The sequence below is a fragment of the Phoca vitulina genome, unplaced genomic scaffold (assembly GCF_004348235.1).
Source record: "Phoca vitulina isolate PV1807 unplaced genomic scaffold, GSC_HSeal_1.0 scaffold7, whole genome shotgun sequence".
In the NCBI taxonomy this organism is placed as follows: Eukaryota; Metazoa; Chordata; class Mammalia; order Carnivora; family Phocidae; genus Phoca; species Phoca vitulina.
Genome location: NW_022589710.1, coordinates 31363426 through 31435514, shown reverse-complemented (window position 1 = coordinate 31435514; position 72089 = coordinate 31363426). Strand labels below are relative to the sequence as shown.

Genomic DNA, 72089 nt, shown 5'->3' with positions numbered 1-72089 from the left:
CCATATGCATCTTGTATTACTTCATGCCACTATAAATTTCTATCAGTGAAAGGTGCTATTGAATGTTGCCAATCAAATCCCCCCCTCCATAGGATTCCATCACTCTGCACCAGGCATTCATTGGCCTTTCCCTCTGAGGAATCCTCTACCCCAAATATCCCATTACCAAATCCTGCCAATTTTATATCTTAGAATCTTACACCTGCTTTGTCTGCTTCTCCCATTCCCAATATGCTGTTCATCACCTGCCCATTCATCTGACCACTGCAAGGACTGCTGAGCTAGACTCCTTGCCTCTGGTCACTAACTTTCAGCACAACCTTCACACTGCCCGTCAAGAGACAGACAGATGGGTGAGTGGCTGGACAGAGAGAGAGAGAGACTGAGTCATTTCACCCTATGACCCAAAGCCTTTCAGTGGTTTATCACTGCACTCAGGTTCCTATAACACAATACCACAGACTGGGTGGCTTAAAAAACGGAAATTTACACTCTCAGAGTTCCGAAGGCTAGACGTCTAAGATGGAGGTGTCAGCAAATTTGGTTTCTTCTGAGGCCTCTCTCCTTAGCTTGCAGATGGCCACCTTCTTGCTGTGTCCTCACGTGGTCACCCCTCAGTTTATAGGTGCACATGTCTGGCGTCCTTATAACCATTTTAATTTAATTACCTCTTTAAAGACTCTATCTCCAAATACACTCCCATTCTGAGGTACTGGGGATCAGGTCTTCAACATATAATGGGGAAGGGGACAATTCAGCTCATACACTACTTGGACCAATAGAATATGGTGGATGTGATGCTGTGTCTATATCTAGGCCCAAGCTTTAAAAAACTGGGAGCTTCCTCTCTTCCTCTTCCTATCTCTGCAACACTTGCTACTGGAACCCAAAAGTCATGCTCTGAAGAAGCTCAGGCCACATGGAGACACCATGTGTAGCTGTTCTAGCTAATAGCCCCTGCTAAAGTCCAATTGACCGCTAGATATGTGGGTGAGATGCTTTTAATTTCAATTTCAACTCCAATCCCAGCCACCTGGGGACTGCAACCACATGAAAGACCCTGGATGAGAATCCCTAGCTGAGCCCAGTCAATTCCTAGAACCATGAGAGTTACTAAAATAATGGCTAAATTTTAAACCACTAAGTTTTGTGATGGTGTCTTATGAAACAGATATTTTTGTGTGAAATTCTCCAACGATAGCATTGACAAATAATACAAATTTAAAACACAAAACACTGTTCCAGCCAAATTCTACATTTCTGTAGGCTGCCAGAAGTTCTGTGTAACTTTCATTTGCTCTAGCAATTCCCAAATACTTGGAGTACCTACCAGCACCTTGCTTATTTGTACCTTTATGCCTTTGCAAATGCTGTTGCCTCAATCCAAACATTCCAACTGAGTTTTTCCCTGAGTTTTCCTCAGGGTAAGAGCTTGTTAACTTTTGTTGAATAAATGAACAGGTGACCAGATAATCAAGGACTAACTATACTGGGATCAGTCCTGTCTTTCTCACTTCTCCCTTGAATCCTTGTCTTACACCCTTTCACCAAGGTAGGCAGATTTGGCTCTCTCCTTGCCACTTACAACACAATGGCCTTGACACATTATATACTTTTATTCACCAGCTTCCCTCACCTGGCGGATGTTTCATGACTTCTTTCCTGGGGATTGTTTCCTCAGTCTCTTCCTTCCTCCTTCCTCTGGCAATTCTGTTGTTTATCCACTTTTCTCTTTAATGGCTTTCAATTATTCAAGGAAGATGTTCAAGTACCACAAGTCCACCAGACAATGCCCTCTGCCGCATGGAGGAGGGTACAGAGGTAGACACAGCACACGCTGTCATGAAGAACCCACCACGGTCTCACAGCACCTTCTAGCAAATGGGGACACCGCTCACTTAATGTTAAAACCCACATGCAATCACAGATGACCTGTGGCTATACAGTTCCATCACAGTCCAAATCCAATCCTTTATTTTTCACAAGTAGTAAATCAAAAAGAAAACTTTTTATAGTGGTAAATTCTGGCTTTTTCTTCATCCCAGCTGCTTAGCAACATTCAATTTATTTCTTTGTCCTTAGATTAAAAAAAATACTTTTTTAATCTTGCAACTAAAATTGTAGCTATCTCTTAAATATTTCCCCTGCTTCTAGTCTTTCCACTACCCAGTTCCTCCCACACAACATGGATAGATTCAACTCTTTTTAAAATGCCACCTAAAACTATCATCAGAGGCTGTCCATAACCAGAAGAAGTTCCAAATGCCATGGCTAGAACTCAAAGGCATCTAAGGCCTGGTCCCAACCTATTTCTCCCACCCCCTCTCCTATAACACCCTGCATGAACCCTGACTCCAGGCAAACACGTTTGCTTTTGTCCCTCAGAACACTGGAATGCCTCACCAAGCTCTGTGGTTTTCTCCCACTTTCCTTCCTTCACCTACAATGTACCCCACCCAAGCCCCACACTTGCTTGAGAGGCCCCTCAACTTTCATGACTCCTTCTCCAAGATCTTAGAAACTTCTCTGAACCCAGATAATACAGGCTTCTACCAACTGAGATACACCCCTCATGTTGTCACCTCTCTGCATGCAGGTTCCACATGTCCAGAGAGACTTAGCCTTTCAAAGGCAGAAGTCATGTTTTGCAAAATTTAATATCCCTAGGACCTAGCATGATTCCCAGTGATAATTGCTCCGTAAATGTCTGACATTTATACCTGACTGTATATGTACAAATTGTTTGCTTTTGTTATTGATTAGACACAACCCAAATGACAGTTAAACACCTCTCTTTAGTCAGTGACCTTGACTTTCCTTCTGACCCAGGAATGATGTGTAAAACTTTAGCAGCATTTACTGGCTACTCTCTAATTAAATAATTGATTAGGAGTTATACACTGTAAACACCACCTGAAGAAATGTGAAATCCTGTTTCTAAAACAAACCTTGCTTACCTCCAAACCATGACACTCAATACCCCTGGGAAGTTATCAAAACAGTATCTCAGAAATAGGCTCCAAACACCAGAAAGGGGATCAGAATTATTATTTTCTATCTCACAGGACTCTAGGATTAGCATCCATGCTGAAACATGGAAGTAGCAGGCCAACAAGTGTCTGACTTTAAATATGTAAAAGCTAACCTGAAACACAAGTCAATAGGTAAAGCTCAGAAAACATTCAGCTAAGGGGAGCTGAGCTCACTTCTCATTTCTTGAGTGTGGAATGACTAGATTCTAAAGATGCTCTGCTGAGTGCCAGTGAAGAGAAAGGGGTATAACCTTTAAACAAATAGAGCCATGTTGCCAAAGCTATATGCGATTAATATGAGGATTGAAACATAATAAGCACCCTGGATTCTGGTTAGATTTTAAATGGAACTTAATAAGACTACTGGGACAGAAAAGTCTGACCAAGAATTGGCAAATTGAGGCAAAACTTTCTAAATCTTTTTTTTTTTTTTTTTTAGAGAGAGAAAGAGCATGTATGCAAGCTGGGGGCTGTGGGGAGGGGCAGAGGGAGAGAAAGAATCTTAAGCAGGTTCCACATTCAGCCCGGAGCCCTATGCAGGGCTCGATCTCATGACCCTGAGATCATGACCTGAGCCAAAACCAAGAGTCAGATGCTTAACTGACTGAGCCACTCGGGTGCCCCTCTAAATCATTTTTTAAAAACTAAATAGAGTGCTTTACAGTTGTTAATGACCCCAAAATACAGATAACACATTATGACTTTTACTTAAATGACAATGACCAGACACATTTAAAGATTTCCATTAAAGACTCCCCATTTTGTGTATGATTAAGAGTGAGGTCTGGAAGCATTAAGTAACCGAGTCAGTCACAGAGGCATCCGAACCTAAAGGTCAACAGCCTTCTACTGCACCCTCTGCCCCTAATTCAACAAGAATGGAACCTCTGGAGAGAAAGGGTCCAAAGGTAAATTGTCTATAGTAAGTGACTCTTAAAAACTAAAAGTGTTTTATGTATTTATGTAGTTAAGTATTTATGGTTATGAAAAATTGGAGTTCTTAAGCTGACTTCCTGGACCAAGGATGGCAAACTGGATTCTCCCCAGGAGCTAATCTAATCAATTGTCTGAAGCCCCATGTTGACGAAGGTTCCAAGAATGCCTCTGGGTTTGGTAGGAAAAGCGATACAATTGATAGTGATGTCTGCCACAGGCAAGGAGTGTTGTGTGCTAGTGGTATGCATGCCACATTCCTGATTTAGACACTTAGATGTTGATCTTATAATTTCTGGTAGATATCTGAAGAGTACAAGTGTGGTGGTAGGTACAGCTCCTAGGAAGATCTCTAAAAAATACTTTGAGTTTAATTGAATCTGATTATCACCAAACTGTAGCACTAGTGATTTCTGGTCTCCAAAAATGCTGTAAGGAGAAAGCAAAAACTTGTGTCTTGAGGGCAAGGATTCACACTGCCTGACACAGAGGACCTATAAATGCCCACTAAACTGGGACCAGCATGGGTCAGGCATTCCACAGGGTACTGGCAATGAACAGACTGTCTCAGCAGCCCTACTCTTGACTTCTCACTTTCTCTCCTACAACTTTTTATGAGATCTCCACTTTATAGAAGAGAAAGTACCCCTATGCCCATGTTTGGGGAAATGACCTACTTCATAAGAGCTCTTGTTTTAAGTCCAGAGACAGAGCCTCTGGGTAACCTCAAAGAGATTACAACTTGCCCTCTCATCTTCAGGAAACAAAGAAGGAGATGTGGGGCTCAAACGCACTCTCTTCTAAGAGATGGAAAAAGCAACTTTCTCTCAGTTGGTCAGAGCATACCTGGTGCTTTCTTTTTCCTCAGGACAGTGTGCAATTGTGTATTTCAGCCCAGTCTCATTGTCCCTAAATCCCAATACTCCAGCTTTCTCTTTGATCCAATGATTTCATGGAAAAGAAGAGTAGAGCTGCAAGTGTACAAGCCTCTCCTTGAGTCCAGTTCTGATTCTGCTCTGCTGCTCAGCCCCAAATCATAAGGCAGAGCATTATTTCAATCTGGGTATCCCCACCAAACTCGCTTAATGTTGACCACTTAAGCCACTTGGCCAAGTAGAAATATACTCTTTGTGATGTCTGCACTGGGTATCTGTGCCAGGAGACACCAACCAGCTCCCCACAAATGCTGGCTGGAAAATTTCAAGGCTGGTAAAAACCTTTTCAAGAGAAGCCTGGAAGTTTTTCAATCAAATGCCAAATAAATGTCTGCAAAGACAGCAATATTATAAAGGATTTTATTCCTGCACCTATGTCCTATAGTTTTTTAGTTTAAAAAATATATATTAAAAACCAACTTACCCAATACTTTGCCCCCAGGTATTCAAGTCATCTGGTACAGGATAACAGGTCTAACTATCCTTTATATTTTTCACAATTTTATAAATAGAGAATCTTCTATGGGAGTAGGGATTATATTCTCTATAAACAAGAAGCAATCTGGAGTGCCTGGGTGGCTCAGTTGGTTAAGCAGCTGCCTTCAGCTCAGGTCATGATCTCCAGGTCCTGGGATAGAGCCCCGCATCGGGCTCCCTGCTCAGCAGGGAGTCTGCTTCTCCCTCTTCCTCTGCCTCTCCCCACTGCTCCTGCTCTCTCTCTCTCTCTCTCTCGGTATCTCTCTGTCTCAAATGAATGAATAAAAAATTCTTTAAAGAAAAAAAAAGCCAAGAAGCCATCTATACACTTTGGGGTACAAATAACACACACCATAAATTCCTAAAGAGTGAGGCTGAAACACCATGTGGTGTTTAATAGCAGGAATTCTGATCTATCCAAGGCCCTGACCACCTTTCTGCTCTGTGTCCTGGGACTGCTCAGGCCTTTCAAGTGTATAAAGAGCGAGTCCAACCCAGCAGAGCCCTGTCACAAGGCACGGACTGAAGCTGAGGGTTGCTGGTGGGGTACAATCGATGAATCATCTCCCAAGTGCAGAGAAGATGGGCAGTATCTCTAGCTACCATAGGAACCACAGGGGCTAAGTTGGCAGCAACTCTTCAGGGCTGAGCTGTCCACTCCCCATGTTTAAGTTCAATAAAGAAGCTTTCTGCCAAACCAGCCAATACCTTTTCAATTCAGACTTTTTCATTTTCTTACTCGGTCCCAGCCACCAGGAGCCAGACCTTATTGACAGGGCACCATCGCCCACTGAACACACCAGTTCTCAAGACCATCGCTGTTGACAGCTTCACTGAATAATGCTACTCAGACTCGACATGGCTTTGTGGCTCATGACACTGAAACATTTCTCCACATTCTTTGGCAATTTAATGTAACTCACACCTCAAAAAAGGAGAGTGAATCATACTTCAATACTCTGTTTTGTGTTTCTCCAATTGAGAGGAAAGATCTTGAAGTATAGCATCTTAGCTATTCTATTCTCCCACAATGAGTTCCTTTATTTAAAGAGATCTGTCCTAAGTCCCAGGGGTGTTGAGTCCCAGGTGGAGCAGCTGGGAAAATGCTGACAGGATGCACAATTAAAGCTGAAGACTGTTGTAACTGCCTTTCTTATATTACTCTGCTCTTGAAACTTCAGAATAAATTGCAACCTGTATAATCTTAGTGGAATCAGAATTCTTATTCCCACTGGCAATTTTCAACTCCCAAAGTTTAAGAAAGAAAATCAAAGGCAGATAGATCTTTCTAAAACAGCACTCTGCATTCTCCTCCTAATGCTATTTTCTTTCCTCTGCCCTTAAAACTGTGCATTCCCTCCCTCCCTGATGAAGCCTCTGATGTGAAATCTGCCATTAGGCACTTTATCTGGATGGAACTCACCCTCCACTCCTGCCTCAATGACTTTTCATGCAGAACCCAAAATTCCTTATGCCAGTTTTCCTACTCCCAAACTACCACACAGTGCCTCAGGATTTTTCCACTTTGGAAAACAGAAACTAAATTGAAAACAATAACATAAAAATATTTTGCTAGTGATGGATGATTCTTGAAGTAACTGAGTCAAGAAAATCTGATTCTGCATTCAGCTCAGTTTATGTGATCTCTCCCAAAACTGGAAACTAAAAGGGAGCAATGTAACCCTTAGCAACTTGTAATTACAGATCGACTATAATCCAATTATTTTGGAATAATCAACAGGAGAATACAACTATAAAAAAGCATATATAATTGGAGGGCAGTTATTTTGCCTAAAAAGCAAAAATCAACACATAATTAATGATAGAGAGGAAGATGAGTCCAACAGCTTTAAATCCTTTCTGGATCAAGCGAGGAACATACAAATAAATAAATCATGAAATCAACATGGTACTGTTGGTTCTTTTGCCATCAGGACAAACAGCAGCCGCATGTGAACCTGTCCAGGGTTTTACTGAACCAGTCACTGCCTCTTAGATATGTTATATGTTCCAGTTATATGCTAGTCACTGTGTGATATCGTGCCTCCTCAATCTGCAAGGCTAGAAATACGGACTTCGGAGTTAGACTGCCTGGTTTCAAATCCTAGCTGTTACTTACTTTGTGGTGTGTACCAGAAGGACCCTGCTCTTTGCCCTGATGTTGGACTCTCTAAGTGACATCAACAGGCTTCAGAACACTTGAACGTTTGATGAAGTTCTGCCCAAGGCTACCCCTGAAGTCTCCTGGCAGGAGCCCACGGGAGGGAGGTGAGGGAGATCAGGGTGTTTATTCCCTTGGCTCCTTTCCTGCAAGGCTGCCAGGGGCTAACAGCACCCCTGCCCACAATTCACTATTCTGTGCAAGGTACAATTGGCTTCACACATGTCTTTCTTCTCCTGAGTTAGCCCATTTTGTAAACAAAGCCTCCCAACTTAACTATTTTCATGTGTCATCTATGCTCTCTTTGGACCCTGACTGATAAACAGTGTGACTCAGGATGAATTACATAACCTCTTCACGCCTCTATGTATAAAATGGTGATAATAATACAAACTTCCTCCTAGACTTGTGAGGATTAAATGAGTTAATAATACACATGAAATACTTAGAACAATGCCTAGCATCTAGTAAGCGTAATTATTTTATTTTTATTTCTATCACCATCGTCATCATCATTGTCAAATCAGGCAGCACTAGAAAACAAAGGAAACAACAGCCACTGTCCTCTAGGAGCTAACCATCTGATTCCTAGCCATGCTGAGTTGTTTGTGGAGAGTTGTTTTTTTAAAGAAAGGATCCAGAGAAATCTGTCACTCACTACGGATGGTAGCTTAAAGGAAATCCAGGGCTGATTTAACAACAGTGGGCAGTTATGATCAATGGGCATTACTAGGGTTCCCATTCCTAGTGGTTCAGTTGCTTGCTCTGCTTCTGCTCAAAGCCCTTTTGATACATCTTACCCTAGATGCATGGATGTTTAGAGCTAAAAAAGGACTCTAACTACAAACATAACCCCTCATTTAGCACTTTATTTAGAAAAGAAAACTGATTTTACCAAAATGAACTTTTAGGCCATTTAGATGTGGACCATGCATAAGAAAAACAAGTGGGAAGAAAACATTGGGACCTTTTAGTCTTGCTCAAGGGAGTCTCACCTAACCACTTGGAGAGATTTATTTCTAACCGAGGTTTCCTAAATCCAAGAAAGAATATTATTGTATTCTCTCCCTAGAGAAGAGAAATGGATCTTAATTTTTAAAAAAAGAAGAAAGAAAACAAAGAGAAAACGGAAGTCGCCCATCCATTCTGCAGACTGATTTATAATATCCATTAGGTTCAGGGGAATATGAATTGCTGTGTGTCCAAAGCATTTGACCAGGACTTATACTCAATTCCAAGAGTGATAATAAATGGGGACGGGGGTCCTTATACCTCAAAAGAAGAGGGAAACTTATAAGAGATTATGTGTGCCCACGTTAAATTGGGAGAGTCCGATTCCCCTGGCAGAATGAAGGGCTAAACCCATCCATTTAAAAATTGAAATCTTTGGGGGAAAAGAAACTAGATCTCAACCCTAAATATTTCATTTCATCTCCCTGAGACTCTATTTCCTGTAAAATGAGAGGGTTGAACCAGATGGTCCCAGTGATTCCTTCTAGTACTTTATTTCTAGAATTCAGTGAATTTTAAATTGGATATTACAGATATCAAAGAACCCCCTTCCCAGCCTCAGATTCTATTACAAAGAAACAGATGAAAGCTACATCTTAGTTGTGAAAGGATCAAAGTTACTTTTTTATTTCTTTCTTTTTTTTTAAACATCCCTGAGTGAGTTTCTGATCCTTGAGTCCAAAAATTCATTTTAAACCCATCCAGTTGTTTCAAACTCCTGGTGAACAAATTCAGTTAAAAGAAATGATTTACGAGTAGCATGCCAAAGGCCACTTCATTAACATGTCCAATTAGGAAACCCACTTGGAAGATTGAATTGAAATTAGGATGAAAAGACACTTTGAGCAATGAGAAAACAAGTCACCCCTGAAAGAAGTACTTGCATCACAGATAGCCAGCAAAGTGCCAGTAGCTGAAACTTATTTTAGAAAACTGCAAATCAACAAGAGAACAATACTCCAAAAGAAAAACGGGCCCAAGATTACAGTTTATAAGAGAGAAATGGCCAATAAGCTTTAAAAGATGCTCAGCCTCACTAATAATCAGGGAAATGCAGATAAAAACAACAAAGATGATGTCACTCCTATCACTTTGGCAAAAATTTAAATGACTGACAATACCAAGGGTTGGTGACACATATGGCTGGCTGTATTATAAATAAAAACAGGTATTTTGGAGAGAAGATCTAATGAGGTTGAAGACATGCATACACTAAGGTCTAGTAATTATCCTTTGTAGTATATAATTCAGGGAAACTCTAACATAATAGTTCAAGCTGATAGCTTACAAGAATATATTTATAATGGCAAAAACTGGGTTGCAATCAAAATGTCTACCAAATAATGAAAAGGTAAATAAATTTGGTATAATCCTATAATGGGATATTGTACAGAAATTAAAATAAATGATCTATGTTGTATGGTGACAGATGGAAGCTACACTTGTGGTAAGCATAGTATAACATACAGAGATGTTGAATCACTATGTTGTACACCAAAAACTAATATAACATTGTGTCAACTATACTCAAATAAATTTTTTTAATCATAATAAAATAAAAACAAAATGAATGAGCTTTTCAGCCACATGTACCAACAATGAATTTGTAAATGTCTGGTTATATATATTTATGATGTTATTTCATTTATCTAGTGTTATAGAATATGCAAAAACCTATATTATTTATGGATACATATGCATGTAGTTAATATATAAAGTCATGGAACAGAAAGTATATAGGGTTGATATGTCTGACATTAGGAGAATAGAAACATTTGATGAAAGAAACAAGGAAATTTGAATGAGAAAGTGTTCACAGAGAAGGCACTTGGGTGGCACAGTTGGTTAAGCATCCAACTCCTAGTTTTGGCTCTGGTCATGATCTCAGGGTCCTGAGATCAGGGTCCGTACTACGCATGGAGTCTGCTTAAGATTCTCTCTTCTTCTCCATCTGCCCACCCCTCCCCCCGGTTTGTGCACTCTCTCTCTCTCTTTTCCTCTCTCTAAAACAAATAAATCAATCTTAAAAAATAAATAAATAAAGGGTTCACAGGGTCACAAGGACAGGGGATTTCCATGATGTTTTGTTATTTTAAAAAAGAGAAAAAAAATGTTCTATGGATGGAGTAGGGAAATTATAAGATGAGCCAAAACACCTTGTGGTAACAGAAAATAAAGAAGTACTCAAAAAAGATAGGGTCTGTAGAAAGGATGTAGGAGTCATCTGGAAGGAGTTACCAATGGCCAAATCTAGGACATTTTGAGTGACAAAATAATGACAATAACGGATTATAGCTTATAGAATACAGCAAATCCATGAGTCCATACTGATGTAAATAAATAAATAAATAAATGGGAGAGAGGCATGATGGAAATAGAAAAATCACCAGTTGGCAAACACCAAAGTACTAATTGTTACATGCAAGAATCACCAATGGATGCTAAAACTAGTAAATACGATGAGAAACAGGGTATGTTCATAGTCTCAAAGTATTTCTGCACAAGATACTAATATTTACTAATTACAAAGGGGAGAAGACTAACTTCACAGTGAAAACCTGGAAAACATCTCCTTAGCCAAGTGATCAAAGTGAACATAACCAATAATGGAACATACCAACATTGAAAGCTTCTTGCTATGATGCACTGTAAAGGGCACAAAGTCGCTTCTGTGGTATTCTTGCTAAAAATGCATAACATGATTTTAAACATAAGAAAACACTAGACAAATCGAAATTGAGAGACAGTCCACAAAAATAACTGGTCATTATTTTCCAAAAGTACAGGCTCATACAAGACAAAAGAAAACCGAGGAACTATGCTAGATGTAATGTAGGATCTTGAACCAGAAAAAGGAGACATCAGTGGGAAAAATTGATGACATCTGAATAACGTCTGTGTGCTAGTTAAGGGTATGGTATCAATCTTAATTTCCTGGTTTTGATCTTTGTACTATGGTTATGTAAAGTGTTAACACATTTGAGGAATCTAGATGAAGAGTTTACGCAGACTCTATTTTTTGCAATTTTTTTAAGTCTAAAATTATATCAAAATAAAATGTTTTACAAATAGCTGAAGCTAACATAACAAAAATTTTTAATGGTAAGGAAGTATCTATTATCTATACTCTCTATGTATAAAATATTTTATAGTAAGAGAAAAAATGAAGGATGTATAAACTTAAAATCTGAGTATAAGGAATTAGAAAGTCTAAAGAGATACTGTTATCACACAGCAATTTTTAAACAATGAGTCACTGCAGTGAGGGACCAGGTTTGTATCTGCCGGTCAGGAACCTTGATAGAAAACTAGAAATACAAACACTGGCATATCAAGTGGTCCTGGTCTTCTGACTATTGTAAGCAAAATGTGTGATGTTAATTTCCATTCCCCTGCTGGTTTTCTCCTATGGTTCATGCTAATTTTGCTACTACTCTAATATTTTTCCTGTTTTGCTTTCTACCTAATTCCTCACCAGCCTAGAGGTCTATGGGTTAGTTTATTTTGCAGCTTTAGAAGTAATTGTCAATTTGTAGAAAAAAACCATTGGAACAAAAATAGAAAAATCAAGGGTACAGACTAGCTTTAAGGAGATGATGATGAGTTGAACTTTGAAATGTTGAACTCAAATGGTTTCATCATGACCTTCAAGTGGAGATGCTCTTCCAGGAGGTGGGAATGCAGGTCTGGAATTTGGGACTGCTATTAAAATATGACCTGGGTATTTGGGGATTATCCACAGTAAGTCCTGTGACCTGGTAAGACCACCAAAGTTTGTGAACAGAACCTTGGAGAATACCTAAATTTAAGGAGCAGGGAAAAGAGAAACCAGGCTTTATTGGGAAGGTGGGAATGGAAACGGAATTATATTTTATTACCAGTAGTGTTAAATGATGTAAGAAATTCAAGAAAGATGAGAACTAAGTAAAAACCATCAAATGTGGGTATTAGAATGTGGTCTTCAGGGCAGTGGATTCAGCAGGATAACAGAGAGGGATAGGACTACAAAAAGATAAGGCCAAATTGAGTGGAAATAAAGGAAAAGGAGTAGATATGTGGAGGGGAGAAGGAGGAAGGTGGGCTGAGTGGCAGCCTTTATAGAAAGCTGCCCTAAGGGAAGGACTGTAGAAAAAGAAACATGAGCATACGTGTAGGAGAGGAGAAGGAACCAATAGAGGAGGGAGAAGTATGCCCTAGGAGAACAGAGCAAAGACAGGGAGGAGCTGAGAGACAGTGCAGTCCATACACAGGTAGAGAGGTGTGCAAGAATGAAGAGCTAAACCCACCATCTTTAGGGCAACAGTGAGAGAAAGATTGAAAGTGAGAATCTGGGAGGCAGAGAAAAGAGACACTGAAGAAGCCTTCACCTAGAGCCTCTGAGAGGTCAGAATCAAAGTCACCTGCCGAATAAGGAGTACAGGGGAGAAATTGAAAGTAGAGAGGTTGAGGGGAAATTGCAATTTGAAATAACATTAAGTGTAAATCAACTGCTACCCCATTTTCTCGATTGTTAAGCAGCCCTGGAGTGAAAAGGATCGATTCATATAGCATTTAATAAGGTTGCTTGTGCATTTGTTTTGTAACTTGATTCCAACAACTGTAAGACATAACTGGAATGGATATCACTAACCCTGTTTTGTCAGTGAAGAAATCAAGGTGTGGGAGTTAAAGTCGTACATCAAATCAAGACAGAACTCAGTTCTTTTCACCTCACTTTGTTCACTCTAAGCACTTTGGAAGATTGTGCTACTTTACACAAATTATATGCAGCCAAGCAATTTTTTAAAAGCTCTCAATAAAAGCTGCCAATGTGTGCACTGTCAACAGAATCATGCCAAATAATCTTATTAGTTGAACAAGAGTCTTCACTAAATTTGTTACATAGTTAGATGGGGGTTGGTAGCAGATGGTAGGTAGTGAAAGCAGCTCCTTACAGCTAAAAGCTGTTGGTAAGAGCATTTATATTGTACAATGATGGATGACATAATATTCAATTTGGGGAAGGTGGTTGAGTCTAATAGGGTGACCCAAGGGTCAAACTCAGGCTTAGTCCTATTCAACATCTCTTGTGATTCTTTCAGCATGCATTACAAATGTTAATAGAATCTGAAGCTGGGGCGCTTGGGTGGCTCACTTGGTTAAGCAGCTGCCTTCAGCTCAGGTCTTGATCCCAGGGTCCTGGGATCGAGTCCCGCATCAGGCTCCCTGCTCAGTGGGGAGCCTGATTCTCCCTCTGCCTGCCGCTCCCCCTGCTTGTGCATCATTCTCTCTCTCTCTGACAAATAAATAAATAAAATCTTAAAAAAAAAGAAACTGAAGATAATCATAACTGATAGGTGACAAAAATACTAACAAGGCAGGAGCAAGAAAGTAAAAGGAATTTGATATGCTTTAAGGTTTAAAGCGAAGAGGGTAAGGAGTTGCATAAGGTTTAAAGTGAAAACACTTTTCACTAAAAAAGAAATGCAATTGTATAACATATAGAATTGCTGAATCACTATGTTGTACACCTGAAACTAATATGATATTGTATGCCAACTGAACTTTAATTAAAAAGAAAAAAAAAAAAGATTGGCTAACTAATATACTATAGTAGGGGAAAACCCCTACACTGTTGGAAGAGGACCAAGAAGAACCTAGAAGATGATCAGAAGAGAGCCAGCAAGTATTAATGCAGACAGGACAAACAAACTGTCAACCAAAAGGTTCAATTGAGTTAAAATTATTGCAACTGACATGCTATCACTTGCTTAACAAAAAAGTGGGAGAAAGAATGGATTTATGCCTTTGTACACGTATAAAACATGGACACACACACACAGAATATTTCTGAAAGGATACAGAAGAAAATAATAACCCTGATCACCTCCTACGAAGTAAACTGGTGGCCCACAAGCTACATCCAGCCTCCAGATTGTTATGTTTGGCCACATGTTATTGAAACTGTGAGTATCTTTAGGCTAAGTATAAGCACTTGGGTTTAGCATAAGCCTTGTCATTCTCTAATTTGCCTTATATACAGCTGATTTCACACATTTATCTGCCTGGCCCTTGGAGGGAATTTTCTTGGCAGCATCACACGTGCCCACACACACAGATACAGCTATACAGAGAAACAGAGAAATGGGGCCCTTACAGATATATATGGCCATATTTTGAAAGGTTAACAACAATGATCTGAGTAGCTAGATTATGGGTAACTTCTATTTGCAACATTTCTAAATGTCCTTCTCTAAATACATAGCGTATTTATATGATAAATAATAAAAGACAGTTGATCTTAAATTCATGTTTAAATTAACATCAATTAGCACTCTCTAACCAAATACAATCGTGGACCTTCCAGGGAGGTGCAGGACAATTAGCCTGATAGATTTGGCTTTCTGTTATCCCCTTGTACCTGTCTCCAACACCAGCCAGGATGGGAGACTCTATACTATGAGTTGATCATGCACATTAACCAAAAAACACACGAACTAGCATGGTATCCACTTTTCAGTAAAGGAACCTTTTAAGAGGAATTTTTTTAATTTTCATTCTCATAGATAATATTCTCATGGTCATTTTTAAATTATTAAATAATAGCCCACTCCCAAAATCATCCAGTTCCCCGACACAGAGGCAACCAAACTTACCAGGTTTTACATGTATTATTTCAGAGGTGGCCTATGCAAAAAAGTAATTATAAATATATAATCTTTGGGAAAATATTGCCCATAGCAAGTCCATTGGCTTTATCTGAGTATATAAAAATAAATTTAAAAATGTTTTTTGGGTTTTTTTTTTTACACAATGTGAACAGAAGTCACTTTCAATTTATTGTGGAACGACATTGTGCTTGCTACAACAGGTATGTGTTCATTTCATTATCATGGTGGCCACAGGCACCAATGGTTTTCTTACTCTTCCCGGTGCAGGGGAAGCAACGAGACAAGCGCCAAACCAAATATTTCAACCAGGCAAACCAACTGCCTTAGTGCTTTTAATGATATTCCTCTAATCTGATAATTATTGCCCCATTCCTTTCCTGTTGCTGACAAAAAGCCTATAGAGAATAGCTAGTTTCAAAAGTGAAATGGGCTTGACTGTGAAAATATGCAACCTTATGATTTTAGTGACAATTTATCTTAGTCAGAGCTAAGCGAATTCAAATCCAATCTATCATATTTCTACCTCCAAATCTCCTAACAATCCTGAAAAGACACGGTTGTGTCTGCTTCTCCAAAGTCATTTATCATTTTTAAAAGAGGAGAGAGAGAGAGTGCTTTCCCGCATAATTAAGAATCAAGAGCTCCCCCTGAAGATGTAGGGATTCTAACTGTGGCAGGTGTCTCTGCCCAGGGAGTTGGGAAAGGGGCTGGGATGTGTGTACATGAAGGCCCAGGTGAGATAAACATCCTTTCTTTAATAACCCATGCAAAGGCCACATTCAAAGGGATTAGGAGAGAGGCATTCCACCTTATCATCAGGATGTTAGGGCATGTCTGGTGACCCCTGTGACCTGGTCCCCACTCTGGAGAAGAGGGTGTCTAGGAAGCAGGGGCCAGCTCTCTTCTCTCTCCTCCCCCTTCCCTCCTGCAATCTAAGTGGTGTGATTGAGGCACGCTGAAAGGTAAGGCTGTCACACAAATCTCCTCTCCAACAGCCTGCCAGAACACGGAGATGTGTGACAGGAAAGGTCATAACGCCCAAACAGAAGTCTCCCTTGTGATTTTCAGCTGTCACTATGCAGGGTAGCAAGGCTGTCTTCTACTTATTCCAGAACTTGGGGTGTTGACTTTCCCTGACTCCTCTTCTGGACAACCCTCTCCCCCCCAGCTCCAAATTAGGAGCGCGTACTATAAGCTACTTAGAAGGTGAGTCCACACTGTGCTAAGAACCAGAGGTCAGGCAGCAGGGGTCAGTCAAATTGCTGAGAATTCTCACAATCCTCCCTATTTCATTTTGCTTTGCCTCTGGGCCGGCTGGCTCACTCCTCACATGCCCCTATGTGGCTCGAAAGTACACCGCCCCTACCTTTAGGAACAAATCCTTGGCTTTCCTGAAGCCATCTGACCCCAGCACCCCAACACCTCTTTAACGAGATGCTCTCTCTCCTTCATTGTTCGCACTCTCAAAGCTTCTTTCTTTAGCAAATCTAAAAACAGACGTCAGGAAGAGATTAAAGTTAAGCATATCTACTTCAGTGTTTTGCCAATCACGTCCACTCGCCCACCCCCACTCCTATTCCACTCTGTGTCCTCAGGGTCTAGAGCTGACAGCTGACAACAGACACAGACAGCATAGCACAGTTGAACGGGAGGATGTGGACACTGTCTACCCTCACCAGGGGACTCAGGAAAAGTACTATTGCTTCAACGGCCACATGGCACCCGCCCCCTTTTCCCTATTAAGAGAAACACAAAAAAATGTGCATTTCTATTTGTTGTAAAAATGTTCACCGAGTAGATTAATCACTTTCATTCTACTTCTAACCAATTAAGGGACCATATGCCATCCAAAGTATAATGTGGTGAGACAGGCTCCCTTTGTCTAAGTGAACATGTACGCTTTTCCCTCAACAAATGTGGACAAGTTACATAGATTCATAACCCAATAGGCTTGCTTTACATAGGACAGGCATTGCTTTAAAAGGACCCCTACTCTTGGATTTGGGGTGCCCAACTAACTTCAAGCAAAGCCCAAGCATGAAAAGGAGAGGAAGAGTATCTAAATAACCCCCAGAATGGCCTTGCAACCAAGGGCTACAGGGCTGGAAAAACACTGCAGACCTGGCATTCAGGTTTTGCCTTGCAAAAACAATGTTGTACAAATCTTCCCTGTCTTATGACAGGGTTATATCCCAATAACCCTGTTGTAAGTTGAAAATGCATTTAATATACATAACCTACCAAACATGATAGCTTAGCCTACTTTACATGTGCTCTGAACCAACAGCTACCACAAAGCCTATTCTATCATCAAGTGTTGACTAGATAATGTAATATATTGAATGCTGTACTGAAAGTGAAAAACAGAATGGCTGTATGGGTACAGAATGGTTGTCAGTCTATGTATTGGTTGTCGACCCTCATGACCGCGTAGCTGACAGCACTGCAGCTCACTGTGGCCGCCCAACATCACAAGAGAGTCTGGTGCCACATATCTCTAGACCAGGAGACGATCCAAATTCAAAATTCAAAGTACAGTTTCTACTGAATGCATAGCACTTTTGCACCATCGTAAGGTCAAAAAATCATAAATCAAACCATTGTAAACAGGAAACCATTGGTACTGGGATAAAGAACATTATCATAAGAAAAACAATGGTTTCAAGACTAGTGCTTGGGGATAATCTGAGATTAGGATGCAATGCCCTGTCTAATGAGAGTACCAACATTTCTAAAAGGACTTCTGGGAAAACTGGGGTGATGGCCTACAAGGGCAGACATTGCTCTAGCAGCAAGCAGCCAGCTCTCCAAGGCCAACATCAACCATTCCTCCAAAAAAGAACAACTGAATTCTACTCCTGCCAGCCCCACCAAGCCCTTGGCCTTTTCTCTGGCCCCTCACCGCCTGCCCACCTCAAAGAGCAGGTACTTTCCCACCCTCTATTCCCTCTGCACCCAGTATAGATCCTGGACCATACAAGCCATTTGCAGCAGCCCAGGCTGCCTTGAAGCCTCCCCTGTCCACTGTCAGCTGACCCTTTTGGCAGCTGGTGGGTTCAGGGAGCACACTCCCTTCAAAGATACCTCTCCCCTGAGCCAGGGATGCTGTGGAACACTAGCACACCACTGAACTAATTCTTTGTAATTTCACCCAAACCTAACACAGAGAAATAAAACAAAACCACACAGTAAATATGACAGTTGGGGCCATAACTGTTCCATATGAAATTTGAAATTCCATATGAAATTTCAATTGTTAGGGGCTCTAATAGTGGGGAAGTCCGTAGTATGGGAGGGAAGGCATTATAGGGTGATTTAAATTGACATCCATCTGGAAGCAAAACAGTCTATTAGTGTCAAAATGTGTAGCGCATACAAATTTTGTATGTAATTATCAGATACAGACATTGTTTATTGTTATTCAGAGGCCTTATTTTGGGTGACAGCTTCATTCTATTAGAAAAGAATCCTGCTCACCATGAAATTACTTCCAGCTGGTCCGAGACACCACCAACCTAGACAGGGCCTTGCAGTTGAGAGATGAATGCGCCTGGAAAAGGAATCAAAATGTGAGGCTGAGTTATACTCTGAGGACTTCCTGGGCACTAAGCAACCCATAACAACACTCCTGCTCTTTCAGGATAATTTTTCTGCCATGGTGCATTTGGCTGGGAAACACATGAAGCCATTTTTCCTGATAAGTATTAGATGAAAGTTTCAACTGATTTTTTGTGATCATCTGAAGGTTTCCATTGAATACGTAACACAGCCAGGATTTAGAGCTAATTTTGAGGATTTCATTATAATATACTGCTCCCCCCTCTACCTTCACACTATGAGCTGAGCAGCATACTTAAATCATGCGTAACTGAATAAAGTAAATGTTGAGTTTAAAGCAATTGAGAGAAGGAAATGTTAATTACTTTCTTTTGCAATTGGAAGGTATATAATTATTTTTATTTGAAAAATTAAATCATGTGATTGAAAACAAAATAAGCGTTTTAGTCTCATATCTGTGAAATAGCTGCTGGATGATTTGAAGGCAAAAAGCAGCTTGGACATCCTATCATTTAATCATTTTCTAAATAAACAACAACATATGTCCCAAACCTGCATTCTAACATACATGTACTTTGTCAGCTAGACACTGAAACTTGAGACTAATGAACAAAAGGTAGAAAATTATTTAATGGCACAATATGGTTGTAACTCCAAGAAAAATGCCAAAGAGCTTAAGAAGTCCCTTCAGACACCAGCCAGAAAAAATTCAGAGTTTCTCTGACCCAACCAACTTTCTGTCTTGCAAATTAAGAAGGACTGACAGGCCCTTCCAGGTTATCATCCTGCCTGAAGACACAGCAAACATCATTCCAGAAAAACAAGAATCACCTGTTTGTCAAAATAGCTATAGGCGAGGCCTCCACTTTCTCCCCAAAGCCATCAAGATGCCTGCAGTCTCCGCTGCCACCACCTCCCACTTATCATCCAGCCTGAATCCTTTCTGCTGTGATCCAAGTCTGGTCCCTCGCAGTTTATCCTTAGTGACGACAAAGGATGGTCAGGCCGTCCCCACCTCTTACACTAATAATCTCCCATATGCTTAAGACTGTTTAATGCCCAATTGCAGGCTTTTTCTCAATGAATTATCCCCAGTCCTTTAGCATCTCTTCTCAGGCCTAATTGTTTTTAGCTCTTTCATCATACCTATGGCTCTCCTTTGGATATCTTCATGTTGCCCCCTCCCGATGCAGAGTGCAGGCCTGGACACTGGACTCCAGTCGTGTGCAGGCAGTACTGATTAGAATAAGGTTGTTTCCCAACAGACCAAGCAGAGACACAGAGAGGAGCAAAGACTAGATATACAAAGCCCCAACAGGATTCCAGCCTTTGCTTCTAGTCTATCCCAAAGCACCCTGTCTCTTCTTTTGCTTAGGTTGGTTCCACTATTTTCTGATACTTGCAAACTTTCTCTCACAAATACAACGTCTGTGTTTAACAGCTGCTCCCAAATGCAGCTGCTTAAAGACTGGCAAGGCCCAGGTACAGAGCAAGGCAGAAACAAGTTCTTAACAGCAAAATGCCAAAGCTTTTGGCCACTGATCCTGTCTGAAAACTGTGTCCTAGAAATTCCCTCTTCCCACCACTTAAGCTTCATGACTCCTGAAGATTTGATGCTCCTGGCTAGCTCTACCTAGATGACTGATCCATTATTATCTTAGATAATAACACCCAACTCAACATTCCCATCTGCACAGCCATGACCTCTTCCCCAGCCTTTGCTAGGGTTTCAACCATCTATTCCAGTGCCAACATTTCACAGAAGCTGAGAAAAATATAAAGTACATCTAACTGTAAAGCCCTAAAACCTCCTATTCACTTGACTTCTGCCAATTGATCCACAACTTACCCCAGTCACTGAATTCCTTAGCAGTATCTAAATCATGAAGGAATTTGCTATGCCAATATTTAGCAGTGTGACCTTCAACAAAGTGTTTTATGATTCTCTAGCTCTGTTTCCTCATCTGTTTTCAGAGTATTTTGTTTCTCTGAACACCAGCACCTGTGGACACATAGCCCAGTGGCCAGGAGCCTTGACGGCCAAATTACAAGACTCCTCATAGTCTCTGATCTCAGTTCCCCTTTAAAAAGCTACTTATTTCAACTTCATGACTATTAACAGAAGGACTAGCTTCTAGGCAATATGCCTCGAAAAGACTGTCCCCTAGAAACATGCGGCAGCTTTCTGTCTTATCAAAAAGAGTAAAAATGATCCTTCTGAATATGCAGAATTCTACTAACATGAGAATCCTACTCAAACTCTGGCTCTCCTAACTGAAAAACCATTTTTAGCATTTTGACATATTTTTACTTCTATACTACATAAAAGTGATATCTTTATTTCCCTTCCTCCCTTCCTTTCTTTCTTTCATTCCTCTCAAGTTCCTATACTCTGCCTTAATCCCCTCTGAATTCTTCTGTTTTAATCTTCATTTACTTCCCCAGCTTACTGTTTGATATCTAGCCTGAGTCTCTGCTACCCTGGCTACCTTTACCTTTCCAAATTCCCATTTTAGGGTCCTCTAAGAACTTAAACATGTTTTATTTTCATTAAATTTCCCATCAATCATTAACACTGCTCCTGAGCATTTACTCATATTTCAATAATCAGTCATATTAGAGGAGAGGTAACATGACTTTCTTGGGCAATTTTGTTGTACATATTTTGTATCCTATCCTATTTCTAGACTCCCCTCTATAGTCTACTCACATTTGCTGGGACATTACACCCAATCCGTTACCCAGAAAATGGAAATATAATACTAAGTGATTTATTGTAGCCCCCATTTCTTTCATAATGTCATAAAAATTTATAACACTTAAAAGCCAATGATCCCTGAGGTCATTTATCCTCTAGAAAGAACAAGTTTCTTCTTGTGGAGCAGAATCTCTATCAGGTGCAGTTCTCACATTATAAGATATGTACCCTTAATGCACAACATCAAGGCAGCCTGCAAGCACCCAGCATCCATTCGGTGCCCTGATGGTGCAAAACCCATTAGATGGAGGCAGGTGGGCTCTTACCATTCAGAGGTAAGGACCAGTATTTCAGCAATTCACTTCAGCCTCAATGTCAGATGTGGTTTCACAGAGAGATAATGACCCCCTTCAAACAATAGGAAATAACTGAGAAAAGTTATTATGTCACTGTTAAAAAATGTACTTGATTATCCCACCCTAGCTGTTACCTAATCTGAGTTTTATTTCTAAAGGCTCCTGAGCGGGAAGACTTAAGCGCTTGTGCATACCTAGTTCATGAAGTAACTGCATTCAATGTACGCCAGATATCGGTAGCAGAATGTGAGCAACTGGGGAATGAGGGGGTGAGGTAACTGAGGAATGAGGTAGCAGTCAAAGAAGTTACGAATCTACACCCAATTTGACAGAGCCCTTACCCCCTAACACCAACTGGAGAAAAGGCAAGGATCCAGCGAATGAGGGCTGTTTACAGGAACACCAGCTGGCCTGATGTGACTTCTCCAGCACCATCTGCCTCCAAAGAGACTCTCACCTGGGCTCCAGGCTGCTTCCTGGGGGAGCCCCAGGCAATGAGCAATACTGATCCCCACTGACAGCCACCTCTCCAGACAGCCTCCTTTGGGAGCAACCAGTTGTCCAGGTATTAGATTCACTCGCTCAGCCTCAGGCAAGTGTGAAACTAACCTCTGATGACCTTCTTTCAAGCCTTCTGCTCCCTCTCAGTGAGTGAGCAGTTCTCCTAAATTCCTGATAAAAAGAAGCATTGCAAACAGACGTATTTCCTATCACTGAAAATAGACCCTTCCACAACCCCCGCCCAACAAAACATTATACAGCCCTTCAAAACAATGATGCTATTATACTTGTTGACCAAAAAAATTTCACTGTAGATCATTACATTGAAAGTGCAGATTATAAAATATTAATCTGACAGTGTTTTTTAAATAACTGTTTATGTGAGTATTTTTTAAGGCATTAGAAAGTCTGTAAGGGATTACATCAAATATTAACCGTGATAATCTCTGTAAAGTGGAATTATAAGTTATTTTTTCATTTTGCCCACCCTTGTTTTCTAATTCTTTGATGAATATGTACTATATGTATAATTTTTTTAAATAATAAGTTAAGATAAAGAAATTCAGCCTCTAAATATGTGGAACATTTTTTTTTCCTTTTTTTACAGCAGTCATTGGACAGGGGCACTACAGTTCCCTAACTCTGGGAGAAATTTCCATTGGCCACAAGAGTTCCTTAAGTGCTCTGTGCCCCACAAAGGAACAGAAGAGCCTTATAAAGAAAATTGAGGCCTTGGACAACCACTGATTAAACACAGAAGAATTTCAGGAGGCTTGAAGGGGGAGGACCAAGTAACATGGCTTTAAAAAGTTGTTTAAAGGAAATAAAAGTATGCTTTAAACAAAATATATTGATTTTGAAACTATTACTATGATCTTTTCTTGATGATCAAAAGTAGATAGAATTTTATTCATAACCATCACAATTTTCTTTTTGTATTTTTACCAGCACTACCTAACATAAAACATCTGCTGCCCTTGGACTATACTCCAATGTGCCTGCTGCCCACCATGTATCCAGGCCCACGCCTCAACTATGATGCTGTTTTTAACTATATTCTTTCTGTGCTTCCTATCATTTATACAACTTTTTTTTTTTTTTTTCCTATCATCTATACAACTTTTGGCTTCAATAATATAAAACCTTTATGTGGTTATTTAAAATATAATATGTATATGGCTTCACCTCTTAAGAAGATTTCAGTTTACTACCAGGAGATCCTGTTAGTTGTCCCCAAAATACATTTTTTTCCCTTCCTCCAGAGTAATAGAGCTTCCAGTTTTTACCTAGGGCACACAGCCAGCCATAACAAAGTCCACATTTCCTAGCCTTCTTGCTGTTAGAATTCACAATGTGACTGGGCCAGTGTGAGATTAATTAATTAATTAATTAATTAATTCCTGTGTGCAACTTATAGGAAGTGCCTTTAAAGAAAGGAAGCATGCTCTCCTTTTCTCCTTTTTCTTGGAAATGTTGATGTGATGGCTGGAGCTCAAGCAGTCAGCTGGGACCCTAAAGTGAAAGTCACATGCCCATGTCCAGGAATATAGAGCAATAAGACATGAATAAACTGGGCCCTGATATTATGAACCTTCCCTAACAGCCTGGACTGCTTTTCTCTAGATTAATTTTATGTAAGAAATAAATTTCCATCCATCTTAAGTCTTTGCTATTTTGAAGTTCCTGTCACTCACTGATGAACCTAATACTTTCATTCATTCTACAAATATTTCCTGAGTACCCACTATGTGCTAAGCATTGTCCTGGCTCTAGAAATACAGCAGTGAACTAAGCAGGCAGTATCCCTCTCCTCTCTTCTCATCATGGAGCTTGCATTCTAGCTCAAAATCCACACAGGTCCTAACACAGTGTATGCATCTTGTAGGTGCTGGAATATCTGATGAACAAGTCAACAGTGAGTCCTCCTGTTTAGCTTTTGGTTTAAAACTGATTTTGTGCTCATAAATCTAAGAATCTTTGTACAAATAATGCTCAAAGAAAGAAATCACAACTACTTTTTAAAAGAAGCAAAATTAATTGAGGGTTGCTGGAGGGGCAGGGGTGGGGGAATGGGCTAACTGGGTGATGTACATTAAGGAGGGCACATGATATAAATGAGCACTGGATATTATATAAGACTGATGAATCACTGACCTCTACCTCTGAAACTAATAATACATTATATGTTAATTAATTGAATATAATTACAAATTTTTTAAAAAGAAAATTGAAAAAAAAATAGTCAAGAGACAAAAAAAGATAAAGCCAATATGACAAAATGTTAATAATTACTTAATCTAGAAAATGGGTATACTATTCTACTTTGGTGTTTGAAAAAAAATTTCAATTAAATAAATAATAAATAAATTTTTGAAATAATAAAAGAAACAAAATTATTTAACCAACCTTTTCTGCTATCATACTCCCCACCCCCCCAAATTAGGTTAAACACATTAACAAAGCCTGTTGTTGCCTTGAATTATAATGATGGTGCCATGATCAAAACAATGCATTGTAGTGTTACACATACTCTCTATGCATCCATTTCCTTACCCATAGTGAGGATATGTATATGACTGTTGTAAGAAGTAAATGAGATAATGTCTCAAAACCAGTTAATAAACGTTAGCTATATTCAGTTGATAATAAATATTAATAGCTTTAAAAATAGTCATAATCTTTAATTTAGTAATTCCATTTCTGGGATTCTATCCCAAGAAAATAATCCTAAGTAAGAGAGGAAATGTTATGAAAAAAGCTGCTCATCCCAGAGTCATTTTTAATAGGCACAAACCAGAGATTTAGTGACCTTTCCCTGCCACCCTGACTTTCATCCAATAGTGAGCTGAGGCCTCGTGCTCTGGCCCAAGCCAAGATCTATAAACCCAAGACTAGCTGGGAAGATACACACAGGGTTGGGAAGAGACAAAAAGACTTAAGTCCAAATTCCTGGCAAGACAGCCTTACCAGAAGGAATAGTTCAAAATGTCAAGTACATCAGGGTAGAGCAGAGCAAGAGAGCCAAAATGAAGCTTGACCCCTGAGATCAAGCTCCTTGAGGGAACATTCGAGAATGTGGATCCTGGAAAGATGCCCTGAGAATGGGTGGGAAAGAGAAGGAAGAATATCTCAGGCACAGTTGGTGGGTGGGCCAGAGTTGCTGAGTCCTGAATAGAAACAAAATAAATTTCCAACATGGGAGGAATGGCTAAATAAAGTATTGAATACTGCAATAAAATATTGTGTACCATTAAAAAAAGTACTGATTAGAAAGACTATAGTAATCAGAAGAAAATGTTTGACTATTGCTAGGTACATAGGGTTTTATAAAGACATATATAAGTACATACCACATGCATATGTAAATGTACATATATATACTTACATAATATATATAAGTTTATATATATGTATGTATATACACACACATATATATATTTATGTATATGATAGCAACTATGGCATATGCATAGAAAAAATACTTGGAGGAACCACATCAAAATACTAATAATTGTTTGATTAGGAAGGTAAAGTAATGTTGGATTTGCCTTTTTATTTGTTAAATTTTACTTAAGGTATAAGTTTTAAATAAATTTTTTAAAAATATTTATTTTTATTTGAGAGAGAGAGCAAGCACAAGTGGGGGGAGAGGGTGAGAGAGAGAATCTCAGACTGCCCACTGAGCGGGGAGCCTGACGTGGGGCTCGATCCCAGGACCCTGAGATCATGACCTGAGCCGAAACTGAGAGTCGGATGCTCAACCAACTGAGCCACCCAGGTGCCCCTAAATAACTTTTTTATTTAAAAACTTGTGTGTGAGGACAAAAAGAAAATTAGGCACATTTATCTAAATGTTACAGTGCTACTTTTCCAGAAATTTGTTAGGAATAAAATATGTGTGTCTTAGGCAACAAGCCACATTTTCAGCGTCCTAAATCCTGTCCTCTAAATATCAATTGATGAGATTCTGTAGAAAGAATGTTCCTCCCTTGGCCTAGTTTTGGCTTTGGGGGAATAACTGTAACTCTTTTCTGACATAGGATATCATTTAGGGAACAAAACTCAAAAAACTCACTTAATGGTATACATGCTAGTGGTCAGCAATTACCTGAGTCCTTTTCAAAGATTCTAACTTGGTAAACCTTATTCACACATTACATGAAGTAATACAAAAGAGAGCAAAGGCTACAAATATAAGGACTGTTACATTCCTCACATTGTATGTTTCTTCATTCTTATTAGGAACTTCTTGACAGAATGGGTATCATTTCAGTCCCTGAATTCACCAGAGCACAAGTTTATCTTTGATTTTGGTAACTCTATAGTTGTGGTCAGAATCAATTAAACCAGGCAACAGATTAACCACATGATTATCAGTATCAACCATTAGCCCTACCAAAGACTTCCCATGAATTTTCTGAATCAACTGAATTTAGGCAAATGTTTAGAATAACATCCTTTTATCAAGGATTGATTTAATTTTAAATTTTTTTCTAAAGTTTCCCTAACAGTTGGGGAAATGCGAATGTGTCTTGGATATTAGATAAGATGAAGATGCATTTACATGGAAAGTCAGAGACTCCTGACTAAAAATCCAGTGGCAAAAGAGCAAGTAAGGTATGATCCCATCCTAGAACAAAAATACATATATATGCATAATTGCAGGGGATCTGGAAAGACATACAATGAAAGGTGGGTAGGAATCATCTCTGAATAATAAAAATAGTATTTTATATTCCTATTTTTTGCTTATTTGTTTTTTAATTTTCTATAATACACATATACTGTGTTTGTAATCATAAAAGATTACTTTCAATGAAGAAAAAAAAAAAACCTCCCCTGGGTGCCTGAATGGCTCAGATGGTTTAGGCATCTGCCTTTGTTTTTGTTTTTTGTTTTTTTAAAGATTTTATTTATTTATTTGAGAGAGAGAATGAGAGAGAGAGAGAGAGCGTGAGAGAGGGGAGGGTCAGAGGGAGAAGCAGACTCCCTGCTGAGCAGGGAGCCTGATGCGGGACTCGATCCTGGGACTCGAAGGCATCGCTCAACCAACCGAGCCACCCAGGTGCCCTAGGCATCTGCCTTTGGCTCAGGTCATGATCTCCAGGTTCTGGGATGGAGCCCCGTGTCGGGCTCCTGGCTCAGCGGGGAGCCTGCTTCTCCTCGCCCTCTGCCTCTCTCCCCTGCTCATTCTCTCTCTCTCAAATGAATAAGTTAAAAAATTGTTTAATAAAATAAAACAAAAAACTCCCCTTAGAGTAAAAAATAGACCTCTGCATTTCATGGTTCTAGCTAAGTACAATATTCAGAATAAAATGCCAGAACCCACTAGAAAGCCAGAAATGTGGGAATAGCCTCCTCTTAAGTAAGGAATAAATATTTAAGAAGAAAATTTCATGGGAAAAAGATGCTCTGCAAGATTCCCTGCCCAAGTTTGCCAGTTCAAAGACTTAACACATTTTGCATAAGATTTTAATAAATAGATTTTAGGGTTGTTTACCAAAACCAAATTCTACTCTGATCATTTTGATGTTCCCCATCATTAACTATAACCTCCCAACAAAACTCTCTAGGTTGCAACTCTACATCCTAGTATCTGTTTGTAGTGTTCCCTTTAAAATATAACATCTAGATGAACTAGTGATACTTAAGACATTTTTTATGTTTTGGTAACCTTGAAATATTCATCTGTTATGCTTAAATATAAAGGTAAATTATTCATTGACCACTTCAGTTGTAATGATTCCAAAGCAGCTGTTATTTACCTGGGCAATGGTCCTCAAATTAAAATAATTCTCTGAATCAGCTCTAGGCTCCATGCTGCTACTCCTTATGTTTAACAGATAGGTTGTAGCAGCTCCAAAAAAGCACTGTGGGCCAAGGAGTAAATAACCATTTTCAAAAGCATAATTATATACTGTATTTACATTATAGTGAGAGATACGGTGATCAGGTAAATAATTAAAAGTGACAGGTCTGAAATGAAACAAAATGATCCCAAGGAAACAAAAGGTACTTTTATGTCACTGTTCAAGCAATATACATATGTGTAAAGAATGTTATGTATTTTTTAGCCCCAAAAGAAATAGTATAGAAATAAATTATATAGCTCCCTTGTACCTTTTAAATTAAAGGTTTGCACCTAGAAAAAAAGTAAAATAAAATTGACTGTGCCAACCCTAAATACACCCTCCTCAACACTGATAAAGGGTTTCCTTGCTTTCATTGACTCTTACTATTATATGACATTTAAGAATCAGAACACGGAAAGCCTATGTGTGTTTTTCAGAGTAGGTGGGGAATTTGGGGGAAGCACATTGATTGGCTCTCCGGTATGACTCTGCTGGGCCTTTGAATTCCATCCATATAAAAATAAATGGGTCAGTGGATTCTGGTTCTGCCATGGCAGTGTGAGTCCACAATAACCTAGCCCTCCTACTGTTTACAGTTAAAAGCTCTGATAAAAATATGGGGGGAGGCAGGGAACTACCTGAGAACTGTGAAAGTAAACAAAAGCAGATGGATTTGGGGGGATGGGTGAGTTTTCTGTTTTCTCTCTTTTCTCATGCAGCTTTATCCTGAAGACAGGCCCCAGTTTCAGAGCGGTGTGTGCTACAGGCAGCTAAAATTCCAATAGAAACATGTCTTTCTAGCCACAGGGACCAGAAATGTTGATCCTGTGGGGTGGAGTGAGTGGGAGAAATCCCCAAAGGGAAAGAAACAGAGAAAGGGGTTCCCCAATTCGGTATATGAGCCCTTGGTTCCATCTAACATCCGAGCCAAGCATGTAAGGTATAGCCTCAAATCAACATAGCAAAGGCATTGACAATTTAAATGAGATATGAACCACCTGCATAAGTCTCAGACTAACCCCTGAACTACACATGTGCAGGACAGACCTAATTTAACTGAGATTTAAACAACTGCCCACAAAGGTAAGAAGAACTTAGTTAAGGTCAGAAACTAACTGGGTTGATTGCTTGCTAAAGCAAAAACATCAACATTCTCCTAAGGATTTAAAAAAAACTCAGAATGAACCTGTACAATATTACATTGACAATGTTCAGGATACAATCTGAAATTACTTGACAACCAAAGAAATGGGAAAATGCGACCAATTCTTAAGGGAAAAACAATCAATAGATGACAACCTCAAGATCACCTAAATGGTGAAACTATCAAAAACTTTTTTTTTTTTAAGATTTTATTTATTTATTTGTCAGAGAGATAGCACAAGCAGGGGGAGCAGCAAGCAGAGGGAGAAGCAGGCCTCCCGCTGAGCAAGGACCTTGATGCTGGCTAGATCCCAGGACCCCGGGATCATGACCTGAGCCAAAGGCAGATGCTTTACTAACTGAGACACCAAGGTGTCCCACTATCAGAGACTTTAAAGGAGCTACTATAACTATGCTCCATGAGGTAAAGGAAAACACATTTGAAATGAATGAAAAGAGAAATCTCAGTAAAGAAACTAAAAACAACAACTACAAAACATACCCATTTGGAAACTTTAGGACTGAAAAATACATTATCTAAATTAAACAAAAACTTTTTATTCACTGGATGGGTCCAATAGCAGAATGCAGATAACAAAGGACAATGAAGATAGATCAATAGTAATCATCCAAACTAAAGAACAAAGAGAAAAGATTGGAAAAAATGAACAACAGTTTCCAGACTTTAGGACAGTATCAAAAAAGCCTAGCATTAGAATTCTACAAAACTATCACTAAAACAAAGAAATGAAGTTAACAAGGTGCACAGCTCAAGGTTAATATGCAATATCAATTGTATTCTTTTATTCCACCAGCAATTGGAAAATAAAATTTACAAAATTTCTACTTACAGTATCACCAAAAATCATAAAATACATAGGAATAAATCTAGCAAAAGATGACTAAGACCTCTACACTAAAAACTATAAAACATTGCTGAAGAAAATTAAAGAAGACCTAAATAAGTGGAAAGATATAGCATACTCATGGATTAAAAACTCATTATTTTTAAAATGGCAATATCTCTAGTACAAACTATATTCCATGTGATACCAATAAAATTTCAGCAGGTTTTTGTTTTGTTTTGTAGAAGTTGACAATCTGATTCCAAAATTTATATGATAAGGCAAAAGATCTAGACTAATCAAAGGAATTAAGAAGGAAAAAGAGAAAGGGGCACCTGGGTGGCTCAGTCAGTTAAGCATCTGACTTCAGCTCAGGTCATGATCTCTGGGTCCTAGGATCTGCCCACAAGCCCTGCTCAGCAGGGAATCCGCTTCCCCTCATCTTCTCCCTCTGCCCCTCTCCCTACTCATGCTCTCTGTCTCTGTCTCTCTCTCTGTCAAATAAATAAATAAAATCTTTAAAAAAAAAAAAAAAAAGAGAGAGAAAGAGAAAAACAAAGTTGGAAGACTTGCCCTACCTGATTTCAATACCATAAAGCTACAAAAATCAAGACAGTTTGGTATTGGCTAAAAAAAATAGGCATATAGATAAATGAATCGGGGCGCCTGGGTGGCTCAGTCATTAAGCGTCTGCCTTCAGCTCGGGTCATGGTCCCAGGGTCCTGGGATCGAGCCCCGCATCGGGCTCCCTGCTCAGCGGGAAGCCTGCTTCTCCCTCTCCCACTCCCCCTGCTTGTGTTCCCTGTCTGTCTGTCAAATAAATAAAATCTTAAAAAAAAAAAAAAAAGATAAATGAATCAACAGAATCCAGAAATAGACACATACATGTGTCAAGTGTGTGTGTGTGTGTATACAATGGTGCCAATTCAGAAGGGAAAATCATTTCAACAAATAGTTATAGACCAACTGAATATCTGTGTGCAAAAATTGAACATCTAAAAATCTTTAAAAAAAAAAAAAAGGGGGGGGTGCCTGGGTGGCTCAGTCGTTAAGCGTCTGCCTTCAGCTCAGGTCATGATCCCAGGGTCCTGGGATCGAGCCCCGCATTGGGCTCCCTGCTCGGCGGGAAGCCTGCTTCTCCCTCTCCCACTCCCCCTGCTTGTGTTCCCTCTCTCGCTCTCTCTCTCTCTGTCAAATAAATAAATAAAATCTTTAAAAAAAAAAAATTGAACATCTATTCTTACTTCACATCACACACAAAAATTAATTCAAAAGAAGGTCATTGGCCTATATGTAAACCTAAAATCATAAGACTTCTAGAAGAAAACACAGAAAAAAGTCTTTACAACTTTGGATTAAGCAAGGTTTCTTAGATGGGACACCAAAACCCAAACCATAAGAGAAAAAATAAAGAATTGGACTTGATACAAATTTAAAACTTTTGTTTTTCATAAGGCACCATTAAGAAAGTGAAAAGGCAAGGGGTGCCTGGCTCAGTTGGTTAAGTGTCTGACTCTTGGTTTCAGCTCAAGTTGTGATCTCATTCATGGATGGTGAGATCGAGTCTGCACTGAACTCGATCTCAACGCAGATCTCTCCCTCTGCCCCTCCCCTGACAGTCGCGTGCACATGCTCTCTCAAATAAATAAATAAATCTTTTAAAAAGAAAAAAGAAAGTGAAAAGTCAAGCCACAGACTGGGAGAAAATATTGACAACATATATCAAGGGATTTTTACATGGTATTTATAAACTCTTACAACTCAATAATATGAAGCCCAACAACCCAATTTTTTAAATGGACAAACTATTTGAGCAGACAACTAATCAAAGAAAATATACAGATGGCCAATAAGCACATGAAAAAGATAATCAACATCATTAGTTATCAGGGAAATTCAAATTAAAACCACAATGAGATATCATTACATATCCATTAGAGTGGCTAAAATGAAAAACACTGAGCATGCCAAATGATAGCAAGGATACAGAGTAGCCAAAATTCTCATACATTCCTGGTAGGAATGTAAAACGGTATAATTAGTCCGGAAAATATTTTTTGTAATTTCTTAAAAAGTTAAACATATACCTACCACAAGACCAAGACCAAGGCATTCCACTCCTGGGCATCTAGCTATAAGAAAAAAAGACATCTGTCCCCACAAAGACCTGTACATGAATGTTCTTCACAGCTTTATTTATAATAGCCCCAAACTGGAAATAACCCAAATGTCCATCACAAGTAAATAGGATAAACTGTTATATATCTACACAAAGGAATACAACTCAGTAATAAAAAAGGAATGAACTTATTGAGACAGGACATAGCATGTTAGAATCTAAAAATCATGATGTGGAATGAAAAATTCGGGCAAAAAAGTATAATACAAAGTAATCTATACTGACAGGAAGCTACTCAGTGGTTGCCTGGGGAAAAGTGGAGGAAGAGATGGATTACGAAAGGTATCAAAGAAACTTTTGAGAATGATGGAAATGTTTGTTATATTGATTGTGGGGTTTACATGGGTATATACATATGTCAAAACTGTTCACCTTGTGCAGTTCAAATATGTGCATTTTACTGGACTTCAATTGCATCTCAATAAAATAATACCAAAAATAAGACAGGGAAGGGAGAATCCAACTTATTGACAAAGGCAACAAGCAGTTCTATGCTTCCAGCCATATGGTGAACTGGATAACCTAATTGTCTCACTATAGAACAGAAATGATAAGTAAACTATTAACAAACATCCTCTTAAGTGTGTTTTGACTTCATTAGAAAGAAAGACACGCAACTTTGGTCTACCCTTAAAGAGTAGGGGGAGAGATTGCTGGTCCCTTAAGCAAGGGGCTTTGGTTTAGACAGGCACTCACGGACAAGAACTTGGCTTGGATTTGGGACTGAGGGTAGGATTTAGGACTGAGACTTCCCCAAATTCCTGAAGCAGTGAGGGGCCACACCCTCGGTAAAAGGTTGGTCCAAGGAAACATTCCACTTGCTAGCCCAGGAAAAAATAAGGAAGCTCTCCTGCCTTGGGAAAGGTCTCCTCTGAGATTGAGTCCCGCATCAGGCTCCCTGCTCAGTGGGGAGTCTGCTTCTCCCCCTGCAGCTCCCTCTGCTTGTGCTCTCCCTCTCTGATAAACAAGTAAAAATTTTTTTAAAGACATATGAATAGTAAAAGACTAACAACATTTTGAAGAACTGAGTTGTCTGAGAGTTCTTGCTAAAAAGATGTCTTATTTTAAAAAAGAAAAAAGATGTCTTACCTTTATAAGCCATGGGGAAATCACTTGCTATATTCCAAAGTTAAAAGCCTTCTCAGACATAAGAGGTATATAGAGTATAGGAAAAGAAAATTTCCAAGACAAAATTTAAAAAATGGTTAAAGAATTTTTGTTGCATTGAAATTTAGCATCTGAAAAATTCATCATAATTGAGTACATTTCATAGTAAATATAATTATGAGACTGGGCTGATTCTAGTTTCAACAAAATTTGTCCTCCCATTGGCCAAATTTGGGACATGTTGAGCATCAAAAACAAACAATAACTATGATTATAAGATATCAAATGAACAAAAATCCATGAGTCCATTGTGATATTCAAAAAAGAAAAAGGGGTATTATTAACAATAGCCAAACTATGGAGAGAGCCCAAATGTCCAAAGACTAATGAATGAATAAAGATATGGTATATATACATACACAATGGGATATTACTCAAGTAATATTATTTGAATATTGCTCAAAAAATTCTTGCCATTTGCAACAAGGTGGATGGAGCTAGAGTGTATTATGCTAAGTGTAATAAGTCAGAGAAAGACAAATACCATATGATCTCCCTCATTTGTGGAATTTAAGAAGTAAAACAGCTGAACATATGGGTGGGGGGAAAAGAAAAAAAGGAGAGGGAAACAAACCATAAGAGACTCTTAAAAAAAAGAGAGAGAGAGACTCAATATAAGAGAACAAACTGAGGGTTGATGGAGGGAGGTGGGTGGGGGATGGGCTAGGTGGGTAATGGGTATTAAAGGGGACACTTGTGATGAGCACTGGGTGTTGTATGTGATGAATCACTGAATTCTACTCCAGAAACTAATATTGCACTGTATGTTAACAAACTAAAATTTAAATTAAAAAAAGAAAAAGGGAAAAAAAAAATAGGGAAAGCCCTTTTTTTGTAGAATGTATAAGGGAAGATATTTAGAAAACCACCACTTTGAATCCCCAAGGCAATAACTGGTTCATGCAAGGATCAGCAGTGTAAGCTAAAGCCATTAAGCAGAAGGTTGTGAAGAATATCCACACAATATTGAAGAATCACCCACAAATAATAACCATTTGCAAAGAGAAAAAAACCTTTATAACAGATAAATCTCTGCTCACCCACTTAACCAAGGAATCACTCTTAAATTCAGTAACAGTAGGGCAACCTGATATTATGTTTCTTAATGTGAAGCAATAAAGACACACAAGATCACCAAGTGAAACCTTCTTGCCAAGAATGTTTAACCTGAATCCAATCAAGCCTTACACGGTTTACAGGAAATAGAAGGACTAGGCATTAAAAGACAGCATAAGGAAACAACCAAATCCAGAATGTGGGCCCTTCTATAACTATGACTTTAAAAACCCAATGTCATTTTTAAGAAATGTAGGGAGACTATTCTAAACTAAAAAGACAAAAGATCTACAACCAAATGCCACATACTGACTGAAACCTGGCAAGGAAAAGGGAGGAAACTGCTGTTAAAAATTCTGAAACCAATTGGAAAATCTGAATAGAGATTAAATATTTGATGATATTCAGAATTGTCAGTTTTCCTTCGGTGTGATCATGTTGTAGTTATATATACAAGAGTTTCCTTGTTCTTGGGAAATACATGCTTAAGTTTTTAGAGATGAAATACCATGATGCCTGAAATTTACTTTAAGAGTACAGCAGTGTGGTGGAGAGAGGGAAGATTGCCAAAATCTGTCTTTAACCTTCAAAACCAGCCTTAACCTAAAAATACGTAAAGAGAGTTAAAGCAAGTGTTAGCAATCGTTAGCAATTGTTAAATCTGGGTGTCGGCTACACAGGTGTTCACTGTTGTATCATTTCAACTTTTCCATGTCAGAAATTTTTTTATACTGAAAAGTTGGGGGAGGGGGAAGACTCTTCTCAGAAATATTTTCCCTAGAAGACACCTACCAAATTTACCTTAAATTTTAAAGAAATACCTTAACTATTCTAAAGAAGTGGTTTGCTTTTCCTCATTTGTTCACTCACCATCCAGTCGAAGCCTACAGCTAAAACCTGCTTTAATTATTGCAAATATTCTTTTTTTTTTTTTTTTTTTTTTTTTTTTTTTTTTTAAAGATTTTATTTGTTCATTTGAGAGGGAGAGAGACAGAGAAAGCACAAGCGGAGGAGAGGCAGAGGAGAGGGAGAAGCAGACTCCTGGCTGAGCTGGGAGTCCGACGTGGGGCTCGATCCCAGGACCTGGAGATCATGACCTGAGCAGAAGGCAGATGCTTAACCATCTGAGCCACCCAGGTGCCCCTATTGCAAATATTCTAATGCTTAGAATAGAAATCCCAAAATAATCAGCACAAGATTTATATGTGTAGCTGGTTTTATACCCGAACAACAAACTTAACAGCAGTAAAACAAATTGTTTATTACAGCATAAAATGCGTTATATTAAATTTACACAATGATATATAAAAACACATACTGTTTATATCATACAGTAATTTAACATCCATAGAAATATCAAAACAAATACTACTCATGCACAAAACATGCATATATTGGTATAAAAAACCATTTTACACAATACTGTTTACCAAAACAAAAAAAAAATTTTTTTAAAGCCCTTCCAGACAGGGTCAGTGGTCCAATCTGGACTGGATTGCACTAAAATGTTCGGGCCAATACTTAGGTGGCACAGTGCTCAGTGAGCAATTCTGGGCTTGGAGTCACACCCAAGGGTTATTCAATTAGTGAATTTCTCAGTACCCAAGGACCAAAATTTTATCACAAAGGCAAGTCCTTCCCAAAAGAAATGGCTGGATCTGCTGCAAATCAGGGAGGAGGAGAAAGGCATCAAAATGTTGGCTAATGGGCCCTAAAAGGGTTACTGTATCCAGGGCCTAGGCACCAAGTGTGGCGAAAGTTTTAGTGAATCCTTTTAAGGTTATTACCAGCCTCCCTATCCAGGTCACCAGCTCTGGATTTAGGGTCTGGTCTTCAAGTTCTGAGTCCAGTAAACCAAACAGTTGTGAGAAGAAAACAGAATGGGGGATACACCTAAGAAAGGGAGACTATATAAAAAATTACAGAAAACAATGACTGTCCGTCGTATCTACTTCACACAATTGTATGTGATGCCCCTCAACAGGAAAACCCTGGCGGAGACACTGCCCGAGAGAACCAAGAAGCAAACGTATGTCCTAAATTCCATCCACCTGACCTTCAGATCAAAAGGTCCCATCCCAGCAAGACTCGAACATCGAAACCTGTGCCTTCAGAGATGCTCGGAGACTTTCCGATAAAAATCACCTGATCCCACAAAATTCATTCACTATCACCACCATTAAAAACCCAGTATTTACTCCTAGCCAGCAAAACACTCTTTACCTTCCATTAAAGGCACTAGCGTCCCTACAGGATGAAGACGAGACAACTGACCTCAGGTTTACCTCAACAAAAGGAGAACATTCCGTGGAACTGTCACACAAAAAATAAGACGCCACCTTTTCCTCTAGAAAACTAGAAAACGCCCCACCCGCCCCACCAGTGGTGTTCCTCAGACGGTCGTCATGAGTTTCAGCGAGCCCGACCGGAAGCGGAGGATTTTCTTCTTGAGGTTATGCGAAGCCTTAATTTTGACAAAGGTTTTCGTGGGGTTGCTGTGGAGGTCTGGGGCTGTGACCGCCTGGATGGGGAGGGTCTGGACAAACTGGGACCAGATCAAGCCCCCGCTTTCTTCGGAGTCACTGGAGCTCGTGCTGTCGCCCGCAAACTCCCCCTCGCTCACGCTGGACTCGCTGTCCCCGAAGCAGTTGGTGGTGTAGTTGCTGCGCTCGTCCTCGCTGGTGTCCAGCACGGTGGAGTGGAAGAGCGACTCGCACTCGGCCGAGTACTCCGAGTCGCTGGCCACGTACGCATAGGGGCTGGCGTAGGGCAGCGGCACGGCGGCGGGGTACAGGCCCACGTGCTCGCGCCGGCCGCGCCGCGACCTCCGCAGGGCCTCTTCCAGGGAGACCTCGGCGGCCGAGCGCCAGCGCCGCGAGTCGGTTCGCTTGTGCTTGGGCTTGGCCACCAGCGCCTCCCGGCCGTGGCCGTGCGCCCTGCCCCCGGCCCTGTGGCCGGCCCCCGGCGGCCGGCTGGGGAGACCGGCGTCCGCCTGGCCGCCCCCGCCCTTCCTCCCCCGGGACGAGGCCTTCCTGAGTTTCTTATTTGTATCCGCGTCGTCGGGGAACCGGCACTTCTTGCCGGCGGCGCGGTTCTTCTCCCTCACGGGGGGCAGCGCGCTGTCGGGCCCGTGGAGGGCCAGGGCGCCCCGGTGCTTCGGGGCCGAGCCCCGCGGGGCGGCCGCGGTCCGGGCGCCGCGGTGGGGGCGGCCGCCCGCGGCCTGCGGGCCCGGGACCGACGGCGCCTTCGCCGGGGGCCCTTCCTCCAGGCTCTGAGAAGAGGAGCCCTCGCTCTTGAAATCCAGCGCCGGCCGCTCTTCCCCGGCGAAAGCGGAAGACAGCAGCGCAGCCGGGCCGGGAAGGGGCGCTGCTGGAGGGGCAGGCGGCAGGCCGCTTTTCGGGGACAGCTTTTTCAGTGGCTGGACGACTTTGTTCTCCTGCGGCGGCGCGGGGCCCCTCCCGGGGCTCTCCTTTGGGGAGGCGGCTAGGACCTGAATGCCGTCTTTGGGGGACTCCCCTGTCACAGCGGTGGGACACCGAGCGTGTTCCTGGGAGGCGGCCTTGGCATTTTTGGGCAGATGCTTACTTGGAAGTTCAGTGGCAGCGCCTGGCGAGCAGCCCTCCGGCGGGGACAACCTCTTGCTTTCCACTTGTTCTGCCTTTGATTCTTTTGACCACTGCTTCAGTGGGGAGAATGTCCCGTTGTCCAAAGAGGGGACTCCGCCAGAGGGCAAAAGCACCTGTTTAGAATTCTTAAGGTTCCCGCTGTTGCCCTGTGAGACACCCCCAGTCACTCTGACACAGACGCTCCCATTCCTCAGAAGCCCTTTTGTGGGGTCAGCATTCACACTGGTTCTTGGTTTGTTGGTCCTTACAGGGTGTGTTTTTTTCTGGACCAGGCTCAGAATGTAGCCATCCATTTTCTTACTGGATGATGGATGGGGAGCAGACCACAAACTGCTTGGAGCTGGTAAGGCAGTGTCTGTCTTGATGGCGTCCAGCTCAGATCCCACACAAATGTCACTGGCATGGTTACCAAGCCTCTCCTCTTCCCTCAGAGGGTTGCCCGTCAGGCAAAGGAGAAACATGGGGCTCTGCACCGCCACGGCATGAAGTGGACTGGGATAGCGATACACATCGTTCCCGTTTTTAGACACCAGATCACACTGGTACTTGGGATTCACATCTGCAATGATACCAAGGGAATTAAATTGTGATGTGGATTGGGAATGGCAAACTGCCCCCGAGGCCTGGTCTTCACAGTGGCCTTCTTTATATTCCAACCATCCTATGAGATCTGAAAGACATTTAAAGGTACACTCTGAAGAACTGAATTGGTCAGCGCCGGCTTGACGCGGGCCAATTTCTATGAAAACGAATTCAGATAGAGAATGCTAAAGAATCCACAACTATTCCTAGAAGCTACTATACTCTTTTACATACAGTCCATACTACTAGATGAGGGAAGAAATATTTAACAAAGAAATGTGTAGCAAGAAATGATATATCCTCTGAAGGAAGAGTATTCAGCGGTTAAAAATACTTTTAAACTACTGAATAATATGGGGAAAATCCTTTAAAGTTTAGTGAAAATCATGATATAATGCCAGACTATGATTATAACTTTATTGGCTGTATACATGCAAAGAGAAGAGTCTTAGATGAAGCACACCAAGATGCCAACGGTAGCACGGCAGTGTAGAAAGCAAGGGACATTTACTGCATTTCCTATTTTCTAAATTTTCAGTAAGTATGCACTGCATTTATAACTAGGAAAAAAAACATTTTTTGAATCATTCTTTTTGGTTTCCTTTTGAAATACTGCAGATAAACTGTACTTTCTGAGAGCTTTCTCCTCATTTTCTTTTTTTTTAGACCTACTACTTAATGACATATGTTTGGTATAATTGTCAACTGGAAATTCAAAGAAACTGATCAAATTTCAATGGAGACTAACCAAATATAAATAATAATCACGTTATACTTTCAATAGTGACACTAAAAAAGAAAACAATATTTTTAAATAGGAAGGAATTCTTGATAAGGTTTTAAAAGATTGAGTTGTAGTATTAATGAATAAATTTTCCACATCTCAAAAATGTAGATGCCAAAATACAAAGAAATCAAGCTTTCTTGCTTAATTAAATGATTTTGATGTCTTACCTTGGTGACTATTATAAATAGCAAGTGCCTTTAATGAACTTCAGCTAAGGAAAATCAAAGTTTTTATCACTAATATATCCCGTATTATATTTACTCACTCAAATATTAAAAACCTACTATGTGCCAGAGTCTATGTAAATTGCTTAATTTAAGGGAAAGCTCCATGACTTTCAATGATAATTAGCAATCCTGGGGAAAAATACATTCTGGACCCAGAAATGCTATGATTCATTTGTAAAGAAAAGATTATTATAAAGTAAAAGTGCTGTGTCCTTACCCCCTCCACCTCCACTCCTAATAAATAGCTAATTGTAAGAAAGGGAAACCTTTCTACCTAATATCGTTGCCCATCCCTCTTCCTCCACTACTCTATCTTCACCCTACCTTTAAGCACGGCCCTACATGTACCTACACTTTACCATTCTGTCCCTGTTCCCTACTTAGAGTTAAGGAACAAGACAGACCTCTCAGTCCCCAAGGCCCAGTACAACTGTCTCAATTATGTGAAGATGTGGCATTTGGGAGATGAGGGGTCTGTCTTCAAGGAAAACCTATACCAAAGCGCCTTTGATGGGTTTTAAAGCTTCGCTCTGAAACCAGATCTGCAGAGTGAAGGGGAGCAATTACCAATGAACTTGAGGCCTAGACACTCTAGATAACACAGATTTGTGCTTCCCCAAATGATTGCTGCTGACAGCACACAGTACAAACACAAAGAAACCAGCCAGTTAGCGGCCTCAGTTGTGTGGCATTACGTTTGCATTGCTCAGATCTCGAAAATTCAGCCTTTCCACTGAAGTGGAGGACACAGACCAACCGAGAGTGCAATGACTTGTGCACCTACAGCTCCTCTCCATGTTTTCTCTGCTCTTCTGAGGAACCACAATAAAGCAGAACTACGCAAGGAGTCCCAAGTTTCAGCAACAACTCTGCCATTCAGCAAATGAGGAGCCTCTGACAAACTGTTTTTATAAAACCAAATTCCTCCTCTGTTCAGTGAGAAGGTCGAACACAGCAATTTCTGAATTCCCTGGGTGTGGTGGAAAAAACTTGGACCTGGCAGTTAGTCCCGAGCATGAATCCTGCCTCTGCCACTCACTAGCTATATAACCTTAAACAATTAACCTAACCTCACTGGACCTCATTTTTCTGAGACATAAAATGGAGCTAAGGATAGCTGCATACCCTGCAGAACTACTGGGAGGATTCAAAGGAGATAAATGTATGCAGAGCATTCGGTACAGTGTGTGACATACAGTGGAAATGCAGAAACTCTTCCAATACCAACAACAGCATGACTCTCTCTGGAGGTCACTGCAATGATAACCCAAAATGGGGAACAGTGGCACATGGCCCAGGGGAATCTCACCCCACCCACCTGCTAGAAGAAAAGACAGCTGCCATCGGCAAGACATTGTGGAGAACCTGGAGGGGCCACTGCTCCCTGAAGTGCCAATCAGTCTGACAGATATATTTAACTTAGTGTAAGTTTGAGCTTTAAATGATTAAAAGAAGAAAAAAACATCCAAAGTGGTTTTCAAGAGAAAATGCAAACAAGTTAAACTAACGGCAAAGGCTCACAAACAGAGCCCAAGATCTGTAATATTGGGACAGGATTTCTAAAGATAAGCTATCTTGCCACCATCAGCTAACTGGTCCCCAAAGAGGACTTGAATAGTGGTCATCGTGGTTCTAGATCAACTATGTCATGAAATGTAACACGTTGATGAAATTCTCGGACCTTCTGTTTTTCTATCAATAGAAGGGGTTGAAGCTAGATAATCTTTAGGAGCCTTTGACCCCTTCCAATTAAAAATGTCTATCAAGGGGCGCCGGGGTGGCTCAGTCATTAAGCATCTGCCTTTGGCTCAGGTCATGATCCCAGGGTCCTGGGATTGAGCCCCACATCGGGCTCCCTGCTCGGCGGGAAGCCTGCTTCTCCTTCTCCCACTCCCCCTGCTTGTGGTCCCTCTCTCGCTGTCTCTCTCTCTGTCAAATAAATAAATAAAATCTTTTAAAAAAAATGTCTATCAATGCTAAAAAGTCTTACCTGCAGATTTGGGGCAACCATCGGAGATCGTCAAGGTTGCCTCCAAGGGGCTGCAAAAGCAGGTACTGGAATGACAACTGGATAAACACTCACTGAAGACCGAGTTAGAGGAATTGGAAAGGGATCCTGAAGCCCCATCACTCAGCTCATAAAACCCTACAAATAAAAACACCATTTGGAACTAAGATCATGTCAAGCAATAGTACACATTTGTGCTTAAAAGGAAAAGGGTTAATCAACTAGGAAAGGGAGGAAAGGGAGGTTTTGGTGGGGGGGGTCAATTTTGGTTCACTGGATTTAGCACTGTGACTGTATGGTTTTATTTCAAGCGATTCTGAGGAAAAGGCAAAAGCCCATATCTATGGATACATTTCAAAGTTACTCTCACCCTCAAATCGACCGCCCTCCTTGACCCCACCTTTAAAGATGGGCAAGGAAAGAGACTTAGATCTGTCAAAGCCTCAACTTTATCATGAACGTCTCAGAAGGAATAATTTGAAGAAAAAAACAAATCTATTTAAGGAGCCAAATGGCTTAAAAGGAAAAAAAAAAAAAACTTTTGAAGTGGTCTCAGGAAGTTGAAGTGTGACTAATTTTCTAGCCCAGTTCTGACTTTCTCAAGTTTCAAAGGAGGACTGCTCTTCCAGAAATTTGAATAGAAGCTTTTATTTTTAAACTCAGGGGACTCCAGTCAGATCAATCTCATTATTAAAAATTTTGTCATCTGGTTTTATTTCCCTCTCATACAACTGAATGGCAGACTGCTTTTTTTTTTTAATTCTCTCTGCCCTAGAAACAAACTCCATTGCCATTTGCAGGTCTGGGAATGCTAAACCCAGGGGGCTGAAGTAGAACTTGAGTGCAGAATTCTGTCCTTGTGCTCACACACTCACCTGAGCTGGGCCGACTGTCTGTCTCCAGGTGCTCTTCAGATGTCTTTTCTACATCTAGTCTCAGGTCACTTATCTGCTTGTCAAGTTCTTGCAACTGATTCAACAAACCAGCATCTCTTCTCCTCAAACAATTCTGATTAGGAAGAAACACAGAAAGGAAAAATGAACACATTTTTGGTCACAAAGAACCAGAAAGCCTGCTCTCAGTATTCAGATTACCATTTGAAGAGTTCACTAAATCTTCCAAAACCAAAATTTTACTGGATGACCTGAAATTTAAAAAAAAACAAACTTCAAGAATATTTCCTATGTTTCGTTTTACTTTCTTAGATTTTGTGGTGCTATAAAGTTTCTTCATAAAACAGGACTTGCTTTTTGTATAAACGAATATATACAAACTCGCTTTTTATAGGTGAGGATAAGAAAAGCTTTTTTTTTTAATTTTTTAAAAAGATTTTATTTATTTGACAGAGAGAGAGACAGCAAGAGAGGAAACACGAGCAGGGGGAGTGGGAGAGGGAGAAGCAGGCTTCGTGCCGAGCAGGGAGCCTGATGTGGGGCCCGATGTGGGGCTCGATCCCAGGACCCCGGGATCATGACCCAAGCCGAAGGCAGACGCTTAAGGACTGAGCCACCCAGGCGCCCCAGAAAAGCATTTTTTTTTAACCCTCTGCATACAACCAATTTTTTACAAAACCATACTTCACAGTAGACTCTTTAATTTGAAGTCAGGGTGTAAGATATTTCCTACAATATACTATACTCTTACTTAGGTGAGATTTTCTGGCCAAATGTCCCAGAGTTTTGTTTTCTATTAGTTGCTTTGTGGGGTTTAATCAGTCTTAGGGCCTTTGAAAGTGAGAAACTAATACTAATAGCCAGTGCCAAGTATAATGTGAGCTGGCAAAATCCAAAACCCTCAAGGGAACGTCCATCAAGATTTGAATTCAACTCGGGTTTCCAAAGGTGACGGATCTGTAGTGCTAACTCACACCGCCACCTAGTGCTTCCTACTGCTGGGAAAGCAAAAGAACTAAAAAGGCATCTGGTTCAAATCATGAATGCCAAGTCTACAAATGAAAAGAGTGCCACAAACACTGACTGGACTGAAATTCTCCTGACATGCTGCCTTGCTCCCCTCCAGGGGACAACAGGAATGTGCCACTCACAATCTTGAAACTCGTGAAGAGAAAAAGGTGCTATCGTACAAGACTGCATAAAATGTCAATGACCAGGCATAACCAGCAAGAATTGACTCAAATCCACATTACACACAAATCTGGTCTGCTACCAAAAAAAAACCAGTAAAATGCCAAAAAGGTAGTGCACAAACCAGGATACATCTTTAAAAAAATAGATGCATAGGAATATTATTCCTCCTGTCTGACCTTTGATTTAAAAAGCTTGTAGACAAAACCATATATGCATGTTTGCTAGAATGAGTTTCTTTAGGAAAAATGAACCAAAGTAAAAGCACTTTGATGCTGGAGAGAAAAAGGGAGAGAGGAGAGAGAAAAATTATCTGAAAAGAGATAATACAAGAAACCCCTTGACAAATAACTACATGGCATCACCTGTGTTCACTATTGTAGGAGGAACATTATCTAGCATGTGTCTAGTTTCAGACAGTATCACATGGTCAGAAAAAGATTTTTTTTCCTCTCTGTTTTCAAAACTACATTTTTGAAGTCACCATAACAAAGCTGCCGCCATTATTCTGAGGCGGGGTCAAAAGCTGTTCATCAATACATTAAGCGCCAAAGTTCTTTTTCTTCCCCATTAATGCAGATGGCATAGAATGAGACACTGACGGAAATCCAGTAAGATAAATGTTGCCTAAGAGCAGGTTCTCTCTCTCCCACCTCCACCACCCGTCACATAAAATACGAGAGGACGGGGCACTCTCTCCAGCCAAATTTCTATCATTTGCGTGTTTTCGCTGCCTCATACAAAGGGCTTCTATTTGAAATCAAGTAGCAGCTCAGGCAAAATCTGGCAGGCCGAGAGCCCTGGGAGGGGCAGGGCTCCCTACGTGCGCTTCCGCGTAATCGTAAAATCCAGCATCGGACAGTTAACCTCGCCACAAGCCCCCTCCTCGGCTTTTGTCCCCTCTCGGCGGGAGGACACGAAGCTCAGAGCTCCAAATGAAATGGTTATTTTAAAGGAAGGTTTGCAAACATTCGGGGAGAGCGCGTTGCATTCGTCCAACTAGAGAGGTTGAAGGTTACAACCAGGCGACTCCAAGAACCCCGAAGGCAGCGCCAGGAGGGGAGCGCTGCCACCCCCTCCCGGCAATCCGCGCGGGGTCGCCAGCCCCTCACCTGACACAAAGCGGGCACACGCCAGAAACGCGTGGGCGCCGGCGGCCCACGCAGGAATGGGAGTCCCGGAACCGGGAGAGTCCCCCCAGCCGGAGGCACCCTCGCGCCCACCCCCAGACCACCTGCCCGAATCCCAGCCCCTGTGCAGGGACAGCCGTGCCCCTACCTCCAGGCACGACCTACCAATTGCTTCCGCAGCAGCAAGATATTCTCCTCCAAGAACTTCTCCTCCAGGCGGCTGCGTTGCGCCGCCTCCGCCGGCAGCTCCCCAGCGCGGGGCGCAGCGAGTCCCGAGCCCCCGGCGCCACGCAGGGCGCCCCGAACCAGCAGCTCTTGGCGCTGGCGCAGGTACTCCAGCTCCGCCAGCCCGGCCAGCGTGGCCTCCTGCCGCTCCCGGGTGCGCTGCCGCTCCGTGTCCGCCTCGCCCTTCTCCCGCCAGCGCCCCTCGGGCTCCCCCGCGCGCTGCTCGCCCCGGGCCGGCGCCTGCGGCTCCAGCTCCCTCGCCGTCCCGGCCGCACTCGGCTTCATGGCCCCCACCCTCGCAGCGAGCACCCGTCACCGCAGCCGGGCCGCCCGGGCGGAGGAGCGGGCGCTAGGGCTGCGGCCGAGGGCTCATGCCGCCCTGAGACGGGGCACGGCGACGGGGCGACAGCCAGAGACGCTCAGGACCCGCTCGCGGCCGCGGGCTGCCGCCGTCCGGGGTCGGGCGGCGCCGTCCGCTGTCGCCGCGCGTCCCTCGCCGCGGCCCCGCAGCTGATAACGCCCTGCCCGGCGCTACGTCACGCGCGGCGGCCCGGCAAACCCCCGCCTGGCGCCCGCCTCCCCGCGCCGGCCCCTCCGCGCCGAGGCCCGCTCCCCCAGGCTTCCCCCTTTTCTGTCAGGGGCGCCGCTGGCGCTCAGCGCCGGCCTCCTCCGCGCTCGGCCCTCCCCGCTCCTCCCTCTCTCCTCCCCCGCTCTTCCCGCGGGCCTCCTGGCCCCCTTTTCGGGTTTACTGCACCCAATTTTTGCCTCGCTCCTTATTGGTTCTTTTGCTTCGCACAAAGCAAGGGGCGAGCGCCTCGAGTCCCAGCATCCTGTTACAGTCGGCCTCGCAGGCAGGGTCGCGAAGGGACGCAGCAGTTGGGCTCCCCAGAGAACTTTCTGAAACTCGACCGAGTTGCAGCACACAATCTTAACCCTTTCCCCCACGTCCACTGTTCACATCCACTCACACCGATTTAGGTTTCTTTCACCTTGCCGAGCAAGGTACTCAGCGTGTATGCAAAGACAATTTCTGTGGGTTTGGTTTCTTTGACTCCGCTTTGTGGAGGCAAGCGATACCAAAGCACAGTGCAATGTTGCTCTAAAACTGTCTCACTCTTAGTTCTGTGGCTGTTGTATGTATGTATGTATGTATGTATTGAAGGCATATAAAATTAGGCGAGAGGAATGTCGCTGTAAAGGAAGCAAACGGTTGCATCAATTCTTTCACCAGCCCGGGGTTTAATGCTGGCGCGCGCGCCTGCGCGCTTTGATTTTTGTTTGAGTTTTTTATTGTTGTTATTTGCTATCTTGAAGAGCTCTGACTCTGAAACCAGACTGTCTGAATGTGAATTCTGTTCCAGCCTTGACTAGCTGTGCAGACAAGTTACTTCGCTTCTCTATGCCTCTCTTTCCCCAACGGTAAAATGGAGCCACTAGCAGACTATGCCCGTTGTAAGACTAATAGTAATATACGGTATATAATATGGCGGGGCGAGGGTGAGCCTTTACAGAGTGGCAGGCACATAGATGGTCAGGATTATAGGAGTTGTGGCTTTTTGTTTTCTTCTAGAGGGACCTATAAACTTTCCCCCCGAAGTGCCATTTGTAGCATGGTCACCTCTGCTTGGGACACTGGTCACAGGGAGTCTTGGTGGGATAGAGGTTTGGAAGCGCCACTAGCTGGCTTGTCTGTGGAAAAGCACCAGATCTGTTTTAAAAATCAATACATCAAAGAGCCTCAGAAATTAAATCCAACAAGTCACAATCTGCTGAAGTTCAGGCAAAGTGTTGTGTGAAGGAATGCATCCTCGATCATTATATCAGACTCTTACACCTTTGCCTGGCTGCCCTTTCTACCCTGTGTGGTCTAGCCTTTCCTCCAAGATCAGTTCACTTCCCTCCTCTGAACTCCAGATAACTGTATGAATATCTGATTCTTACCAAATGCTATTTGTTTGGTTATTTATCTGGGTGTGTACACACGTATCTATGTATGTAGGTGTTTATGTGTATTTCTTCTCTCCAATTACCTTATAAACGTTCCTTGAAGGCAGAGACTGTTTTAATACCCTCTTTAGTATTACTGTACTCAAAACAGTGCCTTGCAAGCATTCAACTGATGATCTCTAGAGACTCAAGAAAATGTAGGTTGGTTGTAAATTGTTTTTACATTAACATACTTTCTAACTAAATAATAGTACCCATTTAATCTCTGCAACAAGTAGAATCAACTCAGCATTTACTAAAACAAAAACAACAAAAACCAAATTCCCTTGCCACACTCCATTGACCTCCCCATTGCTGTCCCTCACAGACATAAAACAAACTCTAACGACAATCATGATTCATGATCAACAAGATTGTGTATTACATCTAAAAACAGAATTATGTTCAAGTGTTCATCAGCATACAAAATCAATTCTATTCGGGTCACCTCTTCTTTATGCTTACTGTGTGCCAAACAATTCACTTAGTAACACAGGAACTAATTTTCCCCCATAACTTTAGTAAAGCACTGAAGGTACTGAAGAATAATGACCGATCCCGCATAGTAAAGGCCACTCACCCATGTCCTCTATCATTGTCTCATTGTATTAATTTCTAAGCAAGCCTCTTGCTTTCTAGCTCCGAATTAGATTGCTTCTGGCTTGGTGGAGTCTATTATTGTGGCCTGGGTTATGTCACACATCGACAACTATATTTATAGAGTTGAGGGGGGGAGAAAAGCTGAAACATGTTTTACACACTACTAATAAATCTTGTTAAAGTGGACAGACAAATCACTATGTCTCCAAGTCTCCCCCCGCCTGAATCTCACCTCCCCTCCCCACCAAATGCCACTTGGAGCTGGCTCATTAGTCCAAAGCAAACCATTTGCCATAACAGCTTGTACATCTCCATGAGAAAGTGTTCCCAGCAAGTTTAAATATTAAAATTAATGTATTCAAATGGTTCCACCAGCAAAATGGTCACAAATAGGAAAAAAAGTTATGCTTTCCAAAGTATCCATTACCCATTAATAAATAATGCTGTTCATTCACATGCCAATTAAAACAAACTCGGGCTGTCAAGTGAAATTAGAAGCAAGGAGCTCAGTGCTGTAATTGTGGGGTTTTTTGTTTGTTTGTTTTTTTCAGGAAAACTCCCAATGTCGTCAGATTAAGTGTAACTAGTTGGGTTGCCCCTATTCTCTTCTTTACTCAACAGCCAAATTTTCTCCTCTCCCATCGAGTCCTGGCTTTCCTTTCCCCCTTTGATTCTTTGTTTTGGTTGCAGGTATTCCGGAGGCAGTTGAAGGTAATCACCCACCGCTCATTGCTCCCTTCTGTTGCCAACAGGATCTCACTTCCCCCTACTGTTTTGATTTTTCTTTCTCTACTTTTTAAAGCAGGTGCTGGTGCTTCTTCCTCCGCTGATGCTACTTTGTTATCTCCTTTCCAGTATTAGTTCAGCCCTAGGTAATTCTTCTGCTTCCACCCTCTCACCGAAGCCTCTGTTTCGGTTTCACAGAAAAGCTGTTAATCCACACTCAGAAAGTGGTGGCACAAAAGATGGAGTGGATCTGCTGCCTGGAGAATCTGGAGAGTAAGATAAAGTTGCTAACATGAAAAAAAGTCTTGACTGAATATATCGTAGTTGGGTAATTTATGCTTCAGAGCATTTCCTGGGCAGATCCGAGAAGGGTCCCTCAGATCACACAGTGTGACCCCTTGCCCTTGGGCAGAACAGCTCCCACCAGCACCCCCACTAAAGTCTGAGTAGCAGTCTACAATACCTCATCCAGCAGTGAACATTCTACTGCAGCCAGGCAAAGTAAGGAGCATCAGTTGCAAGTTTTGCTGTAGAGAAAACAACAAAATGATGCCTTGCAGCTTTTATGGCCAAACACAAATGATGTAATTGGGAAAAGCTGTCTCCAAATAGGAGGGAAAAAAATAAAGGGCAATCCTTTGAGTTGGGGTGATGACCACCATTCGAGGGTCTGGGATCAAAGCTCCAGCCAGACATCAAAGCCCATTTGAGTCTAATGCCAAAAGAGCCACAGTGAATTAAAATTCATATATAAACTAATTATAGCTTGACCCCACAATCAGGCTTCAGTGAGCACATAGGGGAAAGAAAGCAGACATTGAAACAAAAGATCAAGAAAAAGAAAAGTTGGTAGCAAAACTGGGCAACATCATGGCCCGGACCACTTTAAAAATCTTTTGAGGGCAGAGGGGAATAAGGGAATGGTGGTGGAAACAGCAAGCTTTTGACAATGCTGGTCTTGTTTGCAAGACTATGAAACAGCTCTTTCCACCCTCATTGACTCGTGCACAACCACACACTTTCTCATTCCTGGAAGAAAAGGTTATCTGTTAACTGTTTTAGCATTGTTATAAAGGTTTCCAGTCACCAGGTTTCTGTTGAAGAAGCCCTAGATGATTCCATGAAGTTTGGGGGTGAGTTCTTCAGGAAGCTCAGCTTCCTTATACAGCGCACCCTGAGTTCCAAACACTCACGCTGGGAGTGATTTGCATTCCCCTGGCCTTCATCACTGATGTCTCCACCAACCTCAGACTTCAGTCGCCTAGCTCCGCCATTTACAGATGGAAGGTGCCTCATAGCAGGTGTGCAAATACCCTAGAACATGCTCTGGTACTAATCCCACAAAACTACTTCATTCCCAGGCAAAACTGAAAACTGTTTCAGAGACAAGTGGTCACTTTAAACAATTGTATTTGGTAGCTTTTGCCTTTACTCTGCTTTGTTGGGACTGGTCCCTAAATATTTGAAATTCTCCATCTCATGAACTAGCAAACTATTACAAATCTAATTTGATAATCCACAGAACATATTCAATCATGTTTATTTGTAGATAAGCATTAGTGATTTCTTAAAATAATAATCTAATTATAACCTGAGTCTCTTGCATGAGAGAAGAAAACTTTAAAGCAGGCATTCCCATAAGATAAAAACAAATATGTACCATCATCATTGCTTTGCACCTCTTTAAGTGACCATTCATTTATTCAACAGATAGGTATTGCCTTTCCAATACATGACAGGTACTGGAGAATACAGCGATGAACAAATCAGACTCAATCCCTACCTTTATGAAGCTTATGATCTAGGAGGGAAACTGGCACTAATTAAATAATTACATACATATATCTATGATATTTATATTCAAATATATATACATATTTCCATATATTCTAAAACATAGAATATATGGAAAATATGTTTCCATATATATTTCTAAATATACAGATATTTCCAAATTTATAAATAATTCCAAATTGTGAAACAACTATCACAATTTGCAAAATGATATTTTCAAAGCAGACATATGCTATGATTATATCTAAAAAGTCATACTCGAGTCACAAAAAAATTATGACATTTATAAAAAATGATTTTTACTTTTTATTATCTTTTTAAAAAAATATTTACTCCCCTAAAAGCTACATTAAAAATGTCTAGGGAGATACTTGCTGTATAGCAAAACAGTTCAGTATTTTCATCTAAATATCATTCATTGGAAGGTAGTAGCTAGTATATATAATTAAATTTCAAGATCATGAATTATTTTACAAATCTATTTCTCTTTTCCTCAGAACAAAGAAAGGAGAAAGAGAAAACATCACTCCAATCCATGGTACTATGAACAATTTCCAGGATGGTTTCCTGATCATTTCTACACCAGCAAAGAGAGATGACCGAGGTGATGTTCTGCAGTAGAGCTCTAGATCACTGACATGAAAGCAGAGGCTTTGGCTTTGGGACCGAGACAGTTGGGTCCAGTTCCTCCATTTCCTTTGCTCCATGAACCAAAGAGGCTAGGCAGAAACTGAACCAGAACTCAAAACAAGCTCCCACGCTGAGTTCTGAGCCCGTGTTTCCTTCCAAGACCCACAAAGCCGCTTTAATTAAGATCCCTCAGGGGCCTAGGGATCCCTGTGGAAAAGCCCAGAATGCCATTATCACCCCGAGAGCCGTGAGCGGCTGAAAGCTCTCAATGCTGGCGGAGGCTTAGGCGGCCCCACGGGGAGCCTGGTTCTTCTGATGCCCTTGCACGTTTGCAGCGGCACGTGTGAAGAGTCACACGTCCACTTCAAACAGAAAGTGGGCTCTCGGTATGTTTGGGCTAAGGGGAAGGCTGGGGGTTGAGAAGAGCCTCAGATTCAAAGAGAAGTCAGCTGGGATGACAGGCAGTGGCCGTATGCGGCTCCAGGCCCCAGAGACTGAAGCGGCTGATAGGAGGGCCAGGGGCTCCATTTCCATCTCTCTCTGCACCTCAGGGGTCTCTCCCTCCAGAGCCAGGGTTCTTTGAAGTCAGGGAGGATGGTTTTGACAACAGATGGGACAATTCACTTCTGTTCAGTTTGGTTCAAGCAGACTGAATTCAGAGGGAGTTTTGCCTAATGACAAAGAAACTGACATTTTGTTACACTCAACTCTCCACCCCCACCCCCCACCCCGGCCTATGGAGGAATTTGGTTGACCCTCTCTTGCCTTTACTAGAAGCTGTTTCTACAGGAGAAAGAATCTGATTCTAACGCAGCACTTACTGATGTGGTCAGAGTGTTTACAGCTGGGGTCAGGCCAGTGTGGATTTGAACTCCAGCCACACCATGCTCTGCTCCTGGGTGGTGTTCGCCATATGCTGGTATTGCGGACTTTGACCTCTCTCAGCCTTGTTTTTCTCATCTGTAAAATGGGGCTTATACTTAACCTTAGAGAGAGGTTGTAAAATGTCTAGAAAGAAATGTCGGTTACCCCAAATGTCACACATGCGTGAGCACACCCACACACCCACACAGCGTGGGCGTTGAAAGACATCCCGATCAGATACAAATTATCATTAACTATTGCTTTGACAGTTTCCATATAGCATTTTGAAGCTTTTCCTAAAGCATACATGTCCTGTTGCCTTCCCTTTGTTGGGGTTGGAGAGATGTTTTTCATGAACAACTAAATCTATTGTCACATAGATTAAAACTAATGGACACTTTGGACCATTATACATAGAAAACACCGAAGCCAAGAATGTGACTTCAAAAACTCAGAAGTACATTCTTGGCTTAATTAGTGTTGCCTCTCTTGTTCAATTAGATTTTAAACTCCTCAAGGGCAGGGCCTAATCCTACTTCATCTCTAACTCCCTCAGAACAAAGCTGGATATAAAGCAGATACTCACCAAATGCTTGTTTAATTCAATTGCCTTTCAAGGTAGATTGAGATGGAATCCCCTGTCTACGACATACCGAAAGGACCGACTTCGGAAAATTCCATAAATAGATACTCAGAAACAAACCCAAATTGGGTGCTTTTCCTGTCTGTTCCACTTTCAGAAGCGTCTTTTGTAAGTTTGTGCCTTTTAGGAAAAAAAAAAATGAGGAAACAGGAAAAAGTGAAACAGTTCCATTTCTGAAAAGATAAGAATAAAGTCTGATAAAGACAAAAGGCATTTGAGGTCAGTAGAGTTAAAACAAACTCAGACTGCCCAGCCTGTTTGAGGTTGACAAGAAACAAAGAATGACCCATTGGTCCATTCTGGAGCCCAAAGCAGCTTAATCAGCATTTCATCAATGAGGAGGCACTGGGTAGCCTAGCCGGGCCAATTGGCAGTGTGTGAAGAGCTGGGCACTTTTATCTAGAGGGCACTCATTTCTACCTGAGCACACCTCTGTGTTGGCGGGTGCATGTGAGGATGAGGAATGGAAGGGGTTATCACTACTTTGGGATTCATACTTTCTCATTGCTTCCAGTAATGGAATTCCTATGAAGATTCTTGGAAAAATGGTTTCGTTTTGTTTTGTCATTTATTCAAATTTACTCCTTTGGGATCATGCGGAGCACCTCACAGAGTCCTAAGCACCAACTAGGAGTTTAATAAATAAACGTTGCTGAATTAAATAGGCGCAAGAGGAAAAAAATCACTAACAAAATATTAAACACATGCCATGTCCACGGAGATGCTTTGGTGAGGGCTCTTCTGAGAGTGGTTTCTTTCCAAAGATGGGTGCGTGTGAGCCCACTTCTCTGAGCACAGAAAGATTTACATCAAACACTGTCAACCTGGAACTAATATAACACTGCATGTTAACTAGAATTAAAAACTTAAAAAAAAAAAGCCAACAACAACAAACTTCAAACTGCAAGCCCTTCTGTTCTACTGAACATGTACCTGACAGACCCAAATATACTCTGACTCACACTGGGCTCTTCCCAAGATTCTTCCAGGGAGCCAGGATCTTACCTTGCCAAGTGCTGGTTGCTGTAGCTGCAGCTGCCTGAGTCAGCACAAAGGGAGGGAAACCTGGTTCTGCTGCACAATGGGTGTCCCTTTATGCATCACGCCTATGCATCATGCCTATGCATCACGCTGCACCGTGCACCTGGGGGGATCCACGGGCTTAAAAAAAAAAAAAAAAAGCCCAGACTTTACAGGCACACCTTTTCCTTTCCCTTTTAGCTCATTTACACATCATAGAATTAAGTTTCTCCATTTTCAATAGAGCTGAGCCCGTTTTCGAACTATAACACATACCACTCTTGTTATCTGCACCAGCGTGTCTTCTGACCTTGTCCAAGTCATGTTATCCCACCCTCTTCCCTTTTTCCTTTTTAAATATCTCCCCTCCTCTGAGAATCCTAAAGCAGCAGCTTGGCAATGGAAGGCAGTGGAAACTAAAGTGGATCTTCGGCAGACCGGATCCTGTTGAAGAAACACAGAAAACCAAGATCATATGCCCCAAGTGCAGACTTTGATCATTAATAACTCAAGAGGGGAAGAATGCAGATACATATAGTCTACATTCCCTATGCATCACTAGGTAATTGCTCGAATCCTTGGTCTTTACAAAAAAATATGTGTCATCCCACAAAATTTGTCTTCCAAGAAAGAATAAAATTAGCTTTTTACCTTTCCTCCATGTTACCACAAAAGAACAAAAACCCCAAGTTAGATGATTATGTTTCAGTCCTCTGTGTACCCCTTCTACCCATGTGTTCTGCCTGGGAGCCTATCAGAAGAATGTGAATAATGAGACTACCTTTCCTATTGACCTAGGTGTTTATAAACAAAGCTTTTCCTTCTAGGAAAGGCAACGAACGACATTTAAATTGCTGAAAATTATCAGCTTCAACTCATCTGAATTTCATTGCCGTGCTACTCCTTCAGGAAATGGGAACCACGAGAGTTTCCCTTTTTTTTCCAAATTGCCTCCAGATGTGACATACAGAAGAATCTTTATTAAAATATCACACAGGAGCTGATGCCTTATAATTTCTTCTTCTGTCATCTGGGTCAGAATATGAATAACAAACCACTGGTCATAGAAAAAAGCTCTAGGTGTTGTCTGGGATCAGCTTTAAAATGGCAACAGCCCTCACCCTGCCCCACAATCTCCAGCCACCCTACCCTGCCTCACCTTGTCCTTTTTCCATAGCGTTTAACACCTTATTACACTATGCAATTTACTTATTTATTATGTTCATTGTTTCTTGCCTGTCTCTCTTGCTAGAATGCATGCCCCACAAAAGCAGGGATCTTTGTTTTGTTGACTGATATACCCCAAGGACCTAAAACTGTACCTGGTGCCCTGTGCTTGCTCAAATAAATATTGTTGAGTGAATGAATGAATGAATGAGTCAGTTTGTCATCCCTTTATTATATCAAAATCTCTAGTCCTGACCCCCAAATTAACACTAATGCCACATGTCCTATTCCATATAAACCACTAAGTTGTCACAAGGATTATCCCAATCTTATTTCCAGATGCACTTCACTTTCTCTCAACCCCCTTACCCTGCCTCTCTTCCCAGAGTATCAATTTTGGTCAATAACAACATAATCTACTAGTCCTAAGACTAAAATTCTCGTTCTTTCTATTTACTCTTCCTTCTCCTTCATCCCTCAGATTACGAATTTATCAAATTCCTATAAATTCTTCCTTTCAAATATCTCTCCAGTTTGTCCCTTCCTCTCTATTCTCATTGCCCTGGTCTACACAATTATCACCTCAAATAGACTCCTAATTGGCCTCCTAGCCTCTAGTCTCTCCCCCCTACAGGTTCTTTAGCATATCATAAGCATCGTTTTGATCATGTCAATCCTCTTCCTAAGTCGGCTGTGATCTGGCCCACCCAGCAAACCTGACCTCCCTGAGTGGTCAAATGGTCCGGAGTTAAATCTTGAAAAAACAGAAAGTGTTGTGTGGCAAAAAAGTTATGGTAAGTAGGGGTGGAGGAAAGGAGTGGGGGGGGCGGGGGGGACCAGATCATAACTGCCAGGCTAACGAATTTGAACTCCATCCTGGAAGCCAAGAAGGGCAAGCTGTTAGAAGACACGTCCATCAGGAAAATGACAAGATGAAAATGGTGTTTTAGCAAATGCAAGCCGGCGAGTTGTTGGAGGTGCCATTGGAGGGGAGACTGGCTGGAGACAGAATTCATGGACCAATTGCAAGATATTTCTATTAATTCAAAAAGATAGCTCTAACTATTAATCCAGCAATAATCTGCCGTGTGCCCACTCTATGTCTGGGGATACAGTGGGAAGTAGTTATTTCTTGGGGTTCTGGGAACAATTAAGGAGAAAGCACCAAAGACCAGTAATGATAATCAATAACAAGCCACCCACAGCCTCTGTCCTCAAGCCCACCTGGTCTCTTCTAGCCCCGGACAACCTCTCAGATTTAAAATAAGCAGTTAGGGGCACCTGGGTGGCTCAGTCGGTTAAGCGGCTGCCTTTGGCTCAGGCCATGATCCCAGGGTCCTGGCATGGAGCCCCGAATCCAGCCCCGCATCCAGCCCTGCATTGGGCTTCCTGCTCCTCGGCGAGCCTGCTTCTCCCTCTCCCTCTGCCTGCCGCTCCCCCTGCTTGTGCTCTCTCTTGGTCAAATAGATAAATAAAACCTTTAAAAAAAATCATAATAAATAAAATAAAATAAGCACAGTTAGCCGGGCTAGGCATCACTACACCAACTCTCATGCTCAAAGCTGCTGCTCCTGAAAACCTGGTCACATGTTAATTAGGAAAAAGAAAGGAAATGTTTTCCATAAGTCAAGAGTCAACAAGCTTTTTCTGTAAATGGCCAAATAGTAAATGTTTTGGGCTTGTAGACCTTACAGTATCTGTCACAAGTACTCAGCTTTGTAGTTGCAGCACAAAAGCAGACACAAATAACACTTAAACAAGTGAGCATGCCTGTGTTCCAATAAAACTTTATTTATAAAAACAGGGAGCAGGCAAATTTGGCCCATAGGCCAGAGTTCACTGACCTCTGCTCTAAGATATTAGGATATTGTAAATCCCAACACTCAGTTTTAAATAGAGGAGTAGCATAGAAGAATATAAAGACAATGAGTTTAAGGAGCTCAGAAAGCTGGGCTAGAATTCCAATTTTGCAATAAATCTTGGGGCATTAGGAAAACAAACTCCATTTCCAAATGCATAAAATGAGAAGCAGCATGGCATGGTGGCCCATAACCTCAGACTGCCTGGGTTCAAATTCCAGCCTTGCCACATACTACTTTTGTGATTTGGGCAAATTCCCTAATCTGTCTGAGCTTCAGTCTCAGCTGTTTTCATGGGGATAAAAAATATACCCTTCTTCACTGAAAGGATTAAATAAGATCATGCATATTAAGTACCTGGGACAAAGCAAGCACTTGATAATGGTTAGCTATTATTATTATTGTTATTATTATTATCATATTACTGTGAAATTTCCCAAAGAGCGGCTATTTATACAATACGTGAAAGTATTCATTTTCTTATTTCTAGAGATTAAAAACAGAGAGGGGTCATTCTGTTTTAACACTCTTGTACTTCCTAAACATTTTTCACACAACTGCAGGAAGCTGAAGTCACCTTGTAAACCAGTCACTGCTTTTTCAGATGATTGCCTTTAAGTGGCTTTCAAATTCTAAAGATTATCATGCATAATGTATTATGCTTATGTCAAGATTAAATTTTTTCCATTGATTTTTCTCCTGCCTCCATCAAAGGTTTTGTCAGACAGGACTTTGTCTCAAGAGGAGGCTGTTCTTGCTTTCTCTAAATTGCAAGCACAAAGAGTTTCTTTCAGACATAGTGTCTTTAAACCAACTAATGTGATTTCTGTCTCCAATTACAACCAAGTTAAAATTCTCCAATATACACTAGACTTCCCTCCCCAAGCTAGACACAGGAATGTCCCCATCTATCCAACACCTTCAGGAGAAAACAGGACTGGGTTATGGGTGGCTCCTCCCAGAGCACCCCGTCCTCTTGGCAGCTGGTGTCAGCACTAAGGAAATAAAGTAGATTCCTGAGCTTTAGGAAATTTCCATTCCAGGGCACTGTGACCACAGTTTAGTTCTAATGTGCAAGTAACCTTTCAAAGCACAAAAGACAATGTATATTACCTTTCACATTGCATAGCACATATCAAGAACAATATTGCTCTAAAATACATTAAAGCAAAGATGGTCTTATTTGAGTGAGAATCTCTAGGACCATCTTTGTTGTCTGTTGGTCTTTATTAAAATGCACCTCGGAACTCTTTGTGGCTACTCACATAAAGATCTCTTGAGCCAGGGGCATGGACCGCTTCCTTCTGGTCCTTTCACCGCTAGGAAGTAAGCTCTGTGGCCTTCTCCATGCCTGCTCCTAGGGTGATGAGCTGCATTTCAGGTTGTCTCAGACAATCCAAGCCACTGTACATACCGTGCACTTTGTTAGAAGTAATCAGCCACGGGGGCAAAGGCAGTAAACAGTAATTAATATGCAAATTTGCAAGTAACTTGCCCCTTGGTGCTGAGACTTCTTTGTTTGTTTGCACAGTCGTGGACAAACTGGGGTTTGTCTTCGCTATAATTAGCAGGATAAATATAAAATTATGACATTAATTGTTAGCTGGCTTTTTAAAAATGGTAGTATACTCCTGCTGTGCCCGAGATGCTGTAGCTCAGTAGGGGGTTCCTTCAAAAATGAATTTTAGAATGCTGAAATACCCATTTTAATTAAAAGGCAAACACTGAAATGAGTTTGTCACTTAGATATATCGTAGTTACGGGGCAACAAATCATCGATGAGTATATTAACAATTAGCATTTGTACATCAGGTGACCTTATCCCAATGCAAAAAAAAAGAATATCATTCCTTTATAATAATAAGAAAGAGTAATATTTATTAAGGCACTGCACTAAACACTTTTCTTGCGATATTTCACTGAATCCTCACAGCGGCCAGATCAGGTGGTGCTCTTAACATCCACGTAGGGACGTGGGAACTGCAGCTTTAGGTAGGTCTTTGGAAGATGAGTTTTTCTGGGTCTGCTCTCTGATTGTGGTGCCCTCAAGATTCTATCTGCAGCTTTCGCTTCTTTTCTTTTCTAGTTCTCTCTTCCCTGAGAAGTGTACCATTTCGCTGCTTTCAGCCAGTGCTTACCCTTCTCGCTAGCTCTGACCTGTCTCGGAAATCCTAGTCCTCAACGGATTCGCACTCTGCCACCAACTACTCCCGGTTTCCACAGCCAGATATTGAAGGCTCTCCACGGTCTGGCCCAGCCACCTTCCAACTTTTATTTCCCAGTTTCATCTTTCATTATCAATTCATTATTTAGTTTCATAGTTAAGTTCCCATTATTTAGTGCTGATTGGTAAAGGCAGTATATTTATACTTTCCTATAAATATAGGAAAGGGGGAAACATGAACTTTGAGAAAGCACCTGTTCTCAAGGAGGTTTCAAAGGAAGCAATGATCAAATTCTAAACTAGAGACTTGATGGCCCTGATGGTAGACAAGTAGAAATTGGACATCAGTGCCTCTCTCTTTCGGGAGCACAGCCCAGTGCCTTAAATATGGCGTAATGCCACATGCCTTCTGTAATGGTTTTCTTCCAGCTTGATCCATATACCCCTGGAAGCTTTTTCTTTCCTTCCAAATTTCAGCTCTAGGTTTCCCCCCACCCCCACCCCCACCCCCAGAGAGCCTTCCCTCCTTCTCCCAAGCAGATTAGGCCTCCTTCTGCTCTCTCCCTCTACACGCTTTCTTTGACAATTACAATATGATATCACACCAGGGTGCAATTACGTCTTTGCCTGGCCATCTCCCCTGCTAAACTGTGGGCACCTTGAGTTTAGCACAGCGATTCTTCTCCCCTCTGTGCCTCCCAGGCCTGGACCAGTGCTAGCACCTAACTAGTACGAGTTGCTCTCTGCAAGCAGCCAGACAGTGTCAGACCTGCTAACAAAGTTAGGATGTACCTTCAGGGAGGAAATTAACAATTCAAAGGGGGAACGGCCGGCCTAGGCAAGAGATCTCCACACTTCCAGCTGATGGCGGAGGGCTGGAAATAGGCGTGGTTGCCAGAGGAAGGCTTAGTGAGATGACGTCATAAACTGCTCCACTCCAGGACTTTCTAAAACAAAACACAGGCACTGGCCTGGAGCCTACTCCTTGAAATCTGGCAACTTTGGGCAGGCTTTTTTGGGAAGAAGAGGGGTAGTATTTAGTCTACGATTTTAGAAGACAATGAAATGATGGCGGCCACCAGAAGGCAATTTCCCCAGTACTGCCATAGTAGCCTCTTGAAGTCCTTGCGACCTTGCCCTCTGGACGTTCAGATGGATGTACACACCATCAGCCGGAGAGCCGGGAGGTCTTCCTGGCACTGCCCGTGGCATCGTGCAGGGCCAGAGACTGCCGAAGCAAGAGGGAGGAAAAGGAATTGTGAGAGGAAGAAAAGCATCCCCATATTTGTAATATATGCCTTCAACCTCTCTCTCTTCCCCCCCTTCGACTCTCTCCGGTCTGAGACAGAAGACACCACAGCATCAGCTATTCTCAAAGGATAGGAGAGTGCCCCCCAAACAAATGCTCTCTGGGTACAGACAAAAAGTACTGGCTTATTCTGCTAGAATTAATACCACAACCCTTCTAACCCCCCAGGACTGACCTAGACAGCTTTGTTCTCTGGTTTAGCATACTTCTGCTCCAGCTTTTTCTCCAACCTTGGTGCAGAGTGTAATGGGGTGGAGACTAAGAAGCCAGAGGATGTTTGGGAGTAGGCACCCCAACTACAGCATTGAGAACAGCACTGGGACATAACATAGTAGGTGCTTGTATTCCTTTTTACTATGACTAGAATGTGGCCTCCACAAGGGCAGGGATTTTGCTCTTTTGTTCATTTCTGTATCCCAAGCACCTAAAACAGTCCTGGCATGTAGAAAGTGCTCGATAAATAGTTGTCGAATGGATTAGATGAATACATTTTGCTACCATCATTCCTCACAGCTTTGGAGGCCACGAAGTAATATCACTTCTAACTGTCCTCCTCCCCTCACTCCTAACAATTGGTCTCTCGTCCTCTGGTGTCCTGCAGCCTATAAAGTTGGTGCCTCGATGAAGAGCATGGCTTAGGAGAAATGGCACTGTGGTGAGCACTGACTAGCTCTGTCACTACTCTATCTGTGGCCTCAGTTTCCCTGAACTATAAAATGCAAGGGTGGGAGCTCAAAAATCCAAGTATATGCATCAGCCAGGGGACTGACTGTGAAAGATACTGACCACAGACCAGATGTGAAATTAGGTGGCTTATTTGCTAGCTAAAACTAGGTTGGCTTACAGAGTCATGCTCCCAAGAATTAATTGTTCAACCAGAAAAATGTCCCCAAAAGCCATCAAAAGTAATTCTAAAAGTCTATAACTCTACTCCTGAGTTACAGTATGTTGCTTCTCCATTACCACCAATTAGATGCTTTATGACCATTTTCATTCAACATTCATGAAGAAGAGGAGTACTGACCTGAAAATGTATGTTCTCCTTCAAAGAAAGCACTCCCTACCCCTCTGAAAACCTTGAAAACCCACACACTCCATGGGGCCACAGAATGGGATGTTCATTATTGCTGCCCCGCACCTAGGAAAGAAGCAAGTTGGTGGAACAGCACATTCAATATTGATTACTTCAGTTCAGTTGAAATTATACTCAGATTAGATTGTTTACATAATAACAATTACTGTCAGAGGGAAGACAGGTACTGAAATGTGCCTGTGCGGTTGACACATGAATAATGGAGAAGCTCACACCGCATATGGTATACAAGATGAGCTTTTTTCTGGGCATCCATGAAGACACCAAGGTGAGTCCCAAATCATTATTGGTGGTAGGGCAAGTGCTAGTGAACACAGGGTTAATGGAACTCCTGTGGGACAATCTTATGTGACTTAAGCCCAGCAAAGAACCCAATCTCCATTTTTCCCTTGTCATAAGCTAAATTTGACCTATAGGATTAAGGTAATGATTTGCTCCAAGAAGCTTTCAAATCACTTTTGAAACTTTCACAGCTCTGCTCTGAGAGACATGCAATTTTCCTTCCTTAGACTCGGATCTAGGTCCTTCCAAGTTACGGTCAGACAGTGCCCGGTGAGACTTCAGATTCCTCAGCTTTTTATAATCCAAAGGTCCCTATCTGACCTGATCTTGGCTTATCAACATGGAAGCGGGTGTATTGGTGGTCCAAGTTTTATTCTCTGAACTCAGTGAGGTTTTATCGGGCATTTAAGCCTAGTCTAAACAGTTCTGACCTAGGTTTCTTGCACATTTGGAGATTATCAGTCCTTTCTTGACAGATTCCAATTATGTGCCCCTGGGTTTAAGAGGAAGCCATCCTATTGCTAGTTGGCTTTCTAGCCTCTCTCTGACTCTCTTTCCACCTGCTCTGAATTCTGTCTAGCACCTTTTGAACATTCATTCTTTTGTTCAGTAAATTATCATTGAGCACCTACTGGGGTCATGCATTATGCATGGCACAGAAAAATATGGCCCCTGATGTATTTCTGGTTGGCTCTTCAATATTTTTATTATGTTAGTAATATATCCTCACTGCAAAACAAATAGGAAATACAGATAGGAAGAAAGAAAAAAGATAACTGGAATTTGAAATCATTTGATCATTACTTGTTCTTTCCAGATAAACAGATATCATAATACCAAATATACTATAAAAGAGCCAATACATTTTTGTTAGTTTAACTTTGTATTTAAAAATAATTATAAACTCATGGAAAGTTACGGAAATAGTACCTTTCACACAATTTCCCCCAATCATCATCTTACATAACTACGGTGTACTATCCATACCAGGAAATTGCACGTGTGTGTGTGTGTGTGTGTGTGTGTGTGTATGGTTCTATGCAATTTTACCACATGTAGATTCATATAACCATCAAGGAACTCCCTCATTCTACTTTATAGTTGCATTACCCCGTCTCTAATTCCTGGCTACCATCAATATTTTCTACATATCCATAATTTTGTCCTCTTGAGATTACAGAAATAGAATCATGCAGTGTATGACCTTTGGAGACTGGCTTTTTAAACTGGGCATATAATGCCCTTGAGATCCTTCCTACCTACTGCATATATCAATAGTTCATTTTTTTCTATTGCTGAGTAGTATTCTATGTTATGGATGTACCACAGTTTGTTTAACCATTGAAGGACAGTGGGGTTGTTTCTGATTTAAGCTATTACAAATAAAGCTTCTATGAACATTTGTGTACATTTTTTGTTTGACCGTAAGTTTTTATCTCCCTGGAATAAATGCCTGAGTGCAACTGCTGGCTTGGACAATAAATGCATTTTTAGTTTGATAAGAAACTGCCAAGCTATTTTCCAGAATGACTGTCATAGAAATCCACTTTCTCCACATCCTCACCAGCATTTGGTATTGGCACCATTTTTATTTTAGCTATTGTAAGTAAAAGGCATTTCTAAAATAACAGTATCTCAGAAAGCACGGAGATAAACACAATGAAATTTAACTTCCTTACTTTAAAAAACAAAAACTAATATCTTCACTTCTAATATGCAAAATTTTATCTATAATATTTATATCAGATTCTACATCATTAAATATTTCTTTAGCTTTTCTTACCTGAAAAAAAATAATAGACAAGCTCTGTCTGGCATTGGCAACTAATTCACTCACATGTCACATTGTAAAAATACTAATTGGAGATATTTTGAAAAGTGTCCAGGGTTTTTGGGTGAATCCTAGAATACTAGTGAGCAGAACTTGGGTTCTTCATCAGTAGGATATCTCTATCTCCCATTTTGCTTGGGGCAGTCCTGATTTATGCTTGCTGTTTAGTATCCCATGTGGTTTAGCATTTTTTTTCTAGATTTTCCATTTTTTAATAAAGTATAACTAGCTGCATTAAAATAAGCTGGGGTAGATTTCAGAGGTCCCCACACTTCTTATTTCCAGCTTCTGCCAGGCCACATCTCATGGTATATAAGACGCATGTGCAGTGAACCGAGTTCTCACTGAAACCCCTGGTTATATCTCAAAGACTGCCACCGACACTCTGTCTCTCACCTCCTGACCCTTTCCATGTGATACATAACTAATCCTCTCTTTTAAGGTTGTACGCAGGGCACTCATTGATACAACAAAGAGAACTGAGATAACGTAACCAAGGGTTACCTACTCTTTCAGATCTTAGGGATGGCAGGAGAAGTTTTTGAAGTTGTTGCCCTGCTTGCCACTTGGTAGACCAGCCAGCAGTGCTATGGCCAATGTCAGAGCCAGAGAGATGCTGGGATCAATGAGAAATGTGGGACATAGGGATACCCTACTTTAACCATATGAAGAGTCTAGAGATTAAGTTTTTACATGGTGGTTTTACCATTTATTGTAAGTCTGCAACTATTTATTTTGAAAACGTGTGTTTATATTGCAATAAATCTTTTTTATAGCAATGAACTCAATAAGAGTATATTTAATAAAAAATTAAGTACTAAACGTCTGAGGAAATTGATGATGAACATGTTTCTCAGACAAAAAGTTGGTTGACATTTATCATTCTTCATGGGGATCATAGTGATATCACTGATGAGATGCCACCAGAAGACTAAATCTGCTAAGGAAGCATTAGTATCAATGATTAATAGTTATTTTAAGAAGAATGTGCTGAAAGAAAAGTTTACCACTAAAGCTTCAGGAGATGCATTTACACATCACTCTGTGAAGCATGACTTTCTGTTTAAATCACATGACTGTTCTTCTAAACACATTTCATTATATTCCAAGTTTTCTTGTATACATAGAAAAAGTAAAACGAGATGTTATGTGTTGTCTCCATTAACAGAATCACAATTATATGCCAATGTTTTTCATCCAATTCATGGAATCAGAGTAAAGCTTTTAGATGTTAATTCTTCCACACCTGATATTACCGTGAATGCTATTGAAAATTCCATTTAAAAGTTTGAAACTAAAATTAAAATTATTGGAGTGCCTGGGTGGTACAGTTGGTTGAGTGTCCAACTCTTGGTTTCAGCTCAAGTCATGATCTCAGGGTCATGGGATCAGCCTGTGTTGGGCTCAATGAGCAGAGGATGGAGCCTGCTTGGGATTCTATCTGCAATCCCCCAACCCCAATAAATAAATAAATCTTTTTAAAAAGTAAATAAATAAATTAAATTAAAATTATTTTTGTGGTGATAATAATACAATGGACCTTGGACAATGCAGGGATGGGGGCACTGACACTCTCTGGAGTCAAAAATCTGTGCATAACTTTTCTTTTTTTAAAGATTTATTTATTTATTTGAGGGAGAGAAAGAGTGAGTGCAAGCAGGAGGAGGGACAGAAGGAGAGGGAGAGAGAATCTTCGGCAGACTCCCCATTGAGCAGAGAGCCCTAGGCAAGGCTCAATCTCAGGCCCCTGAGACCATGACCTCAGCAGAATTCAAGAGTTGGAGGCTTAACTGACTGAGCCACCCAGGTGTCCCGGTGCATAACTTTTGACTCTCCCAAAACTTAACTACAAATTGCCTAGTGTTGACCAGAAGCCTTATTGATGATGTAAACAGTCAACACATATTTTGTATGTTATATGTACTATATACTGTGTTCTGACAATAAAGTAAGCTAGAGAAAAGAAAATGTTATTCAAAATACCATAAGGAAGAGAAAATACTAGTCCTGAACTGTAAAAAATCTGTATATAAGTAGACCCGCACAGTTTAAGCCAATGTTATCCAAGGGTCAACTGTACAAGTTTTGGTGGAGCAGAACATCATGGTAAAAAACAGTGTTCTCCAGTAATGGAGCAGAAATGTATTAAGAATTAGTGTAATGTTCATATAATTTATAGTCATATCCAAACAAATTGATTCTATCAATTCTACCAAATTAGATTCTACCAATGAAAAAGCTGCAATTAACAAAATGGAACAAACATGATTACATATACATAGCTTTGCTGAACTGCAAAGCTGATGTTGAACATTCTAAATTATGCCAGCATGACACTGCATGCTTTTTTTTCTTTTCTGTCTGATATTTATAACATTTGAGAAATGCTTAAGCCTTTGAAGAACTATTGTCTATATCAACCTCTGTGCCCATTGATGACATTGAACATTTTTGTAAGCAAGTTTTCTAAATTTGGGCTGCATTTTATTCAAAATTAGTTGGAAACACTTAAAGTATTTATTGAATGGAATGCCAAATATTTCAGCTTCTGAAGGTTAATGAAATCATATTTATTGAAAACAAAGCTCACATATGAAAAGATACTGAAATGTTTTGTTATATAAGCAAGAGAGAACGTGAACAACATTGGAGAGTTAAAATGATTCTCAGATATGATTTGAAATTCTGTAATTGTGCTTTGGAATATCTCATTTTCTATGAAGTATCTTTTGATAAAATTCCTGTTTTTAACAGGATACATTTATATTCTCTACCAAAATGGAAAGAAATTTGAGAAGATCTACAGTTTTGGAACATCTAAACTTGGCAAAACATTTCAAAAGAGTCATAAATAGAGAAAACTTTATTCAATGGGTTTTTGCTTGTAAGATTATTTGTTGAAATAGTTACTCCAGAGCAAAAAGATGGCCCTTGTGAAGATATTTGAGCTAAAATATTCAATTTGAAAATGGAATATTTCAATTGAGAAAATTCAAATAAAAAATTAAATTGAAAATATATTTCCTTTAGCAAAATTTACTCTGAGCTTGACAAGTGCCTCAGCATCCGTACAGGGAGTGTTTTCTCAGACAAAAGCCAATTAAAGGTGTTAACAATTTTAAAATTTATTAACCTTAAAATGCCATCCTTAAGATGATTTTGAGTAGGGGCGCCTGGGTGGCTCAGTCAGTTAAGCGTCTGCCTTCAGCTCAGGTCATGATCCCGGGGTCCTGGGATCGAGCCCCGCATCAGGCTCCTTGCTCTGCAGGAAGCCTGCTTCAACCTCTGCCTGCTGCTCCCCCTGCTTGTGTTCCCTCTCTCGCTGTGTCTCTCTCTGTCAAATAAATAAATAAATAAATCTTTAAAAAAAAAAAAAAATGATTGTGAGTAATTATATGTAAAAATTTTACTTATAAGACCATATTGAACAAAATGTATTCATCAGAAAAATACCAATGGCATAATATTAGACAGAATATTATGAAACTGATTCAAGCACATTAATATTTACCAAGAATAATTATTCTGAAGATGCCATTTTTAAGTTCAGATAATGGATATAAATAATTAAATTTTTTCTTTCTGTACACTGCTATATTATTTTTAGAAATACTTTCATTTTTTAAGATAGTTTTTGAACAGACTTTATAGCTCTACCAGTCTAATAAAATTAACTTATAAGTTAATAAATACACAATTTTTTAAATATATAATTATTTTTAGTACCCTTGTCACTCTTAAAAGTGTCCAGATTTGAGGACGCGTGGGTGGCTCAATCAGTTAAGCGGCTGCCTTCGGCTCAGGTCATGATCCCAGGGTCCTGGGATCGAGTCCTACAATAGGCTCCTTGCTCAGCTGGGAGCCTGCTTCTCCCTCTGCCTGCCGCTCCCCCTGCTTGCTCGCTCTCTCTCTGACAAATAAATAAAATCTTTAAAAAAAAGTGTCCAGATTTGAAAAAACAAAACAAATCAAAAGTGTCCAGAATTATATGATCACTCTTTTCATAAAGAGGCATTTTCACACTGATAGTTATTGCAAAAAGTAGACAGCAGATAGTTCGATGGCTCAGTTGGCTTTGAATTAGGCGATCCTCAGACAGGGTAATGGATGACTACAAAAGACTGACAACACCAACAATGGACAGAATGTCTCTAAGGATGTCTGCCAAGTTTTGGAGGGTTCCTCATGCCTTGTGGACAAAGAGAGAAACTCCGTTAAAGGAGTGGCTCTGGCAGTCCCAAAAGAAGGGGATGTTTCTCACTGTACACAGCATAAGGGCATCAATCGTGATCTTCAGTTCTATAGAGAGTTGAAGAAAGGGACCTTAAATACTCCTTCAACCCATGTAGTCCAGAAGAGAGAGAGAGACACAGCCCAACCTTCTTCCATGATGCCCCTCTGGCTGACTGACCTTGCTTCACAGGATAATCTGACTTCAGCAGTGCAGACTGTTGGGTTCTATGGAGCTGAAAGATTTCTACCAGGCTGCACCCCACTGAGACAGGCTTGGCACACTGGGGGCTCATTTGTAATCTCACATAAACCTTTCCAGATTTCAAGAGCAGCAAGCACAGTGGAAAGAATATAAATGTTGACGCTAGATAGCATTTTATCAGCTATGTTCTCTTGAGCATCAGGATTCCCTATTGGTACACTGAGAATGATGATAATAATACTTTATACAAAAGAGATTAATTTGCAGCAGAGAGAATGATTTGCTGTTTAAAATACAACCATTACTACTTCCAACCCTGGGAAGGAAAAAAATTTCTTCTAGGAGTAGGTCAAGTTTTTGCCCAGCAAAATACTTTGACAAGAACCTCAAACTCAAACCCTGAGCATGGGCCATGGTTTAGAAAGTTATCAGAGAAAAAAAAGGGAATTATAGAGGGGCTAAATTTCAGATACGAACAGAAATTTGTGGGAGCTAATTAATCTTAAATTCTCTTTTATGAGCTGACCCCTGCTGTTGTTACTCTAGGCACTTTAGCAAATGTGTAGTCCATCCTATTGCCTTGTAGGAGTGGTGTTTGGGGAAATTCTCAGACAGGGCCACCTTTGTGGGCATGTAACCCACGCAGTTGTATAGTGCCCCAAGCTTAGAAAGGCCCCAGGCTTGCTTTAATGCTCTCTTGTTGCCATCTTGAAATTTTTAGTTATTTTTGACCAAGGAGCTCCAAATTATGTAGCCAGTTCTTTTCCAGAGAGAGGATCCATGTCTCTGTCGGGGTCCATGGGTCTGTTGCACAGATAAGGAAAGAGCTTCAAAAGGCCAGATATCAATGAGAATGAGAATGCAGTATGCACATGAAATCAGAGCTAACAGTAACCATAAGAATCTACCCCAATCTCGGTAACAGCATTGGATTTCCACAGAATATTAGGGCATTCAAACCTTTTATAAATTTCAAAGGTAGGGTAAGCCCAATGTTTTCTGTATTACATTAGCAATTATATATATACATATATGGAGAGAGAGAGAATAGTATATTATATGTATTTTATTATATATAATTATATATGTTAGTGGTATATGTTAGTAATATTGTATCCAACATGGCTGTTACATGGTTATGTTCAACAAATGGGTGGTATTATTGTCATTTTAGGGTCATACTTAGAGTAGTAATGAGAAAGTGTGAAAAGTATGAATACACATGTGTGCATGTGTGTACACATGTTTTGGGTGCCTCTCTAATATCAGAATTTCCAGGCCCAGACCTACAATGAAAAGAAAGTGTTATAGGAAAGTAGAAGGGTATAGGCAATGAAAGCAATACCTCTGTTTATGGAGAAATGTTTTTAACACAAATAGTAGAGTCATGGCCCAGCCTTACTGTAAACATGATTAGAGCATTTTTCCTCTGAGAACACTAGGGAACAGAATGAACTCACTTTATTCCAAACATAGGGGAGGCTGACTACTTCCTTTGGATCTTTGACCCATATCAATTTTCTTATCCTGAAACACCTTTGCTTTTCCATTCGAGGTTGAAGAAAAGTCTTGCTGATAAACTCAGCTTTCTTTGCTCCCTGATATCCTCTGGAGAGGAAAAATTAAACATCCAAAATGATGTTTTGTATGTATTTTTCACCTCCACATCTAAAGTGACATTAATGTCAAAGTTGTCCAAGAAGGGAAAACCCTTAAACCCTTGAAACAGGGATCTTCAACTTTGGGATATGATTCAGTGATGTACATGGATGACGCGGGACATTTTCTTGAGCATTAATCTACATTATACTGTCCTGAATGCATGAGAGAGTGGCTAGTGATGCACATTAGCCTTGTTTCAGTTCTTATCCAGAAGGAGGATGTGGTAGGCAGAATTTAAGATTACCTCCTCTGACCCACATCCCTGAGCATCGGTGGGACCTGCAACTTAGACAGAATATGTCAAAGGTGATGGGACATCACTCCCATGATTATATTATATAGTAAAGATGAAGAGATTTTTTTCAGATGTAATTAAGGTCTACAATCAGTTGGCTTTAAATTAATCAAAAGGCGATGATCCTGGGTGGGCCTGACTTAACTAGGTGAGCCCTTTAGAAGAGTCTGCAGTTCAGAGGTGTTGGCTTTGAAGAAGCAAGCTGCTGTTGATTCTACGGCAGCAAGAAAATGAAGACTGCCAACAGCGACATGAACTTGGACGAGGACCCCCAGCCTCAGGTGAGACCATACCCCCAGTTGACCCCTTAATTTCAGCTTTGTGAGACTCTGAGCAGAGAAGGCAGTTAAGCAATACCCAGATTCCTGACCCACGGAACTGTGAGATCACAAATGCATGCCATTTCAACTCACCCTGTGTCTGGTAATTTGCAACACAAATTAAACTTAATAGAGAGGAGTAGAAAATTAGGAATGAGGGCCAAATAGGAAACCCAACCTACCAAGGAAATCATGAGCTAGATGATGATTAAAGCTAACTGGAAATGCTCAGCTGCTAAGAAGCCCAGCATGGGACTGCCTGCTTGACAGGGAAACAGAAGTGAGAAAGGCAGTAATAGATTTCTTTTCAGATATGAAGTAAACACCACCAATTGTTTGATTATCATCTGAAGCGCATCCATAATTATAGCTGGTTTTGCTATTTAAGTCCAATTTCTTTTGCAGAGTTAAGGGAAAACAGAAACATAATCTCAAGGTTATTGATCATCTTCAAAAGCCTTTATGTGTTTTAGTCAGCAATTCTGGCTCCTTTGCAATGTTTTTGAAAAATAATAGTATTTAGACCCTACTGCTCTCCCATCCAACTCTCCAATCAGCTAGAAAATCTGAAGACACTCTTTCAAAGATTTAAAGAGAACAGTGTGGGAGTCCTGGGATCACTGAAAAGCACGGTCTGATCCCTGATTTGTTATCATTCTGATGCTCAGTGGGAAATGGAATGAAGAGAAGGGGAGAGAATTGGGCTCCACTCATGTGTGGAAGCCTTGAGAAACCTTTAGTCATGTTTAACAGGTTAAAGGAAATATATGAATATATTGGAGTTTACCTAAAGCAGCTTGCCTTCTTTATGCTTTAGTTCTTGAAAAGCTGTAAATCAACTTTGTCGTCAGTTGAATCTCATTTTCAATCCATCAGGGAGCTCAATATTTGAAGGAGCTCTACAGTAAGCCAAAGTAAAGCAAATCTGGTTTTTGTAGGGTATATACTTAGGCAAACTAAGACTTCTGTTGTACTGATATGAATTTTTATATATCAAGACTTTTTACAGTTACCAAAAACTACGCTCAATTCGTTTTTGTCAAGTGCAGTGACCATAGAAACCTCTGCTAATGTGGAAGGGTCCCAGACGGGCCCTGTGGGAAGACAGAGATATGAACACAGATTGATCTGGAACACTGGAAAAAAGAAGGCTGATGGGCCATTTAAAAGCTATCTCCACCAGGAGGGCTATAGATCCCAGGGGCCTCTAGGTGGGATACGGACAGACCTCTAAATCAGGATGTTCACGAAAGTAAAGCTCAAGGTCTTAGGAGATAGTGTCTTATATTTCGCAGTCGATTCCAAGGGCTCAGGTCCTGGAACCTCAGGGTACCAGTTGTGTCCCCAGGGGCAGCACTTGGCCGCTCTATGTCATCTGTTACCTGTAAAATGGAAATCATAAAATCCCAATTTCGTAAGATTACTGTTAGGATTAAATGCAAGAACGCAATGAAGTACGGGGTGAAGTTTCTAATCATTGTTAGCTGTTTCTGTTTGGAGCTGTAGAGGTTCCAATGATTAAAAACACTGACTAAACCTGGGGGAAAAAAAGAAAAGAAAAAGACAGCGCCAAAGGAAATAAACGTGCCACAGGGAAGAAAAAAAAAAAATGCTAGTTTCTCCAGCAGGAGAATGCCTCAGGCATTTTCAGTTCAATGACTACGTACTATTTCCAATCATTATCTCATTTAGAATTACAATGAAGAATGTTGGGAATAATTAACCCCATTCTGTAGTCCCAGGAGCCTGTCATTGCAGGTAGGAAGGATTAGGTACCAGCTTTGTCAGTCCTGGCCTGCGAGCGAGCGCATTTCCCCCTGTGATATGGTGTCATCCCGCCTCTTTTCTGGCAGGTTCCGTAAATTCCCCACCCACTGCGCTGGGGCAAGGACGGTATCTTGCATTCGTCTCCTGCTTGATAACACTTTTAGAGTCATAGAATAGCAGCAGCTCTTGAAAATGCCCAGCCCTCTTTGAAAGCTCAGAAATGACAACAGCAGCGAGTGAGGGTCCCTTTAGAGCCCAATGTGGTAAATCCTCGCTCCGCGGAGCTGCCAGCCTAGGAGCCCGCTCCCTCCTTTGTTAGGAATTCTAGTCACAAAAACCCGACAATAAAATGCTGCAGGCGCATCAATAAAGGATATAATGAAATCAAATGAGTCTTGTTCCTTACATTTACATGCAAA

The 72089-nt window shown here is 41.0% G+C and overlaps 1 protein-coding gene across 2 annotated transcripts; it reads right to left on the bottom strand.

The window, feature by feature from the left end:
- Nucleotides 1–35701: 35701 nt before the first annotated feature.
- Nucleotides 35702–45673, bottom strand: DACT1 (dishevelled binding antagonist of beta catenin 1). Of its 2 annotated transcripts, none has more exons than XM_032405211.1 (4): nucleotides 45164–45673; nucleotides 42660–42792; nucleotides 41767–41922; nucleotides 35702–38850 (listed from the first exon to the last, which is right to left on the bottom strand). In XM_032405211.1, the coding sequence occupies exons 1-4, from the start codon at nucleotides 45506–45508 to the stop codon at nucleotides 36947–36949; spliced, it is 2538 nt and encodes an 845-aa protein (XP_032261102.1). In that variant the 5' UTR covers nucleotides 45509–45673; the 3' UTR covers nucleotides 35702–36946. The 2 variants fall into 2 exon arrangements, with proteins under 2 accessions (XP_032261102.1, XP_032261103.1); XM_032405212.1 differs by having other exon boundaries at nucleotides 35702–38739.
- Between the last annotated feature and the right edge of the window lie 26416 nt (nucleotides 45674–72089).

Coding starts and splice junctions, on each gene's coding strand:
- DACT1 (XM_032405211.1), bottom strand. CDS start 45,508: ATGAAGCCGAGTGCGGCCGGGACGGCGAGGGAGCTGGAGCCGCAGGCG. Junction 41,923..42,659: donor AGACAGTCGGCCCAGCTCAG/GTGAGTGTGTGA, acceptor TTTTATTTGTAG/GGTTTTATGAGCTGAGTGAT. Junction 38,851..41,766: donor TGGTTGCCCCAAATCTGCAG/GTAAGACTTTTT, acceptor AATGTCTTTCAG/ATCTCATAGGATGGTTGGAA.